This window comes from Poromitra crassiceps (genome assembly GCF_964638095.1).
Source record: "Poromitra crassiceps genome assembly, chromosome: 14".
NCBI classification, from domain to species: domain Eukaryota; kingdom Metazoa; phylum Chordata; class Actinopteri; order Beryciformes; family Melamphaidae; genus Poromitra; species Poromitra crassiceps.
In genome coordinates, this window is record NC_139633.1 from 3,288,134 (window position 1) to 3,360,222 (window position 72,089).

Genomic DNA, 72,089 nt, shown 5'->3' on the forward strand with positions numbered 1-72,089 from the left:
ATATCCATCCATTTACCATTTCACCATTTCACTGTAGCTACAGTATGGATGATGTCTTCACCACAGGGTTTGACTCCTTGTCCTCCTCTGTTTCAGGTACTGGGGATGGAATCAGCCTGACGATAGTAGAAATGAGGACTGTGCTGAGCTGAATTATTATAGTGACCCTTTGAAGAATTGGAATGACGAGTCATGTGACATCAGCAAAGGCTGGGTCTGTGAGATGAAGGTGTGACAGTTCCTCATGAATAACAAGTCTCTTGTTCAATATTTACCTATATATATGCATTATAGTAGATTTTACAAACTTGCATCAGCTGCTGTTAGAGGTGCTGTCTCTCAGCATCTGTTTGCAAAATGTTGGTCAAACTTTAAAGTCGAGCTGAAATGATTTTGTTTTTGTTCACATACCTGGGTATTCAGTGCACCTATTTAATCATGTATGCAAAATAAATCATGTAACTGGTTTGTTAAACTGACATTCCAGGAATATCGTATATTTACCACGGTTCTTTACCGCGGCTAGTCCACGCTCCAAGCCAGCAGGCAACACTCTTACCTCGGCGTGTCCGCACAGAAGCAACCGGCTGCCTGGTTCTATGCAGATCCTACTCATGTAGGGCAGCAGGACTAGGGATGGGAATTGATAAGATTTTAGCGATTCCCATTCCATTTTCGATTCTGCTTATCGATCCGATTCCTTATCGATTCTCTTATCGATTCTCATTGGGCAAGGAAAAAAAAAGAGTATAAACGGGTTATTATTATCATTATAATTATGTATTCTTATTCAGCTCTGAGATCAGATTGCTCTTTTCAATCCCATACCAAGCAGGGATCAGTGTCTGTTAAACTGGCTTTGTTTGGGGGTTTGTATTTTGGGTTGAGCATCTTTGTCATCTCCCTATAGAAAATATATAGTGGGAATGAATGAAACAGAACTAGTGGTTAGAATGACAACATGCAACTTTGACATTTTACTTTAGCTGGCATGTCAGACAAACTCACTGCTCGGTGACATTCGTTTACCCTCGCCTCGGTCATTTTACTCTTCCCTGCCTGGGTGAATGGAGGGGCTAGAAGTGCGCAGCACAAGAAGTACTCGCTGCAGCCTCTGACCCAGAGCGACTACCAGCCTCTGAACCAGTCTGACTCTGAACGTCATCATCCTCTCAATTAAATGGATTGAAATGGAGTATTGGTGAAATCTGGTTTACACAATGAAACAAATGGCACAAACAATAAACACACAATAGATAGGGTCTGGAGGAGCGCTAACGTTAGCCGCGCTGCTGTTAGCCACTATCGTCACTCCGTAGCACATCAGAAACGTGACATTCCTCCAAAATTATTGCATGCTGTGTGGACAAATGTTTCTGCATATTGCTAGTATTTCCCCCCTTTGACGAAATAGAGGTTTTGCAAGCATTGCAAGTGGCACTGTGGTCATCGTTTTGCTTCTGTCTAGACGCCATGGTGGCTGCGGTCTAAACAAAACAAGGCTGCGTTGCGTGCGTGTCGCAGCGTGTAACGTCATCGCGCATGGAATCGATAGTGGAATTGTTAAGGATTTTGGTTAACGATTCCAAGGAATTGATCCACTGGGACCCGGTTCTCAACAAGAACCGGTTCTCGATTCCCATCCCTAGGCAGGACACGCTGAATCATCATCATTTTGGGGCAGACCACATCATACAAGCACCAGGATTGGTCAACGTGAACTCCAGTCCCCAGAACCGTCAAATCAAATCATCCACACACTATGACCCGCCTCTCGACCCTGTTCCAGTGAAAGCTTTTCACTCTGATACGTCATCACAGAGGCTGAGATGTTACTTCAGCTCGTCTTTAAAGGAGCGTTCAGCATCATTGAAGTTTGTTCATTTCCTGCCTCCTTTGCTGTTTTACATCACTGTACAGTTTCCACTGCTATTATCATTTGATGAGATATTTGCTAAATAAGAGGGTGTCAATATTAAGCCAGAATTGTGTAAAATGTATTGGGTCAGATTTGTCAAAAGATTTAATGCACAGATTGTGCTCCTGTCCACAACCAAATGCAGCAAACTTGAATTCATGTCATACAATCAACAAATACAGACCACTCAAGTTGAAAGTGATATCATACAATTTGTATTTTAAGTGTTTCCTGCTCATATTTACGTCAAAAACCTTTTTTAACAAATTGTCCCCATTTATTAACAAATTGTCAAATCTGCATTCACAAATCTCCCCTGGATTCAGTTGCATTTGTTTGTCTATTTATGAGATGATTCTGACCCTATAAAAACAAACTTTGCTTTCCAAAGGTTATTGTTGCCCTACAGTATGTATAATAAAGTAGCAGTGAACTTAACAATTGACTTATTAACTCTGATCAGGGATTCTCCTGCTGAAATATCTTCATCTTCTAATGTGTGATCGCCTGTCAACTCAGTCATATAGTGTGAAAAGTAAAACAACACAAAGACTCCTGATTACAAGACAGACAGTTAGTGTGTCCGTACCAAAGGTCATGAAAATCATTGTATAGCTCACTGACAGTAAAATGGTTTGTTTGCTGTCAAAAATGTGTTAGTGCATGTACGCCATTTTGACACCTAGCAAAACCCTACTTTTGACACTGACCAAGCCTTGTGGGTAGACTGGAGGATCCTAACAGCACTAACAGCCCAAAATGCATGCTGACGTAAGTAATGCATTGCAGCATGATAACATCATTTCTACTATCCTATATTCTAATTCATATAAAGCTCAACAGTCACGTGAAAGTTTTTTGCCCCAGAAGTGAGTTCCCCGGCCATTCATTTTCTCCATAGACATTTCGAAAAATCCTTATATAACGAGTTTTAAGGCTGGAACCAAGCCAACCTGTGACCTGCTGAATCGTGAGTGACCATAAAACATTTGGTAATATAACAAGCAGGAAAACAATAGAAAATTAGATCTTTGTCTTGCGTTATTTTTTGTTTTTTGCGCCAAACCGAATGTTTTATCACAAAAAAGTGACAGTTTAACAAAAACTACTTTAAAACTGTTAGAATGTCATGTTTGTTCAGCCGCTATAGACGGTTTTAACTTGACAACAAAAACATTCTAAATTGAACCCCCACTCACTTCCTGTTGCAGTGCTTGCTATGGACATAAAAGAAAAAAAAACATTCAAGTGCAGGACTGACCATTCCGTGAAAACCGTCTATACAGCTGAGCGGCGAAAACAAAAGTAACGATGTAGAGTGAATATTTCTACAGTTTGCTGAATGCTGAGAAAAAGGAAGTGCTGTGGGGATGCGCTCTGGTGAAAACCGTCTATAGGCGGCCACTAACTTTCTCATTACGAGAGATCTGGTTCAAGACCTGATGTGTCTTGTGTTTTTATCCTGTTTGAATCATGTCTGAGTGAGCAACATCAGTCTTGCCCACCCAATCAAAAGTTAGGAAAATATTGCAACAAGCACAGGCAGAGAGAGATGATCTCCGTTTTATTAGCAGATCCTGCGCAACATACAACACAGGAAATATGGTTTATTGCATTAGAACACACTCACACACTTCCCCTCTCTGGTAGCATGTCATGCTGAGGCCTGAAGCTTCTCAGCACGTACACACACAGCCTCTCAGAGGGGGTCACTGAACTGCACACCTGACTCACCTATAGAGACACTGCATGAAATAGGCCACGCCCATCACGGGGGAAAAGCTCTGTTCATTTCCACACACCAGTCATTTTCCTTGAATTAAACATAGCTAAAAGCTGTTGTGTGGTGGGCTGCGCAGACAACAAATGTAAAAAATTGCGAGTTAAAGTTTTTTTGTACTCCCGAGAAAAACAAGGAAGCCATTGAGAATTGACAAGAAGAAAAATGTGGATGTTGTTGTCAATGAAGTAAGTTGGAGTGTTCATCTTCCGTATATACAATATTTTTGTGCAACACAACCATGCACACGACATAGGAGAACGCCAGGATTGGACAGGAGTAGGGTTGGGTACCGTTCACATTTGAATCGATACCGGTACGGTACCGGTACCTGGAATTCGGTACGGTACCAAAAACGGTACCTTTTTCGATACTTTTTGAGTAAAAAAAAAAAAAAAAAAAATTTTTTTTTTTTGCAACAACAAAAATGTACAGTTGTAAAACAAATAAGTCCAAACTTCTCAATTTCAACATTCAACCTTTATTTGGATTTTTTTTTGTTTAGCAGCAGCACCCAACAAAATAAAACCCCTCCCTCCCTCCCTCTTCCCTCCCAAACCAAGAGTTTACTTGTGGCAGCAAGGTAGTGACCGTGAGGTAATGGTCTTGTGCCACACTGCTCCATCCATCAGCGGTCAGTTCACTGCAATATGGTCAACTGCCCTGAGTTCCTCCTTCACATTCTTCTTCTCAACACGATACCAAGCTGGGATAAGTGTGTTTGTGAGAAGGTCTCTGGAGGGATCGGGGAGTATTTTGGGTTCAGGGTCCCTGTCATCTCCCTATATATAGACAATAAAAATAACTATTGTTAGTAACTTAGCTTACTCTATGAATATCACACACACACACACATTATCACCCATTTATACATAAATAAATAATTTACCTGAACCATGGAGACTCCACTGTTGCGAAGGGCAACATGCCTTTTACAATGAAGGCAGTCACTGCCCTGTGGCACTCATTTACTTCCTGCCGGGGTAAAGCTGCTTTCTTCGCCAGGGTGAAGGGTGTCTCCTGTGCGACTCTCACACGGTGGCCTAGCAAAGAAAGCAAGAGTGTAACGTTGAATAACACGTCTCACGGTGACACGAACTGAGGATAATAATAACGTTAGCAACGCTAGTTACGCTATAAACATGCTAAGCTATAAGCTACAACTATCCAGCTAACGTTAGCTAATTAAATGACGTTACCTGATGTTGAAGAAGTCGACGCCTCACTTGCGACACTTTAAGTTTCGTCGTCGTCGTTGTCCGTTTCAGCTAACGAAGCAGAGGAGCTGCTGGCTGTAGGTGCTTTGCTGCTGGTGGATGCAGCGTCCACCCTCAGGCTATCGAACACTTTACAGTCTTCCGCATTTAAAAAGATTTTATGCTTGACCAAGTGTTTCCTCAAGTTAGAGGTGTTCCCCTGGTCAGCTTTGCACTTCGCATCGCAAATGTTACAGCGAGCGTTGTCTGAGTCTTTGTGAAGTGTAGCCAGTGCCACACTTTGGACCGCAAGCGAGAGGCCATCTTCTTCTCTTCTGCTTGTTTTGGCAGTGACGTGCTGACGTAACCCACCCTCGTGTGTGTTGCCTTCAAGTTTGCGTCGGAATTTCTATCTCGCCTCCTTTGCTGTTTTACATCACTGTACAGTTTCTACTGCTACTGGCTGAGTTTCCCAACAAAGAAGCTTCTTAAGAGTTAAGAAGCTTCTTAAGGAGTTAAGAAGCTTCTTAAGGAGTTAAGAAGGCTCCAAAGAAGTGTTTCCCAAACGCCTTCTTAACAGTCGAGAAAAATAAAAAAAATAGAAGGCTCTTAAGAAGCATCTTAACTGGAGCGGCTCACTTGATGGCACTCTGAGCCCAGCAGTGGGCCACGACTCAGTGGTTGAGAAACACTGTTAACACCTAATCATGGTCATGTTAAACTTTATTAAACATTATTTATTTCAGACATGGACTGCAGTTCAAATTGCTTTATATACACAGCATACAACAAAACAGAGAAACACTACAGAATTTAAGCGACCTTGGGTTCTGTGAAAGGTGCTATATAAATCCACAACATTATAAAAGGAATCCATTCTGATTAGAGAAATATAGCCTACGGTAAAACATTTAAAACACAAGTAACCATACATACAGGGGAGATTTTCAAGTGTTCCCCAATTTTAAACACTAAAGGGTGCATGAAAGAAAGGAAAAAGGGAAAAACACAAGAGGAACAGTGGACACAAGTATCTCCTTTTGCCTGATGCGGCTGGATCTGCCAGTGTTTCGTCATTAAGAAGGTGTTAAGAAGGCTCCAGACCCTTCTTACAAAACCTTCTTAACGAAAGATCATCTTAGCGCTAAGAAGCTTTTGGGAAACGCAGCCTTCTTAACGGAGGATAATTGGAAGATAATTTTAGGCTAAGAAGCAATCGGGAAACGCGTTGGCTTCGTTGGCTTCTTACGGGAGCCTTAAGAAGTGTCAAAGAAGCTTCTTAGCGCTAAGAAGCTTTTGGGAAACGCATGCCTTCGTAAAGAAGCAATTGGGAAACGCGTTTGCTTCTTAAGGGGGCCTTAAGAAGGGTTGAATTAGCTTCTTAGCGCAAAGAAGCTTTTGGGAAACCCAGCCACTATCATTTGATGAGATATTTGCTAAATAAGAGGGTGTCAATATTAAGCCAGAATTGTGTAAAATGTATTGGGTCAGATTTGTCAAAAGATTTAATGCACAGATTGTGCTCCTGTCCAACAACAAATGCAGCGAAGTTGAATTCATGTCATACAATCAACAAATACAGACCACTCAAGTTGAAAGTGATATCATACAATTTGTATTTTAAGTGTTTCCTGCTCATATTTACGTCAAAAAACCTTTTTTAACAAATTGTCCCCATTTATTAACAAATTGTCAAATCTGCATTCACAAATCTCCCCTGGATTCAGTTGCATTTGTTTGTCTATTTATCAGATGATTCTGACCCTATAAAAACAAACTTTGCTTTCCAAAGGTTATTGTTGCCCTACAGTATGTATAATAAAGTAGCAGTGAACTTAACAATTGACTTATTAACTCTGATCAGGGATTCTCCTGCTGAAATATCTTCATCTTCTAATGTGTGATCCTCTGTCAACTCAGTCATATAGTGTGAAAACTAAAACAACACAAAGACTCCTGATTACAAGACAGACAGTTAGTGTGTCCGTGCCAAAGGTCATGAAAATCATTGTATAGCTCACTGACAGTAAAAGGGTTTGTTTGCTGTCAAAAATGTGTTACTGCATGTACACCATTTTGACACCTAGCAAAACCACACTTTTGACACTGACCAAGCCTTGTGGGTAGACTGGAGGATCCTAACAGCACTAACAGCCCAAAATGCATGCTGACGTAAGTAATGCATTGCAGCATGATAACATCATTTCTACTATCCTATATTCTAATTCATATAAAGCTCAACAGTCACGTGAAAGTTTTTTGCCCGAGAAGTGAGTTCCCCGGCCATTCATTTTCTCCATAGACATTTCGAAACATCCTTATAGAACGAGTTTTAAGGCTGGAACCAAGCCAACCCGTGACCTACTGAATCGTGAGTGACCATAAAACATTTGGTAATATAACAAGCAGGAAAACAATCGAAAATTAGATTTTTGTCTTGCGTTATTTTTTGTTTTTGCGCCAAACCGAATGTTTTATCACAAAAAAGTGACAGTTTAACAAAAACTACTTTAAAACTGTTAGAATGTCATGTTTGTTCAGCCGCTATAGACGGTTTTAACTTGACAACAAAAACATTCTAAATTGAACCCCCACTCACTTCCTGTTGCAGTGTTTGCTATGGACATAAAAGAAAAAAAAACATTCAAGTGCAGGACTGACCATTCCGTGAAAACCGTCTATACAGCTGAGCGGCTAAAACAAAAGTAACGATGTAGAGTGGATATTTCTACAGTTTGCCGAATGCTGAGAAAAAGGAAATGCTGTGGGGATGCGCTCTGGTGAAAACCGTCTATAGGCGGCCACTAACTTTCTCATTACGAGAGATCTGGTTCAAGACCTGATGAGTCTTGTGTTTTTATCCTGTTTGAATCATGTCTGAGTGGGCAACATGAGTCTTGTCCACCCAATCAAAAGTTAGGAAAATATTGCAACAAGCACAGGCAGAGAGAGATGATCTCCGTTTTATTAACAGATCCTGCGCAACATACAACACAGGAAATATGGTTTATTGCATTAGAACACACTCACACACTTCCCCTCTCTGGTAGCATGTCATGCTGAGGCCTGAAGCTTCTCAGCACGTACACACACAGCCTCTCAGAGGGGGTCACTGAACTGCACACCTGACTCACCTATAGAGACACTGCATGAAATAGGCCACGCCCATCACGGGGGAAAAGCTCAGTTCATTTCCACACACCAGAGTAATTTTCCTTGAATTAAACATATAGCTAAAAGCTGTTGTGTGGTGGGGCTGTGCAGACAACAAATGTAAAAAATCGCGAGTTAAAGTTTTTTTGTACTCCCGAGGAAAACAAGGAAGCCATTGAGAATTGACGAGAAGAAAAATGTGGATGTTGCTGTCAATGAAGTAAGTTGGAGTGTTCATCTTCCGTATATACAATATTTTTGTGCAACACAACCATGCACGCGACATAGGAGAACGCCAGGATTGGACAGGAGTTTTGTGTTTTCCCCCGTTTTGGGCGTGGTTTCTGAATGATGACACACTCCGCAGTGTCTCATGGTGCCAACATTTCAACATTGTGAAGCAATGTAATTAACATGCAGAAGAGCACTATTAGTCGACACATAACCTTGCAGATAACTAACATCACGCATATAGAACAGGAAGTCCTTTAACTAACCTCACAGTAACAAACACATCCCAGAGCATGCTGGGAACTCCGCCTACAATATGTTTATTTTCACCCCCAACCACAACAATTTATAGAGTGATGTCAGCGGAGGACCAAAATGCGTGACTCATTAGCCAATGAACAGCCAGGAAGGGGTCTCACGCTACTTTTGAATGCTAAAATAAAGCTGATAATGTACAATTTGATTATAAAAAATAAAAAAGTACAACACAAACTGTCCTTTTTACTGCAACTCGACAGTGCTGCTTAATCCAGGACCTTACTTCCTGGAATTCTTGAGAGTAAAAAAAACTGGTCCATTGGAGTGAATGGAGATGTCGCGACTCTTCCATATACATGGCTCTGCCCCCAACCAATGGGAAAATTCAGTATGTTGCAGCCAGATATTTCAGGCAGATTTCTGGACTTTTCTCTGTCTGGATGCACGTTCTCTGCTGCTTGAGAATACGTTATTCAATACTTCTTCTTCTATCCCATTTACAACAGTCGCCACTTGCTCACAGGTACCACCTTGTGGCGAGAATCGTGTAGTGCCTTCTCACACACCAAAGTACTTGACTCAACTGTCAACTGTTCCAAATGACTGTCTATCTATAGTGTGTCAGACTGATACCAAGAAGTGGAGGACTAAAACGCACGACTCAGGAGACAGTTGGATAAGGTTAACAAAGTCTTTACTGCTGGCAAAAAGAGAATGCATACAGTAGAAAAAGGTCCAAAACAAAGCACAGAGCTCTTCACACAAGTGAAACAGACAAACTGGCAGAGAGAACTGAGAGCACACAAACTAAATACACATGGAGGCAGGGATAATTAACACAGGTGAGGGGAGGCAGGGATAATTAACACAGGTGAGGGGAGGCAGGGATCATTGACACAGGTGAGGGGAGGCAGGGATAATTGACACAGGTGAGGGGAGGCAGAGATAATTGACACAGGTGAGGGGAGGCAGGGATAATTGACACAGGTCAGGGGAGGCAGGGATAATTAACACAGGTGAGGGGAGGCAGGGATAATTAACACAGGTCAGGGGAGGCAGGGATCATTGACACAGGTGAGGGGAGGCAGGGATAATTGACACAGGTCAGGGGAGGCAGGGATAATTAACACAGGTCAGGGGAGGCAGGGATAATTAACACAGGTCAGGGGAGGCAGGGATAATTAACACAGGTGAGGGGAGGCAGGGATAATTAACACAGGTCAGGGGAGGCAGGTGAGGGAGGCAGGGATAATTGACACGGGTGAGGGGAGGCAGGGATAATTAACACAGGTGAGGGGAGGCAGGGATAATTAACACAGGTCAGGGGAGGCAGGTGAGGGAGGCAGGGATAATTAACACAGGTGAGGGGAGGCAGGGATAATTAACACAGGTGAGGGGAGGCAGGTGAGGGAGGCAGGGATAATTGACACGGGTGAGGGGAGGCAGGGATAATTGACACAGGTGAGGGGAGGCAGGGATAATTGACACAGGTGAGGGGAGGCAGGGATAATTGACACAGGTGAGGGGAGGCAGGGATAATTGACACAGGTGAGGGGAGGCAGGGATAATTAACACAGGTGAGGGAGGCAGGGATAATTGACACAGGTGAGGGGAGGCAGGGATAATTGACACAGGTGAGGGGAGGCAGGGATAATTGACACAGGTGAGGGAGGCAGGGATAATTGACACAGGTGAGGGGAGGCAGGGATAATTGACACAGGTGAGGGGAGGCAGGGATAATTGACACAGGTGAGGGGAGGCAGGGATAATTGACACAGGTGAGGGGAGGCAGGGATAATTGACACAGGTGCAACATATCAGAGTGGGGCAGACAATCACAGGAGCAGGAAACATGAGGGCAGGAAGTAAAGGTATCTGAAACGAGAGGATAGGCGAATCACAAAATAAAACAGCAAGACCATACATTTGTGAAACAAGAAAAAACATAACTTAGGACAATGGGCGAGACATGACATAGTGAATGTTTTCCACAAAATCATGAACAATGAAGAAAACCAGAAAGAATACAGTTCCACTTTTACCAAATAAACCAAAATAGATCTGCGTCAAGTTATATCAGCCTGAAAACCCAAATATTTGAAACTAGTAAAATTATAAAATTATCTGTCAGTGCAATAAGGTAAATAAAATAAGTTGTTGGTCCCCCATAGTAAACATAAACATTATAATGACATCTTCCCATATCTGTCAACCTGTCACAAGTAGGTGGTTGAGTCCTACTGGAACAATTTGGTGTACCCATTACACTTAACTCTGGAAATGGCTTCTACTCGCCTGCCCTATTACACAATAGGGTATGCGTGTGTGTGTGTGTGTGTGTGTGCCCCCTTATGACATCACTAATAACATCATCAGTCTTATGTATCACTGATGACATCATCAGTGATGTCACATACCGATGGCGGCAGGCTACCACGCAGGGTGCCTACACACCAACGGGAGCAATTTGGGGTTCAGTATCTTGCCCAAGGACACTTCAACATGTAGACTGGAGGAGGCGGGAATCAAACCACCAACCTCTTTTATCCAAAGCGATTAGTGGACAACCCGCTCTACCTCCTGAGCTACAGCCACCCCTAGAGTGAGTGAGTGAGTGAGTGAGTGAGTGAGTGAGTGAGTGAAGGAGTGAGTGAGTGAAGGAGTGAGTGAAGGAGTGCGTGAGTGAGTGAGTGAGTGAAGGAGTGAGTGAGTGAAGGAGTGAGTGAGTGAAGGAGTGAGTGAAGGAGTGAGTGAGTGAGTGAGTGAGTGAGTGAGTGAGTGAGTGAGTGAGTGAAGGAGTGAGTGAGTGAGTGAGTGAGTGAGTGAGTGAGTGCACCCGTGCGCGTGACCTGACAGAGCTGGATTTTTTAATTAGGTGATTGCCCTAATGACCTAATGATGTGATGTCATCAGTGATGATTGTCTGCTTCTTGATGATAAAGAGGTTTGTTGTATCAGCCTTCTGCATGTTCACCTCGACTGTAATCATGACATCATCACTGTCGACTCCTCAGTGTAATTATGTCATCAGTGGTGTCATCAGTGATGTATTTGTATCGGCCTGAAATTCTGCCTTTTCGGCTATGGTCCAGCATCTGTGATTTTGTGAGCCACAAAGCTGTCAGTATTACAACAACCCATGTAATGGATCCTTTATTGATAATAGATTATATTGACAATATAAGAGAATGCAAGAATAAAAAGGCACTCGCACCCACCCACCCCCCTCCTCCCCACCAACCCAACTACCACCAAATGATATCGTAAGAAACAGACCAGATAAAATTATAGTACCTGTAACTTCCTCTATTTTCTGTTTCCGCTTACTTAAGTTGTAGGCTACTTCTGTATTTCTTGAACAAAATACAGTTGAGTTGCTGGAGTGTTGAGCAGAGCAGAATAGAGCAGCCTACAGTAGAGTAGAGTACATCTGAACTGATTCAGGTTCACAGCTGATGTGTGGTGAGAAAACAGTGATTATACAGCGATGTCTGAGGATGTGTACGCCAAGGTAGACCTCACCAAGAAGATTAGATATCAGAGAGACGAGAAGGAGGAGAGGGCTGTGGACATCTATGAGAACGCAGACAGCTTAAGGACTTATAACAACCCCTCAGCCGAGGAGAGTACACCACCGGACACTACTGAGGGTCAACAGCAAAGTATCTATCTATCTATCTATCTATCTATCTATCTATCTATCTATCTATCTATGGTATCTATCTATCTATCTTTTTGTGGCAACTAGTGACACCTTTTCAGTTTTTGTTATGCTTTACTTTTTAAAATTAGAATGTTTCTTTTACTTTTTGTTGACATCATTCCATTTTTGTTAGAGCAAATATGTATTAAAAAGTTAAAAAAAGAGAGAAAACATCACAGCATGTTGTGCTGACAACAAACTAATTGGAGTGCAAAGCTAAGTCTCCTTCATATTTAATGACATTTGCTACGGTTTTAAAAACAGAGCATATTGCATTGCATTTTAAAACAATGATTGACAGAACACTTGACTGTGGAAGTTGTATTGCAATATGCTTTTGACATGTAGAATGCAAAATCACTCTAAAAAGTTTAATAATGAGTAAGTTTGTACCATAACTAGTACTGTAACATTGTGCCTTACAAATTACTTGTATAAAAGCAACGTTCCCCAACAGAGTTAATTTGTGTCCACAGTCAGTCCAGTCACTGTCAGCTCAGAGAAGAGGAATCCTTTCCGAGCTGCCACAGTGTTTCTGGGGCTGCTGTGTCTTCTCCTCCTGGCTGGGATCATCAGCCTGGCAGTCCTATGTGAGTTTTCAGTTTGGTTATGGCTGTTATAGATCATCTAAATAAGTCATGTGAATGTTATATGAGCTCCCAACATGTCATTTATCTCCTATGGCAGTTATTCAGGACAAAACCAGCAGGAACGAGGAGAGAAATCAACGGGTGGACAACCTGACCAGAGAGAGAGACCAGTTAGAGACCAGTTACAACAACATGACTGAACAGAGAGACCAGTTACAGACCCGTTACAACAACCTGACCAGTGAGATAAATCAGTTAGAGACCCGGTATAACAACCTGACCAGAGAGAGAGACCAGTTACAGACCAGTTACAACAGCCTGACCGGTGAGAAAAATCAGTTAGAGACCCGGTATAACAACCTGACCAGAGAGAGAGACGAGTTACAGGCCAGTTACAAGATCCTGGCAAAAGAGAGAGACCAGTTACAGACCATCCTGGGCCTGGGAGAGGGTTTATGTCCCCAGAGTGAGTAAATGTTAATGACAAGTTAAATTATATCATTATGAAAGCAGTTCACATAGTTATTATTTTATGTGTGAGTGTGATCATTTAACAAACATGTTTTGTTTTGTTTTGTTTTGTTGATTTGTCGCAGCCAAAAGGTATAATTGTTGGACTGAATTTGGCTCTAAGTTGTACTACGCCTCTGATGAGCAGAAAACCTGGGAAGAGAGCAGACAGGACTGTCTGAAGAGAAAGAGTGATCTGGTGATCATCAACAGCAAAGGGGAACAGGTGTGTGTGTGTGTGTGTGTGTGTGTGTGTGTGTGTGTGTGTGTGTGTGTGTGTGTATGTGTGTGTGTACATGCGCATGTGATGTGTGTGTGTGTGTGTGTGTGTGTGTGTGTGTGTGTGTGTGCGCGCGTGCGCATGTGCGTATGCATTGTGTTTTTGTGTATGTGTGTGCACATGCACGTGCAAGTGAACCCTTTAATTGCATCTCCAAAAACAGGAATTCCTGGTTGGACTAAACAACGAGAGGGTGTGGATTGGTCTGACAGACAAAGAGACAGAAGGGACCTGGAGATGGGTGGATGGATCACCTCTGACCACAGAGTAAGATCTGATCACATTGTTCTGACTCATTGGTGTGAGACTTCAGAGTCACTGTAGCTACAGTATGGATGATGTCTTCACCACAGGGTTTGACTCCTCGTCCTCCTCTGTTTCAGGTACTGGAGACCGGGGCAGCCTGACCGTTCTTATGAGAACTGTGCTGAGCTGAATTATGGCAGTGACTCTTTGAAGAATTGGAATGACCTGTCATGTGACAGCAAGAAGCACTGGGTCTGTGAGATGAAGGTGTGACAGTTCCTCATTAATAACAGCTTTGTTAAAGCCCCTTGTTAAATACTTATGCATTATAGTAGATTTTACAGGAGAGCCAAAACTTGGATGAGCTGTTGTTGCAGCTGCTGTCTCTCAGCATCATCGTCTGTTTGTTGGTCAAACTTTAAAGTCGAGCTGAAATGAAAATCTTTAGTTCACATCCCTGGGTATTCAGTGCAACTATTTAATAATGTATGCAAAACAATTCACAGAAATAATTTTTCTTGTTCACACTTTTTCACATCAAAAGTTAATTTCATTCATAACTGTAATCTACAGTTTGCTGACGTAACAAAGAACTATCACATTTCTACCCCATTTCAACCAATCATATCATGACATGACAGCTGTCAATCAATCTTCATTACATCGATAAAATTCTGAGCAGGCAAGATGGCTGCCTAGTGCCTACATAGGCAGATTTTTCTAGCCCATGAATGTTAATATATTTGGCCAATAAGTATGTAAATAAAACTAACGGTAATGTCTTAATTTAATGTAGAATGCAAAGGACATGTAACTGGCTCGTTAAACTCACATTCCAGTAATATCGTGTTTACCAAGTCTCTTTACCGCGGCTAGTCAACGCTCCAAGCCGACAGGCAACACTCTTACCTCGGCGTGTCCGCACAGAAGCAGCCGGCTGCCCGGTTCTATGCAGATCCTACTCGCGTACGGCAGGACACGCTGAATCCCAGTCCATTTGGGGGCAGAACACACCATACAAGCACCAGGATTGGTCAATGTGAACTCCAGCCCCCAGAACCGTCAAATCAAATCATCCACACGCTATGACCCGCCTCTCGACCCTGTTCCAGTGAAAGCTTTTCACTCTGATACGTCATCACAGAGGCTGAGATGTTACTTCAGCTCGTCTTTAAAGGAGCGTTCAGCATCATTGTAGTTTGTTCATTTCCTGCCTCCTTTGCTGTTTTACATCACTGTACAGTTTCTACTGCTATTATCATTTGATGAGATATTTGCTATTTTTCCTATATTTTACTTGTTTTTAAAAGTAACTAGTTTGAAATAAACGCTGTCTAAATGTAATGAGTTAATCCCAAATAAGAGGGTGTCAATATTAAGCCAGAATTGTGTAAAATGTATTGGGTCAGATTTGTCAAAAGATTTAATGCACAGATTGTGCTCCTGTCTACAACCAAATGCAGCAAACTTGAATTCATGTCATACAATCAACAAATACACACCACTCAAGTTGAAAGTGATATCATAAAATTTGTATTTGAAGTGTTTCCTGCTCATATTTATGTCAAAAACCTTTATTAACAAATTGTCCCCATGTATTAACAAATTGTCGAATCTGCATTCACAAATCTCACATAGATTCAGTTGCATTTGTTTGTCAATTTCTCAGATGATTCTGACCCTATACAAACAAACTTTGCTTTCCATAGGTTATTATTTATCTATCTATTATTTGTTCACAATGTAAATATTTATAGCCTGATATCAGCTGCTCTGATGCAACTTTGCAAAATGTGCCTTCATTCAAAGTGGAGGACCACCTTAATCAGACGGGAGTGATTTAAGTAATTTAAAAAGATCTTCAATGATGATGCATGCAATATCATAATAAATATTAAAGAGATGGTGGGAAATGTTTAAAAAATGCATATCACACTGGAATTATCTTTTAATAAAGTAAATGTTTGTTAAGCAAAACTGTTATGGCAGGGAGGGGGAGTAATCATTGAATTTCAATTTAAAGTTCACTCTCCTGTCTCTCGCTTTTTTTATTTCTTAGTCCAAATTGTGGGCTCTATTCAGTGTTCTGTTGTCTAATATCCTATGTGTAATGTTCATATAGAAGGCTAATATATATTTTCCCAAGTTCATTGTGTTGTGCACTCAGTATCCCTCCTAAGCCATATTAGTCAGACTGATTCCTATCAGCAGCTGTGGCTGTTAGATGCTACTTTCTCTTTTGTAAATAACTCAGTTGTGTGGGTGTGATTCCCCCCCCCTCATGTATCCATTAATATACAGTAAAGGTCATGGTAATTGTAGTACCTCTGATCTGAGATAACACACATGGTTGAACATGTGGCTTGGGTATGATGTGTTTCCACGGTGATGTACTCATCGTTTCACATACTTTGTCTCCACCCTGGTTTCATTTCCTTCATGTGGTGTAGCTTGATGTCTTTTATACTGTAGATGTATTTTCATGTCTTTTTCTAAACCTTTTGAATAAACTTCCTCTTTGTCAAATTGTAATGGTTGTGTTTAATCCCTGACCAGCAGGGGGATAAAAACAGTGAAGGAAAGTGTGTGGTAGTGTCTGTGGGATAATGTCCATGACCTGGTGGTGATGTCAGATCAGATCAGAGGCCTTAAATGTGTATTGTAGCTGAAGTTGTAATTAGAGAGGCTTGTTACTGTAAGTGTGTCCATATTGAAAGTGGTGGAATAATTGTCCTGTTTGTACTGTACTGTGCTGTAGCCTGCTGTACTGTACTGTACTGTACTGTACTGTACTGTACTGTACTGTAGTGTAGGCTCACATTATTGCATGTATGAGCTGTGGCATAATGAGTTGGAGACTAATATAAGGGCTAATGTCCATGTATTGTCCATGTATTGTCATGTATTGTCATGTATTGTCCATCTATTAACATGGGCGAGAGTCTGTTCCGGCAGTTTTACCGGATCCGCACGGAGCCGTACTGCATCTGGTGGACGTTGGGTGTAACTGCCCAGTCAGCTTCCTCCCTGTGTCAGTGTGGCTTAGGTGTGATTGACTCAAATGCTGACAGAGTTCTGTCTAACATACGTATAGAGTCAAGCCACAGATGCAGAAGTCACAAGCAGAGATGGCAACACACAAAAAAGTGACATAATAACGTTGGTCCACAGCCCAAAGACATTGTAGTTGAACAAAAACGGCATTAAAATGGTTAGAATGTCATGTTTGTTTGGGCGCCATAGGCGACTGCTAACTTTCTCATTACGAGAGACCTGGTTCAAGACCTGATGTGTCTGTTTTTATAATGTTTTTAACCCAAACCCAAAACCAAAACTGTGAGTGAGTAGGTGAGTGAGTGAGTGAGTAGGTGAGTGAGTGAGTGAGTGAGTGGGTCAGTGAGTGAGTGAGTGAGTAGGTGTCGTGAGTGAGTGAGTGAGTGAGTGAGTGAGTGAGTGAGTAGGTGAGTGAGTGAGTGAGTGGGTGAGTGAGTAGATGAGTGAGTGAGTAGGTGAGTGAGTGAGTGGGTGAGTGAGTGAGTGAGTGAGTATGCGAGTGAGTGAGTGAGTGAGTGAGTGAGTAGGTGAGTGAGTGAGTGAGTGAGTGAGTGAGTGAGTGAGTGAGCGAGCAGAACTTTGCTCGGCCACAGCTATGCCATTCTACGTGCGATCGGTTGAAACTTTCAGGGAATGTAAAGAGCACCCGTGCGCGTGACCTGACGGAGCCAGATTTTTTAATTAGGTGATTGCCCTAATTACCTAATGATGTGATGTCATCAGTGATGTCATCATCAGTGCTGATTGTCTGCTTCTTGATGATAAAGAGGTTTGTTGTATCAGCCTACTGCATGTTCACCTCGACTGTAATCATGACATCATCACTGTCGACTCCTCAGTGTAATTATGTCATCAGTGGTGTCATCAGTGATGTATTTGTATCGGCCTGAAATTCTGCCTTTTCGGCTATGGTCCAGCATCTGTGATTTTGTGAGCCACAAAGCTGTCAGTATTACAACAACCCATGTAATGGATCCTTTATTGATAATACGGTAGATTATATTGACAATATAAGAGAATGCAAGAATAAAAAGGCACTCGCACCCACCCACCCCCCTCCTCCCCACCAACCCAACTACCACCAAATGATATCGTAAGAAACAGACCAGATAAAATGATAGTACCTGTAACTTCCTCTATTTTCTGTTTCCGCTTACTTAAGTTGTAGGCTACATACTTCTGTATTTCTTGAACAAAATACAGTTGAGTTGCTGTGGTGTTGAGCAGAGCAGAATAGAGCAGCCTACAGTAGAGTAGAGTACATCTGAACTGATTCAGGTAAACAGCTGATGTGTGGTGAGAAAACAGTGATTATACAGCGATGTCTGAGGATGTGTACGCCAAGGTAGACCTCACCAAGAAGGTTAGATATCAGAGAGACGAGAAGGAGGAGAGGATTGTGGACATCTATGAGAATGCAGACAGCATGAGGACTTATGACAACCCCTCAGTGGAGGAGAGTACGCCACCGGACACTACTGATGGTCAACACCAAAGTATCTATCTATCTATCTATCTATCTATCTATCTTTTTAACTAGAATTAGAATTACAAAGTATTAATTAGAATGCTGTTTATTTTACATTTTGTTCATATTGTTACATTTTTTGTGAGAGCAAATATTTAAAAAATACAAAAAGAGAGAGAATATCTGACGACATCTTGTCCAGACAACATGTCAACACTGGAAAAGTGCCAGTTAGTCTGCTTGATGTAAATTAATGTCTTACTATTTTAAAAACAGAGCATCTTGCATTGCATTTTAATGATTGACGGAACACTTGGCTGTGAAAGATGTATTGCTTTCACATGCTTTTGATGTGTGGAATGCAAAAGAACTCTAACAAGTTTAATAACGAGTACGTTTGTACCATAACTAGTACTGTAACATTGTGCCTTACTTTTAAAAGCAACGTTCCTTAACTCATTGAATGCCATGGACGGACATGTTCGTCATTTCAAATAGTAACGTAGAGTGCCAAGGACGGACATGTTCGTCAATTGCGTTTTTTGACGGTGGGGCGTCGATCAAAGCCTTCTGCCTCTCCTGTACAAATATTATAGCTATTGGAGGTCTATAACCTATTTTACAGAACCCTTAGGTGGCGACAGTGCTCTCCACATAACAGAAAGGCAAGGAAAAAACAAAGAAGAAGTCGTTATGGAAACGGAAATCGCATCGCATCCGTATGCATCGATATGCTGAAGCACGTTACTGCAGCTGTGCCTGCAGCAGCCAATCTGCTCCCACAATTGAGCCGCTCCGTGTCGGTTGCGACAGCACATCCGCACATCCACACCGTGGAGTTGTTATTATTCTCAACTGGAAGCATCGTTGCCGGTGACAAACACACGCGGAACGCTGTAAAAAAGCTGGATGTCGCGCACAGCAAACTCAGCAGAGAGCCACCACAGACAGGAGGAGGAGTGTGCAGTTGAGGCGAGGCGAGGCGGGGCGGGGCGGGGGGGGGGGGGGGGGGGGGGGGGCACGCAGAGCAGCACGCAACACCCAGACAGACCCAGGCAGCAGGACAGGATTGACAAACGCAAGCCAGAATATCCGATGCCCACCAGCAGCAAGCTTCAGAGTCAGTGATGTGCTTGAAATGTTTAATTTCACAAAAGGCCAATTATCTCAGCTTCTAGAAAAAAATTGCTGTTTTTGGATAAATCAAGCTATTTTCTCCGGCTCATAACTAAAGAACGGAAAATGGGATCAATAAACTTTTTTTTGCAGATGATAGAATAGAGTCTCATCGTTCTTTGTGCGTGTTCAGTGTTTACATAGTAATATCACACAATATTCTGTGGGCCTCGAGAAATCACTGAAAACGCTCTGAAACTCTGGCACTGGGAGCGTCCGTTCTCCAAAAGTGGCTGGCACTCAATGAGTTAACACAGTTCCTTTGTGTCCACAGTCAGTCCAGTCACTGTCAGCTCAGAGAAGAGGAATCCTTTCCAAGCTGCCACAGTGTTTCTGGGGCTGCTGTGTCTTCTCCTCCTGGCTGGGATCATCGGCCTGGCAGTCCTATGTGAGTTTTCAGTTTGGTGATGGCTGTTATAGATCATCTACTAAATATGTTTAAGGTCATGTGAATGTTAAGAGTTATGTCATTTATCTCCTATGGCAGTTATTCAGGACAAAACCAATCTGCGGGTGGACAATGCTAACCTGATCAGAGAGAGACACCAGTTAAAGACCAGTTACAACAACGTGACTAAAGAGAGAGACCAGTTACAGACCAGTAACAACAGACTGACTGAAGAGAGAGACCAGTTACAGACCAGTAACAACAGACTGACTAAAGAGAGAGACCAGTTACAGACCATCCTGGGAGCCAGTTTATGTACCCAGAGTGAGTACATTTTGATCATAATAAGTTAAATGATATCATTAAGTTCACATAGTTATTATTTGATGTGTGAGTGTGATCATTTAACATACGTTTGGTTTTGTTGTGTTGAGTTGTTGCAGCCAAAAGGTCTAATTGTTGGACTGAATTTAACTCCAATTGGTACTACTTCTCTGCTTCTGCTGAGCTGAAAACCTGGGAAGAGAGCAGGCAGGACTGTGTGAAGAGAGGAGCTGATCTGGTGATCATCCACAGCAAAGAGGAGCAGGTGTGTGTGTGTAGGTGTGTGTGTGTGTGTGTGTGTGTGTGTGTGTGTGTGTGTGTGTGTGTGTGTGTGTGTGTGTGTGTGTGTGTGTGCGTGTGTGTGTGTGTGTGTGCATATTTTGTGTGTGTGTGTGTGTGTGTGCCTCTGCGTGTGCGTGTGTGTGTGTGTGTGTGTGTGTGTGTGTGTGTGTGTGCGTGTGTGTATATGTGCGTGTGTGTGCATGTTTTGTGTGTGCGTGTGTGTGTGCATACATGTGTGTGCTTGTGCACATGTGTGAACCCTCTAATTGCGTCTCTACAAACAGGAATTCCTGGTTGGACTAAACATCAGGACGATGTGGATTGGTCTGACAGACAGAGATGAAGAAGGGACCTGGAGATGGGTGGATGGATCACCTCTGACCACAAAGTAAGACCTGATCACATTTGTTCTGACTCATTGGTGTGAGACTTCAGAGTCACTGTAGCTACAGTATGGATGATGTCTTCACCACAGGGTTTGACTCCTTGTCCTCCTCTGTTTCAGGTACTGGAGTCAGGGGCAGCCTGACCATTCTCATGAGGACTGTGCTGAGCTGAATTATGGCCGTGACTCTTTGAAGAATTGGAATGACGCATCATGTGGCAATAAGAATGGCTGGGTCTGTGACAAGGAGGTGTGACAGTTCCTCATTAATAACAGCTTTGCCGCTTGTTCAATATTTAGGCTACCTAGCATTATAGTAGATTTTACAGGAGAGACAAAACTCTATCAGCCAGTCTCTCAGCATCATCGTCTTTTTCAAAATGTTGGTCAAACTTTAAAGTCAAGCTGAAATGACACATTTCTATTTATGTTCACATCCCTGGATATTCAGTGCACCCATTTAATATATGCAAAATAATTCACAAAAATCAAATTCCTTTAGTTTTTCACATCAAAAGTTCATTTTTCAGGATTTCATTCATGGGTTCAGCTCGTCTTTAAAGGAGCGTTCAGCATCATTGAAGTTTGCTCATTTCCTGCCTCCTTGCTGTTTTACATCACTGTACAGTTTCCACTGCTATTATCACTTTATGAGATATTTACTATTTTTCCTATGTTTTTAGTTGTTTTTAAAAGTAACTGCTTTGAAATAAACGCTGTCTAAATGTAATGAGTTCATCCCAAATAATAGGGTATGAATATTAAGCCAGAATTGTGTAACATTTATTGGGTCAGATTTGTCAAAATAAAATGTTCTCCTGTCCACAACCAAATGCACCAAACTTGAATACATGTCATACAACAAATACACTCAAGTTGGAAGTTATATCATACAAATGGAATTGAAGTGCTTCATGTGCATCTTTACAGGGTCCGCTCATTATGCCGACAACCCGCAACGTCGATAGCCCGCTAATCTGAAAACATCTGCTTTTCAGATGCATACGTTTATGAACGTATGTATATGTGTGTAATACCTTGATATGTGTATATCAAGGTATTGCTCTTTTCTCTATATGAACTGTTTACTTAGATTATACTGCTTAAAGTGTAACTAACCCCCAAAACACTTTTTTTCAGCTTTTAACCAATATATATGACTTTGGGGGTGATGTGTGAAGAATTCTGGTCAGAATTTCCACATTTGACACCAAACTGTTGCCATTTTACCATTTGTATCATTTTTCAGCAGCATATCTGGCATAAGCGCCCTCTAAGGGTCGAACACTGCTTTTTTTTTTTTTTTCAAATGAATGGGAGATTAGGGGCACACTGACGTCACAGTGCCCCCAAAGACTATGGGATTTCAAGATAGTTACTCCACTGTACTCCCTGTACCCTTTCGGCTCCTCACAACTCAGTGCACTTAGCAGCAGCATCATATCTCTCTCCCACTTTCCCCATGCAGATCCCCCCCTCTCTCTCTCTCTCTCTCTCTCTCTCTCTCTCTCTCTCTCTCTCTCTCTCTCTCTCTCTCTCTCTCTCTCTCTCTCTCTCACTCACTCACTCTGCTGCTTGTAGGGAGCCGATCTCTCTCTCTCTCTCTCTTCCCCCCTCTGCCTGTCAGCAGAGCGACTAGCGACTGGGGACTGGGGGGGGGGGGGGGGGGTGAGCAGCACAGCACACTCTCTCTCGCCCAAGATAAAGTGAGAGCCTCACTTTCATCCTTCCGCAAACAAATCTTATCGCAGTATAGCGCACATGTAAAATATAACGCTATACTACGACGTGACAACGTGACAAAGCTTCTCTAAACATATCGGCTAATATAATATCATCACTGTGTACAAGCAACGCCAACTTCTCAGGAAATGAAAGTCAGCAGAGCAGAGCAACTGGCTCTGTCTGTGTGTGTGTGCTCCGAGGAGGAGAAGAGCTCTGTCCTGCTCTGCCTGCGCCCTGAGAGGAAAAATCAGAGGTGTTGTAACTTTCAACAAGAATCACGAAAAGCCCCAAAACGCAAATTAAAAACGGATTTCATTGCGCGGTTTATCTCTAGTTAGACGAGGGAATTACGTGGAGAAATCTCGCATTGTGTTACCCCAGAGCGAGAGGTTTGTCCTATTGTGGGTGTGCTGCTGTTAACGAGCCCATGTCACTTTGCTCTCGTAACGTAATTTGACACCCTGCCATAGAGATACATGCAGAAAAATAATTAAATTTCTAGTTCGCCACTGAATTACCAAATTGATATAACTTTCAACCATTTTCAGATTTTCTGTTTCCATACAGACCAACAGCGTTGGCTAGTTGTTGATATTTATAAAGATATTGCCCCTCTCAAATAAATTATTTTTGAGGCAGTAGGCAAACTGTAATGGCGTCGATTTCCGAAAAAGAATCTTGACTTGAACACAGCCAAAGAGTCCAGTATAGACAAGAGCATATGTCATTTCTTGGTTTTTTCCATAGGTATTTTCAAATCACTGTTCTGATACATATCTAGGGGGTTAGTCCCCCTTTAAGTTATTGACCATGTCTCATTTATTACTTATCTTATATTCTTTATCACAAATTGCTTTATTTACATTAAGTCATTGTTCATTTCTTAGCAACAATCGGTTACCATTTGTTATCTTTGATTTGTCACTTAGCATTAATTGTAATAGAATGGCACTGTTATTTGTCTTCTATCATGATTGATTGAGCACTAATGAGATGTAAGTGGGTAGGTTACCATAAGCCTATGGCTTCTCACCTATCCTTTTTGGTTGTTTTTTGTTAAACACTCGAAATAAAAATCATTCATTCATTCATTCATTCACATCTAAAAACGACTCCGTCCCTGTGCTGTCCGCGGTCCTGAATCCATCCCTGTGCTGTCCGCGGTCCTGAATCCATCCCTGTGCTGTCCGCGGTCCTGAATCCATCCCTGTGCTGTCCGCGGTCCTGAATCCATCCCTGTGCTGTCCGCGGTCCTGAATCCATCCCTGTGCTGTCCGCGGTCCTGAATCCATCCCTGTGCTGTCCGCGGTCCTGAATCCATCCCTGTGCTGTCCGCGGTCCTGAATCCGTCCCTGTGCTGTCCGCGGTCCTGAATCCGCTGAGGTTGTCCATCAAATTTGGTCATTCCTCCTTGCCCTTGGACTGAGCAAGTCGCATCTCCTCCCTCTCCTGCTTCCTGACTCCCCAGCTTGCTCCCTGCAAAAAACCTTCTGCTCTCCGCTGGCTATTCATAGAACCTAAACCTGAAGAATTATGGAATTAATAAGCTGGTCTCTCAACGCGATTGATAAGATTATCTCCACAAAGAATGCTGGACCGGGCGAGCCACAATGCCCGGATGGAACGTTCTCAGCGGGGTACGTTATGGATGGTTGGAAAAAGTGGCAAACCCTTTGCCTTGCCATTTTGACAGTAGAAGATGTTGAAGATGTTTACCAATTCGGGTTCATGATAGCTGGACATCTGCTAATCGGTGTTGGCATGGTAGTAATCTATCGGAAAATTTGCATGCTGATGGGGAAGAACGAAAGCCCACAGATAGCCTCTCTCATCAACATGGTAAACGAGTTAGCTCGTGTTGGGAATTCTCAGTCTAATGCGGTCATAGAACGCATGAACATTCAGACAAATACGATCACTGAGCGCATATCAAAGGTGGAAGCTATGCATGCTGAAGTGGTCAAAAAGCTGGACGAGATCTTGGAGTGGTTGCACAACCGGGACTGAAGTGATTTATGTTGCAGAGACGAGCCCCGAGGAAAGGTTGGGATTATACTTTCACTCGGATAACCAAATTTTCCATCATTGTTTTTTCATTTGGACCCCGAGACTGCCGAATGGTGCATGACAAATTATCCCCGTTATGAAGAGCTGTGGAGACGAGGAGCAAATCCCCCCCCCCCCCCCCCCCCCCAGCCACCTCTCACCTACAACAGCTGCAAGATAAGACTTTGGTCGAGGCCGTTCAACAACGAGGAGGCCTCCGTTATCTGGCTGCTTAGGCTACACAGCTCACATGGACAATAATACGGACATTCCTGCCGACAAGCAAACTGACTCACACACATACCCTCCACCCATCCCCCCCCCCCTCAAGCAGCACAGTCCGGCCTATAGCTCTTGCAAAACCCTTATGCTCACCCCCAAACCCCCCCCCCCCCCCCTTTTCCTCAAACAACCTTCCCCCTGGAGCTGCTATAGTCAGCATAACCTCGTGCGTGCGTAGGTGATGAGCTTCTCACTCCCCTACCCCCTGCAACACCCCCCCCCCCGCAATCCCCCTCCTCCCCCCCCCTTGTTTTCTATGTCTATAAAATTCCTTACACAGAACAACAAATGTTCATGTATTGTAAAATATCCAAGTGTGCCTCTATTACTCTTCAAAATTGTAATAGTGTTATAATCCTTAATTTGAGTATTAATGGTGATATCCATATGTTCCATGTCTGTGCCCTTTATGTTAGATGTTCATGAGGACCGCAATGGAAATAAGCCTGAGGCTTTCTTGTGTTTTTATCCTCGGTGACTGTCTGTCCTTGTATCTGTACCCTGTGTATGTTGACATTCACCAAATAAAATCAATCAATCAATCAATCAGCACAAAATTTCAATCGGGCACTATTCAGTCTTTTGTTGTCTAATATCGTAACGTTCATATATAGGCTACTATAGGTGAATTGGGCCTATACATATATTCGCTGGCGACCTTCGGTTGACCTTCGGCTCAGGAGCCGCTGAACCACTAATGAAAGTGGTCCTCATGTGTGAAGATTATCCCGCTGAACACTGGTTCACATTTGATTCAGCTTGTGTTGCCCACGGCCCTTGAAGCATCGTGCCAAAAACCCATTCAAAAATCCCATAGGCAGAAACAATGAAGAACCCGGAAGTCCGGGACTTCCGCATTCCGACTACAAAAATACGTCATCCCTGCAGGGCTCTCTATTTGATTTTGAGATTATGGACGATGCATTTTAATTCGATGGCCGCATGTATTTATTTGAGCCGGTCCAGAATAATGGCGTACACCTGAGCAGCGGTGGAATGGGGGCTTCTATATCTCGACCAACGTGACAGACAGCGAACCACAGGCTGCGGACGTGTCACCGAGGTAAATAGATTGTTATTTTTCCCATTGTCTGTATGATATAAGGATATGAGCCTCTGAGTGTCGGAAAATAAGCTATATACAGGACATAAATAGATGCATTTCACATGCCCCAAATTCCTTTATTGATAGTTTACTAATTAAGATGTCATGGCAACTCATGTATATTTGTGAGTTTGGGGTCCCCGGGAAACAACAAATGTATCTTTTGGGTCCCAAGCTGAAAAAGTTTGCGAATCAACCCCTGCACGAAACAGTTTATTTGATGTGCATAATAAAGTGAACCTTGTAAGGCAGCTGGATTCACACAAGATCATGAGAACAGATCACACTTGTGAAAACAAAACCATTTGGCAGCATCAGGTTATAGTGAACTCAACATGAACCGAATGAAGACAGTCCACAAACCATAATGTGTAAGTGGCCTAATTTGAGCAGGTAGACTTTGACAATCAACTTATAAATTGCATTGTTTGTTGAGCATTTGTTGATAGTTGAAACAATTCTTGTTGACAGTCAGCTGATACAAAATTTGACAGGCTGGATGCGTAACTTTTGCATATAGCGGGGAGCAGGGTGGGAATGGCCTTAGTTTGTCCCTCCCTCTGGCCGTGATGACCTGAGATCTCTAAGGCCACCTTGGCAGTGCCCTGCTACCACCAGCCTGCTACTGTCAGTTGCTTTAAAAGTGTCAGTGGTCTCAGTTTAATGTAGCCTTTGATGTGTCATTGGCTCATTTTAACACACATTTCAGAAAAATCGCTCTTCACAATGTCAATAGAGCGATGGCCTTTGTGACCTGGCATATGTGGCCTTGTGACCTAAAACAAATTGCGACGCCGAACGCCAGATGGCCTTGCCCCTAAAATGACGAAGTTCCCACCCTGGGGACACTTGAGACCCCCTAAAAGCCTCAAGAGCAAGATTTTGTGCGTCTCTAAAAGTTTATTATGTCCAGTATATAAGGAGGTGATGTTGGACAATGAAGCAGGCGTGCAAATGGATCGAGATCATAGCTGGAGAGTTAGGGTGTGATGTGTAGGAAAGGTAGGACTATTTTTTCGATCTCTATGTTTGCTCTATTTTTTTTATTTACTGGTATTTTATATTTGATCTACAGTATGTTTGCTGCTGTGATTGAATTGTGGTAGACCTGATGTGCATACAGCACGCTGACACACCAACATGTGTTGGTTAGAGAGAGAGAGGCGAGTGTGCTCAGTAGTGTGCACAGACTCTCTAGGCAGGGGCAAAAAATAAAAAGGGGCACGTCCTCCTCCACTCCCCACTCGCACCAATCCTAACCAGTGTTGGGGGTAACTCATTACAAAAGTAACATATTACATGTAATATATTACTTTTAGCAGTAACTCAGTAATATAACTTATTACTTATAGGATTTCAGTAATATTATACCAGTTACTTTGTCAAGTAACTCAAGTTACAAATTGAGTTACATTTGATTAAATCAAAGCCCATATTTCAAAAAGATACAATCATTTCCTAATCAAACTGTGTGTTTTTATGCAAATAACCACTATAGATGACAATAAGAAAGGAAAATAATAACATTTAGAATTTTGGATTGTTTACACTGATTTCAAGGTGGTTGAAATAATTTTTCGGGATGGTTCCGGGGCGGCGATGTCATTCTGCTGCTGCTGTTATTTTGGTGAAAGTAATGCAAAAGTAGTGTAATAAGTAATGAGTTACTCTACACAGAAAGTAATATTGTAAAGTAACGTATTACTTTCAAATGAAAGTAACTAGTAATATGTAGTATATTTCATTTTGAAAGTAACTTGCCCAACACTGATCCTACCTGGTTTAGGGAGGCATTATGCTGCATTCATGTGGTGTCGGAGTAATAGGAAAAATGAGATCCCAACTGGGAACATTCACATGAATGGACGCTCAAGTTGGAACAGCGACTCAGAAACTTTGCAAAAATGTTGGTACATGACTTGACATTTACTTTAAAGGTTACCTATTAGCATTAACCCTGATTTGGTTTCCACATTCCAACCATTCCGACACCACAAGCAGCACATGAACACATCGACATCGGAAGAATGTCTTGCCAACTCGGGAAAAGCGGACCATCTGAGGAGCACATAAATGCAGCATAAGTGCATGCTGATAAAGCCCTAACTGGGTTGATATTAGTTAGGCATATAGACGGTTTTCACGGAATTGTGTTGCCAGGGAACAAAGCTAGTTTATTTCCTGTCAGCTACTGTATTGGCAAACAATGCAACAGGAAGTATGAATTTAGAATGTTTATGTTGTCGAGTCAAAACTGTCTAAAGGCTGAATTTGTTCACACACACAAACACCCACACATCAAGCAAGAGTGTGATGCCTTTCCGTGGCATGATAGTGACATCTGTGATGTTGAGTTCCAGTCCCTTTCACACAGCACACATCTGAAATCTGACCTGCTTCTCTTTATCTAGGCTACATTTCCTCCTTTATGAGTGGTATAGATTTAATAAGGGAAATGAATAAGGGATAATGGCTTTTACCTGCATTCATCTCAATAGATTCATTCATTATCAAATGCTGTAAAGCTGACTGAAGCATGTCTGCCATCATCCTCCATCTGACAGACTCACTGATTATGTGTATTAAAGTATTGAAAACAGCAACAAGAATAAATTGTGCCCAGTTCTGTCCTGATGGCAGGTCAGAGGAGCCTATGTTGGTGTGCACAATATTTCTGCAACAAGATGTTATTAAAGGAGGACTTACCCCCTAGATATGTATTAGAACAGTGATTTGAAAATACCTATGGAAAAAACCAAGAAATGACATATACTCTTGTCTATACTAGACTCTTTGGCTGTGTTAAGTCAAGATTTTTTTTCGGAAATCGACGCCATTACAGTTTGCCTACTGCCTCAAAAATAATTTATTTGAGAGGGGCGATATCTTTATAAATATCAACAATTAGCCAACGCTGGTGGCCTGTATGGAAACAGAAAATCCTGAAATGGTTGATAGTTATATCAATTTGGCCATTCAGTGGCGAACTAGAAATTTAATTATTTTTGTCCCATTTTGTCCCATGTGTGTGTGCGTGGCTTGCATGTGGCTTGTCTAAACTTACGTTAAGAGCCTCGCTGCTCGCAGCACACAGCACACAGTGAGGACAAACCTCTCGCTCTGGGGTAACACAATGCGAGATTTCTCCACGTAATTCCCTCGTCTAACTAGAGATAAACCGCGCAATGAAATCCGTTTTTAATTTGCGTTTTGGGGGGGCGCAGGAGGCAGCGCAGAGCTCTTCTCCTCCTCACACTGTTCCCATGCGAATCCCCCCGAGCAGCACACACACACAGACAGAGCCAGTCGCTCTGCTCTGCTGACTTGATTTCCATAAAAGTTGGCGTTGCTTGTACACAGTGATGATATTATATTAGCCGATATGTTTAGAGAAGCTTTGTCACGTTGTCACGTCGTAGTATAGCGTTATATTTTACATGTGCGCTAAACTGCGACCATATTTGTTTGCGGAAATATCAGACTGCTCTCTCTGCTGCTCTCAGAGCACAGAGAGCCCAGCTGCTGCTGGCCTGCTGCGCGCGCCCGCGGAGCTTGGGGCTCGTCCATGTAACAGTACGACTCTCGCCTGCCTGGGCTGGAGACAGTGCTTGCAACTCGGACTGATAATATAAACATCATCATTCGAGCTTATCCAGGTAAGATATCAATAAAGTAATGACACATTCAGCGGGAAACTAACTATAATTAAGACATGTGCCAACTTTGACGACGTTTGGTTCAGTATTTTAAGAGCAAACTTCAATAAGAATAGGCTTGGAGTTCTGAGGAGCTGAAAGGGTACAGGGGGGGTAAGGGAGTAATTATCTTGAAATCCCATAGTCTTTGGGAACACCGTGACGTAACGACATGTCAAATATCCCATTCATTTGAGAAAAGAAAAAAAAGCAGTCTTTGACCCTAAGAGGGCGCTTATGCCAGATATGCTGCTGAAAAATGATACAAATGGTAAAATGGCAACAGTTTGGTGTCAAATGTGGAAATTCTGACCAGAATTCTTCACACATCACCCCCAAAGTCATATATATTGGTTAAAAGCTGAAAAAAAGTGTTTTGGAGGTAAGTTCTCCTTTAAGGTGTTATGGCAGGGTGTGTCGTGCCATGGAGGGCCGTGATGAGTCTGCAGCCTTGCATTCCAACACTGCAGCAGATGATTGATTGATGAATGATTTACCAGACAGGAGGAACTGATCATGAAAACCTGCCTCTACTGTACATCTACAGCCAATTCCTGCAGCAACAAAGGCACATCTGACTTGGCATCTTGAGAGCTATGCAGAGAGGCTCCTGTCTGGTTGTCTCATCACAGAAAACCCCTGCTTGACAGCGATGTTGTTCATCACAATCCAGTAAGCCAGTCATAACATCTCGATGACATCTGGATCTGTACAGGGACACCTGCATATCTGCATACCTCTAACCTGCCATCTATAGCAGAGGTGGGCAGGTCACTAAGAAAGAGCTCACAAGTAATAATCAAAGCTCAATAATAAAGAGAAGCTCTATATGCCAAGGAAGTATTAGATATCTTGCGATGGCCGATGCCAAAATGGGCAGGTGCTTGAGCGCCTCCTGTGGTCTATCTGTGCACGTGCCTGGGGTTGTTGCAGAGCGTACTGTATTTGTTGTGTAGTTGTGTGTGAGTGGCCTTATTGTTAAAATTAGCCTTGCTGATGTGTATCCAAATCTGTATAAAATGACCATGTGGAGTTCCCTTGTCTTCCTGGGAGAAAAGCAGTACCACTTCAGAAATGGGTCTGGAGAAAGTCTTGACCATCTGATTTCTCGTTACTTTGACTTCCACCTTTCTTCCTAGTCCATCTTTACTGGGAATGACCTTCACAATAATCCCCATTGGCGACTGATTTATTTTTTGTCTGATTGTCCTTCATCAGAACTATATCTCCTTTGAGATTGGGTTTCTGTGATTGCCACTTCTGCCGACTCTGTAGTGTCCTCAAATACTCTTGCTGCCTCTAGCCCAGAATGTCTCTGCCCAGGCTTGAACTCTCTCCTGAGTAAATGTCCTTTTGAGAACTCACTGGCTGGAGAAAGAGATGCACCCGTTTTCTGCGTCAGCAGCATGGAAGGTGTTAGAATGAGGGGAGCCTCCTGGTCGGTGGATACAGGGATCAATGGCAATGACCTCTGCCAAAAAGGTGACCAGGACTTCATGTGTGAGTTTGAAAGGTCCAACTTGGAGGAGCATGAAATCCAAAATTTGCCGTGCGACTCCAATCAGGCGCTCCCAAGCACCACCCATATATGTGAGGAGTGTGGAGGGTTAAAAACCCAGGAGCATTTTTGTTGTAGGAGATAGTCTTCGATGCTTGAATCACAGGGTGATTGTGAATCCATGTTCAGCTCCTTGTAGCTCCAATAAAATTGGTCCCACAGTCTGATCGAAGCTGTTTGGCAGAGCGTCTGATGTCCGAATGGATGTCGCCCCTGGCCATGGGAAGGTATTCATTGGATGAAAACTACAAACAGCTACAAATACAACCAACCGATTGGTTCTATAGATCAGCCCTGAGCCAATGGCTATGAGCCTGGCTGTCTCCAAACGGATAATTGGAGTCATCACATTAGAATGCACCTCTGAATGCCCCCCTCAGAGGTGTTAAGTGCCCCCTGCCATGGTCCATTCATATGAATGGCCCATGGGTGTGAAAAGCTGGTATGTTTACTGGTTTTTGCGGGACTGTAAATGTGTGGGGAAAGTACCACATAGTGTCCACATATTGAGCACTATGCGGTCATTTACTTGCTCGGAAAGCAGATTTTTCATGCAGTGTCAGATAAGCATATCTCCTTTTTCAGATTACAATGTGTGACACATCATTTGAAAGTTTACAGTCTGCAGTTTCAGAATCTGTAAAAAACTGAAAAATGACCTCGGCCTACTTGTGGGTCGAAACGCCAGGAGCTGTCACAAATAATTCCAACCCCAAAAAACAATATCAGCATGTAGCAAAAACATAAAACGGTGCATGCCTGCGTTTATGTGGTGATTTGTTTTTGCGAGTGAATCGTTCTCTCTCCAAACAAGATGGCATTCGATAGCAAAGAGCCTGCTCTTTCCAATGAGGTATAGCTCTTATCTGAGAGATGAAAACTCACTCAGTTGGCTGTCAAATAACAGCAAAAAAGTTTTTAACGTTTTACAGATAAAACTACAAGTTAACTACGTACAACCTTTGCTGTTTTCCAATCAAAAGTTGTGTTTGACTTAAAAACGCTACTAATTGCTACTCCTCTTCATCATCTTGAAGCGTTTTTTTTTTACAGTCAGGTGTTTACAAAGCCATATGGAGGGTTTTACATGTTTTACATGGAGAAATACATTATTTCAGTCCACGTCGATTGGCTCTGACGCTTCCATAGAGGTGTCAATCATCGAAATCGGCCAATGGGTTCCTGAGATATCCCTCTGCGTAACGTGCCAGCTTTGCCTGGATAATGAAGAAGCCCTTTCACACAGTAAAAGTAAAAATACAGATATAACGCTTGAGGGTTATCCAAACCATAACGCATATTAACTGAGTACCTATAGTGATATGTGAATGGGAGGGGAAAAAAAGGTATTTCAGTCTTCTACCATAGAAAACTCAAATGGCACACAGGATGGCCAAAATGTGGCCAGATCAGGTCCGCCTGGGCCTATACCTGTAGTAAAACATCTGTAAAATTGCTATAGTTCACTTTCTAAAGATTTGTTTTGATACAAACACTCATAAGATATTACTCTACTCCTCCATAGAATAATTTGGCTGCCAACCCATGATTTTCAGGTGGTTTTCATCCAAAATAGTGGTGTGTTTTTTGGCTCAGTTCGGGCATGTCATTTTCAGCAGGTGAGCTGAAAAATAGGCTTAGGGATTAACAGGACAATACTGTATTACAGTATGACTTCCTCTTTTTTCCATTTCCCCCTTATGCAGGTTGTAAATTTCTAGCTACTTCTCTATTTGCTGAACATCGAAATACAGTGAGTTGCTGGAGTGAGCAGAGCAGAATAGAGCACCCATTAGAGTACATCTGAACTGATTAATCGCTGTCTTATACAGCGATGTCTGCCAATCTGTACGCCAATATAGACCTCACCAAGGTTAGATATGAGAGAGATGAGAAGGAGGCTGTGCACATCTATGACAACGCAGACAGCGTGAGGACCTATGACAACCCCTCAGTGGAGGAGAGTACACCACCGGACACTACTGAGGGTCAACAGCAAAGTATCTATCTCTATCTATCTATCTATCTATCTATCTATCTATCTATCTATCTATCTATGGTATCTATCTATCTATCTATCTATCATTTTTGTGGCAACTAGTGACACCTTTTCAGTTTTTGTTATGCTTTACTTTTTAGTATTAGAATGTTTCTTTTACTTTTTGTTGACATCATTCCATTTTTGTTAGAGCAAATATGTATTAAAAAGTTAAAAAAAGAGAGAAAACATCACAGCATGTTGTGCTGACAACAAACTAATTGGAGTGCAAAGCTAAGTCTCCTTCATATTTAATGACATTTGCTACGGTTTTAAAAACAGAGCATATTGCATTGCATTTTAAAACAATGATTGACAGAACACTTGACTGTGGAAGTTGTATTGCAATATGCTTTTGACATGTAGAATGCAAAATAACTCTAAAAAGTTTAATAACGAGTAAGTTTGTACCATAACTAGTACTGTAACATTGTGCCTTACAAATTACTTTTAAAAGCAACGTTCCTCAACACAGTTCCTTTGTGTCCACAGTCAGTCCAGTCACTGTCAGCTCAGAGAAGAGGAATCCTTTCCGAGCTGCCACAGTGTTTCTGGGGCTGCTGTGTCTTCTCCTCCTGGCTGGGATCATCAGCCTGGCAGTCCAATGTGAGTTTTCAGTTTGCTGATGGCTGTTATAGATCATCTAAATAAGTCATGTGAATGTTATATGAGACCAACATGTTGTTTATCTCCTATGGCAGTTATTCAGGACAAAACCAGCAGGAACGAGGAGAGAAATCAACGGGTGGACAACCTGACCAGAGAGAGAGACCAGTTACAGACCAGTTACAACATCCTGGCAAAAGAGAGAGACCAGTTACAGACCATCCTGGGCCTGGGAGAGAGTTTATGTACCCAGAGTGAGTAAATGTTAATGACAAGTTAAATTATATCATTATGAAAGCAGTTCACATAGTTATTATTTTATGTGTGAGTGTGATCATTTAACAAACATGTTTTGTTTTGTTGTGTTGTGTTGATTTGTCGCAGCCAAAAGGTATAATTGTTGGACTGAATTTGGCTCTAAGTGGTACTACGTCTCTGATGAGCTGAACACCTGGGAAGAGAGCAGACAAGCCTGTCAGCAGAGAAAGAGTGATCTGGTGATCATCAACAGCAAAGGGGAACAGGTGTGTGTGTGTGTGTGTGTGTGTGTGTGTGTGTATGTGTGTGTGTGTGTGTGTGTGTGTGTGTATGTGTGTGTGTGTGTGTGTGTGTGTGTGTGTGTGTGTGTGTGTGTGTGTGCACATGCACATGCAAGTGAACCCTTTAATTGCGTCTCCAAAAACAGGAATTCCTGGTTGGACTAGACAGGAGCATGTGGATTGGTCTGACAGACAGAGAGACAGAAGGGACCTGGAGATGGGTGGATGGATCACCTCTGACCACAGCGTAAGAACTGATCACATTTGTTCTGATTCATTGGTGTGAGACTTCAGAGTCACTGTAGCTACAGTATGGATGATGTCTTCACCACAGGGTTTGACTCCTTGTCCTCCTCTGTTTCAGGTACTGGGGACGGGGGGAGCCTAACAATGCTAACAACGAGGAGGACTGTGCTGAGCTGAATTATTACAGTGACCCTTTGAAGAATTGGAATGACGCGCCATGTGACAGCATGAAGGGCTGGATCTGTGAGATGAAGGTGTGACAGTTCCTCATTAATAACAGCTTTGTTAAAGGATCATTTTGTTTTGATGGACCCTATTTTCCACACAGTGTCTAAGGGTGTCATCGTCACACTTCTTTTTTTCAAATTGGTCGAGTACTGACCGAGACAGCCTTGTTTCCAGCTGGAGCAATGTGCTCAAACAACTACACATTGTAACCCAGTCGAGCAATTGCGCAACGCATCGTCAATACACGTTCGCTAATAAAACTGCTTGTTTTGCCAGCTGGGAGGCTCAAACTGTCAATATTGTCTGGCAACATGGAAATGACTCTATATACTGTATTTAGCTGATTGATGGATAGTTTCCCATTCAGTCTCTCTGTTTTGGCCGCTTCTTCCAGTTCACTTTTGGGACATGGAAGAACTGTCTCCAGCACAGCGCTGTTCTGTTGATGAGAAGAGAGAGGGGAAATCCTCCGTGGTGACACAACGCAAGCTTTGCTGTCTTGCTGGTTGCCCCTCTGTCTGCTCCTCTCTCTCTCCTCACCTGCTCGCATGGAGATTACTCTATACATGAATATTATTCTCTGGGGTTTAGACAGAGAAAATGGGCGTACGATCAGGCGAGGAGATGTTGGTCAAACTTTAAACTCGAGCTGAAATGATTTTTTTTCTATTTTAGATCATATTCCTGGGTATTCAGTGCACCTATTTAATAATGTATGCAAAACAATTCACACAAATCAAATGTCTTGTTTTTCACACTTCACATCAAAAGCTTTTTTTCCATTCATAACTGTAATCTACAGTATGCTGACATAACAAAGAATTATTTATTTTCTACCCCATTTCAACCAATCATATCACAACATGACAGCTGTCAATCAATCTTCATTGCATCGAGAAAATCCTGAGCTGGCAAGATGGCTGCCTAGTGCCTATAGACGGTTTTAACTTGACAACAAAAACATTCTAAATTGAACCCTAGCTCACTTCCTGTTGCAGTGTTTGCTATGAAAAGGCAAAAAAGAAAAAAGAGAAGCAGAGCAGGACTGACAATTCTGTGAAAACCGTCTATACTGTAGGCAGATTTTTCTAGCCCATAAATGTTAATATATTTGGCCAATAAGTATGTAATATACAAAATAAAACTAACGGTAGTGTCTTCATTTAATGTACAATGCAAAGGACATGTAACTGGCTTGTTAAACTCACATTCCAGGAATATTGTATTTACCAGGCTCTTTACCGCGGCTAGTCGACATTGCCCAGTTCTATGCAGATCCCACTCATGTAGGGCAGGACACGCTGAATCCCAGTCCATTTGGGGGAAGAAAACACCATACAAGCGCCAGGATTGGTCAACGTGAACACCAGTCCCCAGAACCGTCAAATCAAATCATCCACACACTATGACCCGCCTCTCGACCCTGTTCCAGTGAAAGCTTTTCACTCTGATACGTCATCACAGAGGCTGAGATGTTACTTCAGCTCGTCTTTAAAGGAGCGTTCAGCATCATTGTAGTTTGTTCATTTCCTGCCTCCTTTGCTGTTTTACATCACTGTACAGTTTCTACTGCTATTATCATTTGATGAGATATTTGCTATTTTTCCTATATTTTACTTGTTTTTAAAAGTATCTGCTTTGCAATAAATACTCTCTAAATGTAATGAGTTCATCTCAAATGAGAGGGTGCTAATATTAAGCCAGAATTGTGTAAAATGTATTGGGTCAGATTTGTCAAAATATTTAATGCACAGATTGTGCTCCTGTCCACAACCAAATGCACCAAACCTGAATACATGTCATACAATCAACAAATACAGACCACTCAAGTTGGAAGTGATATCATACAATTAGTATTTGAAGTGTTTCCTGCTGATATATTTACATCAAAAATCTTTATTAACAAATTGTCCCCATTTATTAAGAAATTGTCAAATCTGCATTCACAAATATCACATGGATTCAGTTGCATTTGTTTGTCAATTCTGACCCCATGAAAACAAAAAACAAAAACAAACTTTGCTTTCCATAGGTTATTATTTATCTATATATTATTTGTTGTTCACAATGTAAATATGTATAGCCTGATATCAGCTGTTCTGATGCAACTTGCAAAACGTGCCTTCATTCAAAGTGAAGGACCACCTTAATCAGACAGGAGTGAACGACAAAAGTGATTAAAAAAGATCTTCAATGATGATGCATGCACTATCATAATAAATATTAAAGAGATGGTGGGAAATGTTTAAAAAAATGCATACAGGTATCACACTGGAATTATCTTTTAATAAAGTCAATGTTTGTTAAGCAAAACTGTTATGTTGGGCGGGGAGGCGGGGGGTAATCATTGACAGAATTTAAATTTAAAGTTCACTCTCCTGTCTCTCGCTTTTTTATTTCTTAGTCCAAATTGGGGGCACCTACTAAGTGTTCTGTTATCTAATATCCTATGTGTAATGTTCATATAGTAGGCTACTTTTTCCCAAGTTCATTGTGTTGTGCACTCAGTGTTGTAGAACATTGAAGTTCCATTGGCATTTCCTAATCAATAAGCTATAAGCTATAATTGCATACACATAATTCATGATATGAGTTATTAGTCATAAGACATCTCACAAATGCATATTCTTATAGCTTATTGATTATGAAATGCCAATGGAACTTCAATTTTCTACAACACTCAGTATCCCTCCTAAGCCATATTAGTCATGTGACTGATTCCATCAGCAGCTGTGGCTGTTAGATGCTACTTTCTCTTTTGTAAATAACTCAGTTGTGTGGGTGTAATTCCCCCCCCCATGTGTCCATTAATATACAGTAAAGTCATGGTTAATGTAATACCTCTGATCTGAGATAGCACACATGGTGGGAAATGTGGTTGGGGTATGATACATTTCCACGGTGATGTACTCATGGTTTCATATACTTTGTCTCCACCCTGGTTTCACTTCCTTCAGTGTGGTGTTAGCTTGATGTCTTTTCATGTCTTTTTCTAAACCTGTTTTCCTCTTTGTCAAATTGTAACAGGTGTGTTTAATCCCTGACCAGCAGGGAGAGAAAAGCAGTGAAGGAAAGGTACTGAAAGACATGAGGAGACAGAGTACTGATAGCATGATGAGGAGATGTGATGGCTGTTTGGATTTTGCTCTTAAGATTGTAACATTGTAACAGATGACATTCAAAATGCAAAGAGATAGAGTCAAGTCAGAGTTTATTTGTATCGGCCTGAAACTTACTAATCATATTTCTTGATTTTAGTTACACCTTTGGTAATCATTGTTTTGGTGTGTTTTGCTCTCAATGTAGTCTCTGGCTCAACATAATATTAAAGACATTCACTGTAAACTTCTCTGTCTCGTATTTATTCCAAACAGGAAACATGCAGGAAACATAAAAGGCATCACTTCCTGTGTGCCTGGGAAGAGGAACCCCGATAGGTGCAACAGCAAATATAAAAGTTTTCAACTAGCTACAGCTTGAATCACAATCAATTACTGATAACGAGTGTCAAAATTGACTTTTAAATGCATTGTCTGATTACTTTACAGTCTCTCAAAGCACCAACGTTCAAAATAATATAATTACATTAAATGCACTGTATAGTGTTTATATAGTAGACTGGGGGTGAGGGTTATTGGTTGGTTGGATCTCACTCACGGGACATGTGGGATAAGGGTGGGGGCGGGGCTTAATCTCCTGCAGTGCTTCATAGCCCTCAGTCAAGAGTCAAGATTCTCTTTGATAGTCACAGTCAGCAGGTTTACACACGTCAAATATGACTTAGTGCAGCATGCAGAGGTCACATCAGTAGTAGATCAATACAGAAACACAGCCTCAAATTATTAATTGCAAAGTAAAAAGTTATTTAAAGTGACGTGTATGTGTGTGTGGGAGGGATAATGTCCATGACCTGGTGTATTGTAGCTGCAGTTGTAATTAGAGATGCTTGTTACTGTAAGTGTGTCCTATTGGAAGTGGTGGAATAATTGTCCTGTTTGTGCTGTAGCCTACTGTACTGTGCTGTAGACTCACATTATTGCATGTATGAGCTGTGGCATAATGTGTTGGAGACTAAGGGCTAATGTATTGTCATTTATTCATCTATTTACATGGGTGAGAGTCTGTTCCGGCAGTTTTACCAGATCCGCACGGAGCCGTACTGCATCTGGTGGACATTGGGAGTAACCGTTAAGTCATCTTCCTCCCTGCGTCAGTGTGGTCTAGGTGTGATTGACTCAAATGCTGACAGAGTTCTGTCTAACATACTGTAGCGTATCGGGTAATTACGTGTATTGGGGTTTTTCCGTGCTTGGCTAGGAACTGATATGTGGGGGTGTGTTCCTAGGGGGAAGGGGATATATGTGACCAGCGGCCGGGCGGAGGCAGTCAGGCTATGCGAGGGAGCTGACCGGGTGGTTGCAGAGCTAGCAGCGAAGCGTGTATTGTGAAGACAAGAATAAAAAGCCTGTACCAACTTCAAGTCTCCAGTTCCTTGGACGAATACCCACTTCGTTACATTGGTGCCAGACAGTAAAGCGGTAACGCCTCTGATTCGGCCGAGAGGGGAGAGGGTGAGAAGGAACGGCAAAAGAGACGGGTGGTGCGGCTTTTTGGCTCTAGAAACTAGCGCTAGTAAGTTAGCTACCAGGGGTGCTAACTGCTAACTGCTAGCTGCTAAAACCACGTGCGATGGTGCGCGGAGAATCAAGTATCTCCGGAGAATGGCCATCGGTGAACGGGAGGAAAGGAGAGCTGACGGCGGGGATCAGCTCGATGCTGGCGGGCATGGAGGCCCGTGTGTTGAGAGAGGTCGGACGGCTGGTAGAGGAGACTCCTGCCTGGGCAGTAGAGGTGATGCGGGCGCTGCGAGAAGTCATGCAGCGGGTGGACTTGATGAGCGCGGAGGTAATGCAGCGGGGAGAGCGGCCGGAAGAGCCACGGAAGAGACTGTGTTGGACCTGCAGAGAGCCGGGCCACGTGGCGAGGTGGTGCCGATGCGGTTCCGGGAGACGGACCGGGTATGCGGGACAACGACATGGACAGCAGGGAGCCTGCTGGGCATGTAGCGCGATCGGACATCTAGCCAGAGAGTGTCCAGAGGCTGTCGGAGATCGGGGGGCAGCGGGAGAAGAGAGACGTGCAGGCGGCAGACAGGTGAGACTCTGCTGGACTTGCCAGTCACCGGAGCACTTGGCCAGGGACTGCACTGAGAGTGTGGAGGCCGGAGGTGAGACGCAGGCTGGGAAGAGCGTGAACAGCCAGAGGGAAGAGAGGGACATCGTCTGCGGCGTTGTTACAGTCGGGAGAGCGACGCTCGTGTCTCCGAGTGAGCGAGAGGGGTTACCGCCGGGGGAACCGGCCCAGCCTAACCGCTATACACCCCCTAACGTTGCACTGCGGAGAGCCGAGGGGAAGATCGACGCCGGTGGTGTTCGCTCTGCTGTCCTCAACCCTGGAGGAGGGGGACGGAAAAACGAGCGAGTGCGAGGCCGGGAGGACGACGCCAGGGTCAGCTGGAGAGTCGACGGGCGCGAGTGGAGACCGGAGGACGAGGATGTCGATCCGGTGCTCGTTCGAGCATTTGGCTACTGGAACAAACAAAAGGGGGGACCGAAAAGAGTGCTTCAGGGAGAATTGGTGAAGCTGGGAAAAGGGGGGATGGAAATGGGGTTTAAAAGAAAAGCTAAGGAAAATGTGGGGGGCTTGTGTTTGAATTGAAATGTGTGAAAAAGAAGGAAATAATGAAAAACTAGACATTATGGAGTGCCTAATGGGAAACTAGACATTATGGGGGTACCTAATGGAAAACTAGACATTACGGAGTACCTAATGAAAACTGGACATTATGACGGGGGTGCTGAAAAGAAAAGACTGTTGTTGGGGAATTATAATTTGATGTGGTGATGGGAAAAATATTGTGTTGGGTGTGTTTTGGTACAGGGGGATGTGTGTGGGTTGTGCATGTCGCGTGGAAGCGACATTAAATTTGTGTGGGGGATATGTAGCGTATCGGGTAATTACGTGTATTGGGGTTTTTCCGTGCTTGGCTAGGAACTGATATGTGGGGGTGTGTTCCTAGGGGGAAGGGGATATATGTGACCAGCGGCCGGGGCGGAGGCAGTCAGGCTATGCGAGGGAGCTGACCGGGTGGTTGCAGAGCTAGCAGCGAAGCTAGCTGCTAGGAGCGTGTATTGTGAAGACAAGAATAAAAAGCCTGTACCAACTTCAAGTCTCCAGTTCCTTGGACGAATACCCACTTCGTTACAATACGTATATAGAGTCAAGCCACAGATGCAGAAGTCACAAGCAGAGAGAGATGCAGAAATGGCAACCCAGTATCACAAAAAACATTCTAACGTTGGTCGACAGCCCAAAGACATTGTAGTTTAACAAAAACATTACGAGAGACCTGATTCAAGACCTGATGTGTCACGTTTTTATCATGTTTTTAACCCAAACCATAACCTTTTAGCCAATTTGTAATGCACACACACACACACAGTACAAAATAATACAAAGTTGTCAAACTTATTTCCATTGTGCTCATCCATGCTCAGTTATGTCTCACAAGTTGTTGCCACACGTATAATAAAGTAGCAGTAAACTTAATAACTGACTTTGAACCAAGTCTATAGAATGGCCCATGTTGTGTGAGTGTGTGTTTAGGAAGAATAAAGCCAGTGTGAGACTTTGTGGACTGGTCCTGGATTCTCCTGCTGAAATAACTTCATCTTCTAATCGTGTGATGATCTCCTGTCAACTCAGTCATATAGTGTGAAAAGTAAAACAACACAAAGACTCCTGATTACAAGACAGACAGTTAGTGTGTTCGTGCCAAAGGTCATGCAAATCATTTTATAGCTCACTGACAGTAAAAGGGTTTGTTTGCTGTCAAAAATATGTTACGCCATTTTGACACCTAGCAAAACCACACTTTTGACACTGACCAAGCCTTGTGGGTAGACTGGAGGATCCTCACAGCACTTAGGTCAGCTCAAAATGCATGCTGGCGTAAGTAATGCATTGCAGCATGATAACAATTTGATTTGAAAAGAGGTTGAAATGGTTATGTTATGTTCAGTTTAAGTACAGAGGTTAAGTTTCTGTTTTATCTTTGTCTAATCTGGATCTTGACCCTGCAGGGACCCGTCATAGCCAGGCAGCTCTTGTCTTGAATGATGTGACCATTTTCCACAAAGACCATCAGAATGACATTTACACAAATGGAAACATTGTAAGGTAAATCCATTTCAGAGTTGTTACTGCCTGTGGGCATGATCAACGCATCATGAGTGGTTCCAAGTTAAAGTTCTGTTGTTGTGACAACGCCACCTAGAGGGATAAAGGAGCCAAGGACTCCTGGTTTGTGTTTAAAGTACCACAGGGGTGAGCAGTAGTCTTTTACCCAAAAAGGAGACGAGGTTCCACAATGAACTATAAATGTAAAAACAAGGCCTTGTCTAAAACTATAAAGGCACAGTCCAGTTAAAACATCCCGATATAATGCAGCTAAAAAGGGTGGGTAAAAAGTCTTGCACAGCCCGGTCTCTCCACCGCCAACGGTCCCCACAATGCCGTCCAGTCCTCGGTGAGGTTGGTCAGTCTCCCCGAGATGCGTGGTGCCTCTCCTGAAGCCGCCGCCGCTGCTGCTATCTGTGGGGGGAGGACGGCACCAGTGGGAAGCTCACACCAGATTACAGCCACCTTCCCCACCCTCTTCACTGCACTTACACTTGGTCTGGACAGTGCGTTCCAGCTGTCCAGACTGTAAGTAGTTCGCCTGGGTGGGTATCTTTGAGCTTGTTCAGCTCCTCTGTTGGTGTGTCTCAGTCTCTGTGGTCCCGTGCGGTACTGCGTCTGTGCTGGGAGATCTCTGGTGCTGCTGTCCTGTCTGCCTGTGTCTGTGCCTCTGTCTCTCTGTCCCTTTCTTCTCCATGAGTGAGCAGATAAATGCCAGGTGCCTCTGCTTGATTGCTCCTGACACAGGTGTCCCAGATCCTACTAATGGCTGCGGCCAAAATAATAAAGAACTACACACACTCAAATCTGTTACATGCAGCAAACCATAATCACTCATATTACACTCAAATAAAAATAAGCACTTAAAGTAAACAGGAAACAGGAAAATAAACAAAGTATAATAATGCATGCAACTCAAAACGATCCAATACAAAACAAAATAATGGCCACAGCCTCACATCTTGTCCTGTGTGTCTACATACAGTACAGGACCCTAACTTGGTTTGGTTCATTCTCTCTCTCTCTCGCCCTCGCTCTCTCTCTTGCTCTCTCTCTCACTCTCTCTCACTCTCTCTCTCTCTCTCTCTCTCTTTATTCTCTGTCATCTCTCTCTCTGCTTTTTCTAACACATCACAGCAGGAAGCTGGGAACCAGGGTGCCATGGGACATCACATTGAACATGTCATTGGCACACACACACACACACACACACACACACACACACACACACACACACACACACACACACACACACACACAGCATGGGGTGGAAGAGTAGGAGAGCAGGGTCCTGAGGACATCAAAGCTGTGACACAACACTGGGTCATTTGGTTATATTCAAAAGGAGGGTGGCAAGCAAATGGAATGTTCTTCAATTTCCTCATGAAAACAGGAGATGGTTATAACCTCGGCAGCTGGATTCATGCAAGATCATGAGATCACCTTCACACGACAACTTCCATCTTTCCACGCTTCAATCTACTGGTTTGAATCTGAACCACCAGTGGTTCACACCAATCAGAGTCCAGAGGCAGTTACAGGCGGGCTTTGGTGTGACGCCAGTGACAGCGAGACTGTGGTAGACGTGATAGATAGATGGTTCATCCAATCACCTGCAAGTATTGTTTGAAAGTGCCTGGCCTTTGAAACAGTTTCTTTCCAGAGCGACTCCTTCCCAGGTGTGGAAACAAATCATCTGGCAGTGTCAGGTTAGAAGATGTTGGGACAGCGAATACATTTCCACCTACACACTTGTGCCAACAAGAGGTTTGGATTAATAATTTGTGCCAACAGGCATCAACCTTTGAATGGTGTAAATGGATCAGGTAGATAATAATGATGACATCTGAAATTAGATATCGTCTATCTTAAAATGCCTACAGACAGGTTCCAAACACTTCCAAACTACACAAAATGTTCAATGTTCTCCCCAATGTGGTAAAGGTACACTACTGACAAAGGTTTGGACACACCTGATTGTGTAGTGAAGTTGAGCGGGAGCTGCTGGTAGACCGGAGACATGTCCAGTTTTGTGAACTTCAGCTTATTGGATGGAGTGGCCCTCCTCTGCATCTCCCTTATGTCTTCTCATTCAGAATAGTCATGACTGCACCAGTGTCTATTTCAAAGTCAATGTCAAGACCATTCACTGACCTCTGCTCGATGTATGACTCCACTCTCTCCTCATCATCCAGACTGTACAGCATGTGAGCATAGTCCTCCTCATCCTCCAGCATGTGTTTTGCACCTGGTGCATGTCCCTGTGCACTTCTTCGGTCGTGCCTAGGCTGCCTAGCGCTGCTGCGTTTTTTGCTAATGTTGTGGGAAACTGCATACGAATCAGCAATCAGCAGGTCCGTGATTCATCTGAAACATCCTGCAGAAGGTGGTAGCTGGTCCAAGACTCCGGGCTGAACTTTATGAACAGGATCCTCCACCGCCGCTTGCTGCATATCATCTTTAGCAGCTGTTTCTATAGACATTGTGAACTCCATTGCTCTCACCAACATCATCCTCCTCTGATAGCAAACGCTGCTGAATGTGGTCATCATTAATGCCGCACGTCTGTCTCTGATCATGTGATCCAATGTTGTCCCAAACCCACAGTGTTCAGAGAGCCTCCTCAGTTCAGCTTTAACAATGTGACTGACTGTTCCTGCTGTCTCACTTTGGAATGAAACTTAAAACGTTCTACAATGACGCTGGGCTTCGGTGTGAAGTCGTCGCTCAAAATCTTCAGTAACTCCGGCAAAGAAAAGTGTACAGACTTACAGAACCCAGCTGACACATCCTGTAGCAGGTATAGACGTGTTGTGCTCAGGAAGATGCTTTTGTCCATCTGTGATTTTGTGTGCCACAAAGCTAGGCACGAGCTGAGTACTCGGATGAAACGAGTATCCGGTACAGATCATGTATTTCTTATGAGTATCATCCAAGTACAATGTCTCAAGATCCGTACTCGTGATTAGGGCTGAGTATCATTTAAAAAATTACAATACAAGTACCAATACCAGTACCCGATACCGATACAAATAGAGTATTTAATTCGATATCTTAGCCATACTTTGAACGTTTTAGTGGCATCTTGGCACGCTGAATTGCCAACAACCACAAACAAACAAAACTTAAGCCACACCCACTTTCAGTCTAAACCCCGCCCACCTTTGATTTAAGCCACAGATACAGATAATCTAGTTGGTTAAACAGTTGCAGATAATGTACTCGCTCATCCCTACACAAAGCAACCCATGTGATGGGATACTTTATTAACAATAAGCTATATTGACAATAAGATACGACTAAAACACCACTCGGACCCACCCCACCCCCCTCCTCCCCACCAACCACCAAATTCTATCATAAGCACTGTGGTTTGTGAAAATAAACAGAGCAGATAAAAAGATAATACCCGTGACTTCCTCTATTTTCCCTTACTTAAGTTATGTCTACTTCTGTATTTCCTGAACAAAACACACTCTAAATACAATCAGTTGCTGTGGTGTTGAGCAGAGCAGAAAAGAGCAGCCTACTGTAGAGTAGAGTACATCTGAACTGATTCAGGTTCACAGCGGATGTGTGGTGAGAAAACAGTGATTATACAGTGATGGCTGCTGATGTGTACGCCAAGCTAGACTTCACCAAGAAGGTTAGATATCAGAGAGACGAGAAGGAGGAGAGGGCTGTGGACATCTATCAGAACGTAGACAGCGTGAGGACTTCTGACAACCCCTCAGCGGAGGAGAGTACACCACCGGACACTACTGAGGGTCAACAGCAAGGTATCTATCTATCTATCTATCTATCTATCTATCTATCTATCTATCTATCTATCTAGATAGTGTCATATTTTCAGTTTTTGTTATCCGTTACTTTTTAAAATTAGAATGTTGTTTCTTTTACTTTTTGTTCACATCATTCAATTTTTCTTAGAGCCAATATTTATTAGAATGGAAAAAGAGAGAAAATCTCACAGCATCTTGTGCAGACAACATGCCGCTAATTGTAAAATTGCCAGCTTAGGGCCTGTGTCCACCTGGCATCTTTTCCTCAGGTCCAGCGTCTTTTTTCAGTTGTTTCCAATGGGGGGAGAGCGTATGCGAGCGCACACGGACGTCTAGACAAAGTGCGCTGCACCCAGCGTCTATTTTCAGAGCGCTCCGGCGTTTTTGTGCGCCGGCTCCCAGCGCTCCCAGCTGAGAATAATTTAACTTTTCAGAAAGACGCTGGTGTCGGGTGCTCCTTTTCTGGCAACTAATCATATGGAGAAACTATCGCAACAGAGACAGAAAGGCTCAATTGTGGGAGCAGATTGGCTAGACACTTAATATTTCTGGTGAGTGTTGTGCTTAGCTGCTTTTAACTCATTCATGGCCAGTTTAGGACTGCCAATATTTAGCACAGGCCAAAGATTTTCATAATTGTTGGTCATCTTTCAAGACCCACAGTAAATTATATATTAGCACCAGAGTGATTTGCAATACCTCAAAATGAAGATGTACGTCTCTGGGTTCACCAGGAAAAAAAAAGTGAGCTTTTAGCATGTTCTGTACTCTACTTATATCCATTTATATACACCCTGTTTTCACCCAATAGGTCTCTCTGAGATGACAAACAGGAGAAAATGCAATTTCTGTAAAATACACATTCTCAAGCAGAACTCGCTCTCAATTCTTTTATTTTGAACTGTATTGACATCAGACATGTAAATACTATTCGTTATGACACAAATGAAAAAAAATAAATATATATATATATATATATATATATACACATGAAGTGCTTTTTTTTTACATTCAACAATACAGCAGTGTGAGTGAGTGTGCAGACAGACAGACACACAGACAGACAGACAGACAGACAGACAGACAGACACACCGACAGACACACACACACACACACACACACACACACACACACACACACACACACGATCCCCCTTCGTTGCGTGATTTCTAACCCCACATAGGATAAGCAATAACCACGCCCTGTGGCGCCGGGATTGGCCAGGAGCAACACTGGAGGGCACGCAGCCCAGCGATTTCATGAACCAACTGAATAGCTTTTGAGAACAGACAGCGGGCTTTGTGTGTTTATTTTGTTTTGTTCTGGTCCACCCGTCGTCGTCCATGTCTCCCTGTCCTAGTATCCTCCCTGCCTGATCGTTCCCGTTTTCCCCTCGGCTATTCAACACGTCCTCACCGCCCCTCTGATCGATCATTTCCTCATTCCTCCGATGATCAAACGCATCTCTGGATTACAGTACTTTCTCCCATTTTCTCCGGCTGGCACACAGGAAAGCGACCAGCTCCTGCAGCGCGCGAGGGGCGTTTCAATGGCGTTTCTCCTGTCTGCACAAGGCAAGCTCCTTATCCGTTTTCTGCTTTTCCTCCTGCTCAATTTCAAAACAACAGCTGCGGTATGTGTTTGTTCACGTGTTGTCTTAGATGATAGGGACCTGATACTATGTCACAGGCTGAGGAAGTGTTTGAACTACGCCCTGCAGTAATAAAAACAAAAACACGTCAAACACGTCATTGGCCCTCTGGGCTATTCCTGATAACACGTCAAAGACGTCATTGGCCCTGAATGAGTTAATGGGGACTGCCCCCTAGTCCGATACCTCACGAGTCCGATACCTCACGAGTCCGACACCTCATGGTTTTGGGTTAGGGTCTGGGGGAGGTTAGGTTTAGGCGTGGGGGTGGGAGAGGTTAGGTTTTGGGTTAGGGTCTGGGGGAGGTTAGGTTTAGGCGTGGGGGTGGGAGAGGTTAGGTTTTGGGTTAGGGTCTGGGGGAAGTTAGCCTCTTTTTTCGGACTCGTGAGGTGTCGGACTCATGAGGTATCGGACTCGTGCCATGGCACCCTTTTAATAGCGTAGCCTACCTGTGTTGTTAGCTTGCTAGCTGTCAGCTATCAAGCTGAACTAACGTTACTTTCAGACTGCTTCCTTGTTATATTGTGCGCCGAGATCAGCGCTTCCCAGCGCACTTCCAGCGTTTAACGTCGGAAAAAGACGCTAGGTGGACACAGGCCCTAAGTCTCCTTCATATTGAATGACATTTACTTACGGTTTTAAAAACGGCATATTGCATTGCATTTTAAAATGATTGACAGTAGAAGTCTTGGCAGTGCAAGTTGTATTGCTATATGCGTTTGACATGTTGAACACAAAACTATAGCAAGTTTAATAATCGGTAAGTTTGTACCATAACTAGTGATGTCTAAGGTACTTTTAAAAGCAACGTTCCTCAACACAGTTCATCTGTGTCCACAGTCAGTCCAGTCACTGTCAGCTCAGAGAAGAGGAATCCTTTCCGAGCTGCCACAGTGTTTCTGGGGCTGCTGTGTCTTCTCCTCCTGGCTGGGATCATCAGCCTGGCAGTCCAATGTGAGTTTTCAGTTTGGTGATGGCTGTTATAGATCATCTACATAAGTGATGTTAATGTTATATATATGAGCTCCCAACATGTTGTTTATCTCCTATAGCAGTTATTCAGGACAAAACCAGCAGTAACAAGGAGGAGAGAAATCTGTGGGTGGAGAATGCTAACCTGACCAGAGAGAGAGACCAGTTACAGACCAGTAACAACGTCCTGACAAAGGAGAGAGACCAGTTACAGACCATCCTGAGAGAGGGTTTATGTACCCATAGTGAGTAAATTTTGATCATAATAAGTTAAATGATATCATTATGAAAGCAGTTCACATAGTTATTATTTGATGTGTGAGTGTGATAATTTAACATACATGTTTTGTTTTGTTGTGTTGATTTGTAGCAGCCCAAAGGTATAATTGTTGGACTAAATCTGACTCTAAGTTGTACTACGTCTCTGCTGAGCTGAAAACCTGGGAAGAGAGCAGACAGGACTGTCTGAAGAGAGGAGCTGATCTGGTGATCATCAACAGCAGAGAGGAACAGGTGTGTGTGTGTGTGTGTGTGCGTGCGTGCGCGTGCGCGCGCGTGTGTGTGTGTGACTGTGTGTGTGTGTGTGTGTGTGTGTGTGTGTGTGTGTGTGCGTGCATGTAGTGAACCCTCTAATTGCGCCTCCACAAACAGGAATTCCTGGTTGCACTAAACAACAAGAGGGTGTGGATTGGTCTGACAGACAGAGAGACAGAAGGGATCTGGAGATGGGTGGATGGATCACCTCTGACCACAAAGTAAGATCTGATCACATTTGTTCTGACTCATTGGTGTGAGACTTCAGAGTCACTGTAGCTACAGTATGGATGATGTCATCACCACAGGGTTTGACTCCTTGTCCTCCTCTGTTTCAGGTACTGGGGAGGGAAGCAGCCTGACGATCACCGTTCCAACGAGGACTGTGCTGAGCTGAATGATTATAGGGACCCTTTGAAGAATTGGAATGATGCGTCATGTGACAATAAGAAGGGCTGGATCTGTGAGAAGGTGGTGTGACAGTTCCTCATTAATAACAGCTTTGTTAAAGTCTCTTGTTCAACATTTACCGCATTATAGCAGATTTTACAAACTTGCATCAGCTGCTGTTACAGCTGCTGTGGCTCAGCATCATCGTCTGTTTGCAAAATGTTGGTCAAACTTTAAAGTCGAGCTGAAATGAAACATTTTTTATTTTATTTTTTAGTTCACATACCTGGGTATTCAGTGCAACAATTTAATAATGTATGCAAAATAAATCACAGACATCTAATTTCTTGTTTTTACACTTCAAAAGTTCCTTTCAATTTCATTCATAACTGTAATCTACAGTATGCTGACGTAACAAAGAACTATCAATTCTACCGCGTTTCAACCAACCATATCATGACATGACAGCTGTCAGTCAATCTTCATTGCGTCAAGAAAATTCTGAGCAGGCAAGATGGCTGCCTATAGTGCCTACATGGGCAGACTTTTCTAGCCCATGAATGTTAATATACTTGGCCAATAAATATGTAACATACAAAATAAAACTAACGGTAATGTCTTCATTTAATGTAGAATGCAAAGGACATAATTGATTCGCATTCCAAGAATATCGTATGTACCAAGGCTCTTTACCGCGACCAGTCGATGCTCCAAGCCGGCAGACAGCACTCTTACCTCGGCGTGTCCGCACAGAAGCAGCCGGCTGCCCAGTTCTATGCAGATCCCACTCATGTAGGGCAGGACTGCTGAATCCCAGTCCATTTTGGGGCAGACCACACCATACAAGCACCAGGATTGGTCAACGTGAACACCAGTCCCCAGAACCGTCAAATCAAATCATCCACATGCTAAGACCCGCCTCTCGATCCTGTTCCAGTGAAAGCTTTTCACTCTGATACGTCATCACAGAGGCTGAGATGTTACTTCAGCTCGTCTTTAAAGGAGCGTTCAGCATCATTGAAGTTTGTTCATTTCCTGCCTTCTTTGCTGTTTTACATCACTGTACAGTTTCTACTGCTATTATCATTTGATGAGATATTTGCTATTTTTCATATATTTTACTTGTTTTTAACTCATTGAGTGCCAATGACGACTATAGTCGTCAATTCAAATACTAACGTAGAGTGCCAATGACGACTAAAGTCGTCAATTGCGTTTTTTGACGGTGGGACGTGGATCAAAGCCTGATCCATCTCCTGTGAAAGTATGGTGGATGTTGAATGTGTAAAAGCTATTTTACGGACCCATTAGGTGGCGACAGTGCTCTCCAGATTAGAGAAAGGCGAGGAAAAAAGAGAGAAGTCATGGGGAAACAGAAATCGCATCGGTATGCATCGATATGCATGAAGCATAACGTTAGCCAATCTGCTGCCACAATTGAGCCCCTCTGTGTCCGCTGCGATAGCCCATCCGCATGATTAGTTGTGGAGTTGTTATTATTCTCAACTGGAAGCGATGGGAGCCTGTGACAAATACACGCGGAACGCTGTAAAAAAGCTGGATGTAGCGCACTTTTCAGTGCAGAGCAAACTCAGCAGAGAGCCACCAGAGCCACCAGAGACACACCCACGGAGGAGGGGTTTGCAGTTGAGGGGGGGGGGGGGGGGGGGGGCACGCAGGGCAGCATACAACACCGACCCAGACAGACCCAGACAGCAGGACAGGATTAGCAAACACAAGATAGAATATCTGATGCCCACCAGCAGTAAATCAAGACCAGCAAGAAGCTGCAACCAGCAATGCACGCAGGGACCAGCGCTGCTGTTTGCAGCTAAAAAATATTATTTTGCCAAACAAAATTCCTTTGTTTTCACTGTTTTATTGAAGGAAATTATTTTTGAGGTGTCACATCAGAAAATATTAGCTTCAGAGTCAGTGAATGTGCTTGAAATGCTTCATTTCACAAAAGGCTGATTATCTCAGCTTCTAATTTGAAACGTCTCTTTTTGCTCAAAACAACCTATCTTCTCCGGCTGATAACTAAAGAACGGAAAATGGTATCAATAAACTTTTTTTTGCTGATGATACAATAGAGTCTCCTCGTTCTTTGTGCGTGGGCCTCGAGAAATCACTGAAAACGCTCTGAAACTCTGGCACTGGGAGCGTCCGTTCTCCAAAAGTGGCTGGAACTCAATTTAAAAGTAACTAGTTTGAAATAAACGCTGTCTAAATGTAATGAGTTAATCCCAAATAAGAGGGTGTCAATATTAAGCCAGAATTGTATAAAATGTATTGGGTCAGATTTGTCAAAAGATTGAATGCACAGATTGTGCTCCTGTCCACAACCAAATGCAGCAAACTTGAATTCATGTCATACAATCAACACATACAGACCACTCAATTGGAAGTGATATCATAACATTTTTATTTGAAGTGTTTCCTGCTCATATTTACATCAAAAACCTTTATTAACAAATTGTCCCCATTTATTAACAAATTGTCAAATCTGCATTCACAAATCTCACATGATTCAGTTGCATTTGTTTGCCAATTTCTCAGATGATTCTGACCCTATACAAACTTTGCTTTCATAAGAGGTTATTATTTATGTATCTATTATTTGTTCACAATGTAAATATGTATAGCCTGATATCAGCTGTTCTGATGCAACTTTGCAAAATGTGCCTTCATTCAAAGTGGAGGACTACCTTAATCAGACGGGAGTGATTTAAGTAATTTAAAAATATCTTCAATGATGATGCATGCACTATCATAATAACTATTAAAGAGATGGTGTGAAATGTTTAAAAGAATGCATATCACAGTGGAATTATCTTTTAATAAAGTAAATGTTTGTTAAGTAAAACTGTTATGGCAGGGAGGGGGGGTAATCATTGACAGAATTTAAATTTAAAGTTCACTCTCCTGTCTCTCGCTTTTTTATTTCTTAGTCCAAATTGTGGGCTCTATTCAGTGTTCTGTTGTCTAATATCCTATGTGTAATGTTCATATAGGCTAATATACCTTTTCCCAAGTTCATTGTGTTGTGCACTCAGTATCCCTCCTAAGCCATATTAGTCATGTGACTGATTCCTATCAGCAGCTGTGGCTGTTAGAAGCTACTTTCTCTTTTGTAAATAACTCAGAAGTGTGTGAGTGTGACCCCCCACCCCATGTCTCCATTAATATAGAATAACGTCATGGTAATTGTAGTACCTCTGATCTGAGATAGCACACATGGTGGGAAATGTGGCTGGGGTATGATGTGTTTCCACGGTGATGTACTCATGGTTTGACATACTTTGGCTCCCCGCTAGATTCACTTCCTTCATGCGGTTTTAGCTTGATGTCTTCTCATGTTTTTTTCTAAACCATTTGAATAAACTTCCTCTTTGTCAAATTGTAACAGGTGTGTTTAATCCCTGACCAGCAGGGAGAGAAAAGCAGTGAAGGAAAGGTACTGAAAGACATGAGGAGACAGAGTACTGATAGCATGATGAGGAGATGTGATGACTGTTTGGATTTTGCTCTTAAGATTGCAACATTGTAACAGATGACATTCAAAATGCAAAGAGATATAATCAAGTCAGAGTTTATTTGTATCGGCCTGAAACTTATTGATCATATTTCTTGATTTTGGTTACAGCTTGTTGATCATTGTTTTTTTTGTTTTGTGTTCAATGTAGTCTCTGGCTCAACATCTTATCTTATCTTTAAGCGTCTTCTAAAGACCCACCTGTTTAGGCAGGCTTTTAATTAGTCATTTTTAGCCACCCTTTGTTCCCTATGCCTGTATTCTTTTTGATGCTGTTTTTATTTATGTAAAGCACTCTGTGCACTCGTGCTGTGAAGGGCGCTATAGAAATAAAGTTTTACTTACTTACATAATTATTAAAGACATTCAGTGTAAACGTGTCCTTTCTTGCCTTGTAGCTTCCTCCCTGCGTTAGTGTGGTCTAGGTGTGATTGACTCAACTGCTGGCAGAGTTCTGTCTAACAACAGTGACAAATACAGACACATTGGCACACGGCACATAGAATGACACTCAGAAACACCCGGGGGGCAAGTTGTAACTAACCACTGGTACAGGTGATTGTATGATGAAGCCAACTGTAAACTCACTAAAGTCACTGTAAACTCACTAAAGTCACTGTAAACTCACTAAAGTCACTGTAAACTCACTAAAGTCACTGTAAACTTCTCTGTCTCGTATTTATTACAAACAGGAAACATGCAGAAAACATAAAAGACATCACTTCCTGTGTGCCAATTCTTCCCAGGAAAGAACCCTGATAGGTGCAACAGCAAATATAAAAGTTTTCAACTACAGCTTGAATCACAATCCATTATGATAACGAGTGTCAAACAGGGATGAATCATTGACAGTGGTGGTGTAGTTAAGAATGTCGTACCCAACCGACCTGGATAGCTAGGCTTAGATAGTGAGGTAATATGCAGTTGTGCGGTGGTAGCATGGAGGGGGGTGTTTCCAGGACGCTGGATTACACCGTTAAGCCTTCTTGAGGTGTCGTGGGCCTAACTTAACTAAACATCGGTGAAGGAAGGTGCCCACTTGAAAACCCCAATGACATGCTTCATACTGCTGTTGGCTAGGGTAGGTTAACTGGTGATTTGTGTCTTGTTTATTAGTTTGTTAGCCTGTTAGCTTGTTTTTTTTTTTGATTGCGCTTCTAACTGTGTTTTTCCTCGGATTTTGGCACAAGGGATAGTAACATCTTGTCCTGTGTATTAATTAATAGTGATAACGAGTGTCAAAATTGACTTTTAAATGCATTGTGTGATTACTTTACAGTCTCTCCAAAGCACCAGCCTTCAAAATAATATAATTACATTAAATGCACTGTATAGTGTTTATATAGTAGACTGGGGGTGAAGGTTATTGGTTGGTTGGGTCTCACTCACGGGACATGTGGGATAAGGGTGGGGGCGGGGCTTAATCTCCTGCAATACAGAAAAAGAGCCTCAAATTATGAAGTAAAAAGTAAAAAGTTATTTAAAGTGACATGTGTGTGTGTGTGTGTGTGTGGGGGGGGGGGTAATGTCCATGACCTGGTGGTGATAAAGGTCATGTCAGATCAGATCATTGTAGCTGCGGTTGTAATTAGAGACGCTTGTTACTGTAAGTGTGTCCTATTGGAAGTGATGTAATAATTGTCCTGTTTGTACTGTAGCCTACTGTAGTGTAGTGTAGCCTAATGTAGCCTACTGTGCTGTGTGTAGGCTACTGTACTGTAGTGTAGACTCACATTATTGTATGTATGAGCTGTGGCATAATGTGTTGGAGACTAAGGGCTACAGTAATGTCCATGTATTGTCATGTATTGTCCATCTATTAACATGAGCGAGAGTCTGTTCCGGCAGTTTTACTGGATCCGCACGGAGCCGTACTGCATCTGGTGGACGTTGAGTGTAACTGAGTCATCTTCCTCCCTGCGTCAGTGTGGTCTAGGTGTGATTTACTCAAATGCTGACAGAGTTCTGTCTAACATACGTATATAGAGTCAAGCCACAGATGCAGAAGTCACAAGCAGAGAGAGATGGAGAAATGGCAACCCAGTATCACAAAAAAGTGACATACGTTGGTCGACAGCCCAAAGACATTGTAGTTTAACACAGGCTTTAAAATGGTTAGAATGTCATGTTCGGCCGCTATAGGCGACTGCTAACTGTCTCACTACGAGAGATCTGGTTCAAGACCTGAAGTGCCTTGTGTTTTTATCATGGTTTTAACCCGAACCCAAAACCATAACCTTTTAGCCAATTGGCACGCACGCGCTCAGTCATATAGTGTGAAAAGTAAAATGACACAAAGACTCCTGATTACAAGACAGACAGTGTCTCCGTGCCAAAGGTCATGAAAATCATTGTATACTGTAGCGCACTGACAGTAAAAGGGTTTGTTTGCTGTCCAAAGGGTGTTACTGCATGTACGCCATTTTGACACCTAGCAAAACCCTACTTTTGACACTGACCAAGCCTTGTGGGTAGACTGGAGGATCCTCACAGCACTTAGATCAGCCTAAAATGCATGCTGACGTAAGTAATGCATTGCAGGTTTGTGTTTAAAGTACCACAGGGGTGAGCAGCAGTATTTTACCCCCAAAAAAAGACGACCTTGCTCTCTCTCTTGCTCTCTCTCTCTCTCTCTCTCTCTCTCTCTCTCTTGCTCTCTCTCTCTCTCTCTCTCTCTCTCTCTCTCTCTGACACATCACAGCAGGAAGCTGGGAAGCAGAGTGACATGGGACATCACATTGAACATGTCACTGACACACACACACACACACACACACACACACACACACACACACACACACACAGCACAGCATAGCATGGGGTGGAAGAGTAGGAGAGCAGGGTCCTGAGGACATCAAAGCTGTGACACAACACTGGGTCATTTGGTTATATTCAAAAGGAGGGTGGCAAGCAAATGGAATGTTCTTCAATTTCCTCATGAAAACAGGAGATGGTTAACCTCGGCAGGTGGATTCATGCAAGATCATGAGATCACCATCACATGACAACTTCCATCTTTCCACGCTCCAATCTACTGGTTTGAATCTGAACCGCCAGTGGTTCACACCAATCAGAGTCCAGAGGCAGTTACAGGCGGGCTTTGGTGTGACGCCAGCGACCGTGAGCCCGTGGTAGACGTGATAGACAGATGATTCATCCAAACACCTGCCAGGTATTGTTTGAAAGTGCCTGGGGCCAGTTGCACAAAACACCTTAAGATTTTCCTTAGAGTCCGAGTTAAGGTGTCCATAAAATACAATCGGCTGCACAAAACACTCCTAAATCTTGTGCTTACATTTTCCTTAAAATGTTTAACCTTAACTCATTGAGTGCCATGGATGAACATGTTCGTCATTTCGTTTAGTAACGTAGAGTGCCAAGGACGAACATGTTCGTCAATTGCGTTTTTTGACGGGGGGATGTCGATCTAAGCCTCTTACATCGCCTCTTACAATATGGGAGCTATTGAATGTGTCTAACCTATTTTACAGAACCCTTAGGTGGCGACAGTGCTCTCCAGATTACAGAAAGGTCCGGAAAACTGCAGGAGAAAGACATGATCAAAGAGAAACCGATGCATGCTGCAGCCAGAGCCATATAGATTGCTCTGTCTGCAGCTGACAGTTGGCTGCGAACATCAGTCAATCCGCGCCCACAACTGAGCTCCTCTGCCTCTGTCTGTCTGTCTGCATATAGTTTCTCCACACGATTACCCGCCAGAAAGGCAGCACCCGACGCCGAACGGCCAAACCTTTTCCTGCAGTCCCGTTTGGCATTTCCTTGTCGCGCTGGGATCCGCCCGGGAGCCGCCGTCAGCCGCCCGGCGCAAAAACGGAGGCTCCGAAAATAGACTGGGTGCGTGAGGGGAGGAGTTTGCAGCTAAGGGGGGGAGAGGGGGGTGGGGCACGCAGGCTGCACAGCACTACACCACGTCACTACATCAGAAAATATTAGCTAGAGTCAGTGAATGTGCTTGAAATGCTGCATTTCACAAAAGGCTGAATATCTCAGCTTATAATTTGAAAACTGTCTTTTTGCTCAAAACAGCCTATCTTCTCCGGCTCATAACTAAAGAACGGAAAATGGTATCAATAAACTTTTTTTTGCAGATGATAGAACAGGGTCTCCTCGTTCTTTGTGTGTGTTCGGTGTTTACATAGTAATATCACACAATATTCTGTGGGCCTCGAGAAATCACTCAATGAGTTAAGGAGAAGATTTAAGGGTGTTTTGTGCAACCACTTTTATTTTAAACACCCCTTAACTCAGACACTAAGGAAAATCTTAACTTAAGGTGCTTTGTGCAACCAGCCCCTGGCCTTTGAAATGGTTTCTTTCCAGAGCGACTCCTTCCCAGGTGTGGAAACAAATCATCTGGCAGTGTCAGGTTAGGAGATGTTGGGACAGCGAATTAATTTCCACCTACACACAATTTTTGTGCCAACAAGAGGTTTGGATTAATAATTTGTGCCAACAGGCATCAACCTTTGAATGGTGTAAATGGATCAGGTAGATAATAATAATGACATGTGATATCGTCCATCTTAAAATGCCTACAGACAGGTTCCAAACACTTCCAAACTACACAAAATGTTCAATGTTCTCCCCCCCTATGTGGCAAATGTACACTACAGGCAAAGGTTTGGACACACCTGATTGTGTAGTGAAGTTGAGCGGGAGCTGCTGGTAGACCAGAGACATGTCCAGTTTTGTGAACTTCAGCTTATTGGATGGAGTGACCCTCCTCCCATCTCCTTTATGTCTTCTCATTCAGAATAGTCATGACTGCACCAGGGTCTATTTCAAAGTCAATGTCAAGACCATTCACTGACCTCTGCTCGATGTATGGCTCCACCCTCTCCTCATCATCCAGACTGTACAGCATGTGAGCATAGTCCTCCTCATCCTCGTCATCCTCCAGCATGTGTTTTGCACCTGGTGCATGTCGCTGTGCACTTCCTTGGTCGTGCCTGGGCTGCCTAGTGCTGCTGCGTTTTTTGCTAATGTTGTGGGAAACTGCATTTACAAATCAGCAATCAGCAGGTCCGTGATTCATCTGAAACATCCTGCAGAAGGTGGTAGCTGGTCCAAGACTCCGGGCTGAACTTTATGACCAGGACCCTCCACCGCCGCTTGCTGCATATCATCTTTAGCAGCTGTTTCTATGGATGTTGTGAACTCCATTGCTCTCACCAACATCATCCGCCTCTGATAGCAAACGCTGCTGAATGTGGTCATCATTAATGCCGCACGTGTGTCTCTGATCATGTGATCCAATGTTGTCCCAAACCCACAGTGTTCAGAGAGCCTCCTCAGTTCAGCTTTAACAATGTGACTGACTGATCCTGCTGTCTCACTTTGGAATTAAACTTAAAACGTTCAACAATGACGCTGGGCTTCGGTGTGAAGTCGTCGCTCAAAATCTTCAGTAACTCCGGCAAAGAAAAGTGTACAGACTTACAGAACCCAGCTGACACATCCTGTAGCAGGTATAGACTTGTTATGCTCAGGAAGATGCTTTTGTCCATCTGTGATTTTGTGTGCCACAAAGCTGTATTATAGGGCTGCAACTAACGATTATTTTGATAATCGATTAATCAGTAGGGTTAGTTGTCGATTAATCGATTAATCGGATATATTGAAATCGCTCAGAAATGCTCGATTTAACCCTTTGATGCATACAATTCCAACATTACGATGATTCTAGTAGTCCCTGCAACATAAGTCTGCATCAAAACATTCTTGTTTATACTGTATTCATTAGTGGTTTATATTGGAACACTTCAAACTTGCATACAAAAAGGGGGAAACCACAACCAAGTTAAATTGTAGAAAACTGTTTTTATTTACTCAAGAACATGAACCGAACCAGTGCTATTTTTCTTTTTTCTGTCATTGACTGTCCATCAGTGTGGTACATCTTTTTTCTTTGTCCCCTCTTCTACTGTATTCAGTGGTAAACTTTATTTTAAACTTGCAAAGAAAATGAAGAGGTTTTTTTGGTGGTAGATGTTTTCTCTTTGTCCCCTCTTGTTTATAGTATACTGTATTCACACTGGTTTCTTTTAAACTTGCAAAGAAAAATGGGAATCACAAAATCACAGTTAAATTTAAAACACAAAAGTTAAATTGAAGATAACAGATTCACCCCTTCCCCTCCCCTTCACTGCCTCCTTCCTTCAGCCCTTCACCTCCTCTTTCACTGCCTACTTCCTTTAGCCCTTCACCACTTTACTTCCCCTCTCCTTCACTGCCTACTTCCTTTAGCCCTTCACCACTTCACCTCCCCTCTCTCCAGATATCTTCATATCTTCTTAAATAAAGTGCTTTAACGGACCTGCTCCAGGAATTTGTGTTCATATTTTCGCTCCATCAGTTTTGTGAAGAATGTTCTTGAAGGAAGAGTGTAGCCATGGTGGAGGGTGTTAATCATGGCAATGAAGCCTGCATCTCCAACCGTTGACATGGGCCTCATGTCGGTGACCAGCATGTTCAGGACACTGTCTGTCATGATGGCTGCTTGCCTTGGTATACAAGCCGCATTCCCCACAACGAAACGCCTCATGGTGAGTTGTTTTTTTCTGAAATGAGAAAGACTGTATGAGCGAGTATGCCTAACAGCACTATTAACATAAAACTCAATAAAACTCACTCATTGATGATTTAGTTGATAATTGCTTATGTAAAGAAGGCCTTTATATAACAGAAGCCTCAAATGAAATTTGTCCTAGCTCACTCCTTACATTAAGATGCGCGCACACACACACACCAATGAACAAGGGACAACAACATCTCTTTTAGCCTTAGTTTACAGACCAAGTCTGCTCTACCACTAACGTTAGCTAGCTAACGCGTAACGTTAACTAGCCGGTCGGCTATAACGTTATCGACCTGGATGCGGGCGCAATGCGCATCGACTGTTAACGTTAGATAAACAAAACAAACTATCTGCTGTCTGCTCTACCACTAACGTTAGCAACGTAACGTAACGTTAACTTGTCGACCTGGATGGGGCGCAATGCGCATCGACTGTTAACGTTAGATAAACAAAACAAACTATCTGCTGTGAGACGAACATTTCCACTTCAAACAACAATACACATGGGTCTAATAATGTAACACTAGTTTACATGCATATCGAGTTTGTAGTAGAATAACGTTAACTTACCCCGCTGCTGAGCTCCCTTGGCACCATCCAATGATCCAACATGTTTGCGTTTAAGGTGTTCACGCAGGGCCGTTGTGCTGCCATGCCATGCAAGATCGGCTTTGCACATTTTGCACGTAACAGACTTTTTATTTCCAGTTAATATGAAGTGCTCCCAAATTTGCTAAGTTTTGGGTCGAGCTGCTGCTTTCTCCTCGGCCATGTTTCAACTTGTTTGTCGTTTACTGCGCGTGCGCAAGGCGAGTGAGGTAGTCGGCTCCGCGACAGCGGGGCCAGGGAGTGACGTAGCCAGCACTGCGCCGCAGCAGCTGCGGTCAGCTGTTGTTAATATCAACAAAACAGATGGCTCTGCGGTCCAACTAATCGCGAGGCAACGAATCGATGATCAAATTCGTTGCCAACGAATTTGATCATCGATTTTAATCGATTTAATCGATTAGTTGTTGCAGCCCTACTGTATTACAACAACCCATGTAATGACATCGCGACAAAGCTAGGCACGAGCTGAGAACTCGGATGAAACGAGTATCCGGTACAGATAATGTATTTTTTATGAGTATCATCCAAGTACAATGTCTCAAGATCCGTACTCGTGATTAGGGCTGAGTATCATTAAAAAAATGACAATACCAGTACCAATACCAGTACCCGATACCGATACAAATAGAGTATTTAATTCGATATCTTAGCCATACTTTGAACGTATTGGTGGCATCTTGGCACGCTGAATTGCCAACAACCACAAACAAACAAAACTTAAGCCACACCCACTTTCAGTCTAAACCCCGCCCACCTTTGATTTAAGCCACAGATAAAGATAATCTAGTTGGTTAAACAGATGCAGATAATGGTGTACTCGCTCATCCCTACACAAAGCAACCCATGTGATGGATACTTTATTAACAATAAGCTATATTGACAATAAGATACGACTTTTGGCCCAATTCCACCGCAGGTAGTAGCGCGGTCCCGCTCCGCTCGACTCGATAAATGGTCTCATCCCATCGGTAAAAACCGGCCCAGCACGGTTTGATTTGGGGCTGAGTCGTGCTACTTTTCGTCCCTGCCTCGTCGGGGTTCTATTCTGCCAACCCGGGTTCATACGGTGACGTGAAAACATTGTTGACGACTGATTGGTCAGGCAGAATCGTGTTTACTCTCTCTACTCACTGTCATATGCAATGCTGGCGGCTGCAGTGCATACCAGTTTAGTGGGCTTACCTTCTCTTCTGTTATGTATATTTCCATCAGCTGCCTTCGCCTCCGGTGAAATAAAATCGTGGCGGGTGTTCAATTGTCTGAGAAAAAAGTCTGCTGCTCGCTCAGGGAGCTCTGTAGCTGAGTGGAGGCTGCAGCGCTCCGCTAGGCCGCAGCGGGTGTTTGGTGAAGCCGCGGTCTTGCCTAGAGGCCGCGGGGTAGAGGCTTCACTCTGTTGCGCCTCTCCCGTCCCCGCACAGCGCAGCGCATGCCTGTGAGTGATATCCATTCTCCTGGTCGATTGTCACATTCGCCCATGTACACTGTAGGTCATTTAGAGGCACCAGTATTTCATAAACAGTTTAAAAGTTCTGTGGATGGATTTAATTGTAATGTTATTGTAACCCACATTAGTTTTACCAATTAAACTAACTTGCATTACACTACACTTACAACCTGAGCGTTCCCATTCTCACCAGTAGAGGTGCTATGCGCGCCGCAGCTTCTTTAGACGCCCATTCTTCTTCTCTCGCATTCCAGAGAACATTCCAGAATGCACTGAGACGCGCTGAATTTAACGTCACGCAGCTGAAAGATATATCCTCTATCTAAACTCCTAACTTTCTTTAAGTGGATCAGAAAGCATAATCCTTTGGATCTTTTTGTTTTAAGGACGATTCAGACTCCCACCAGCATTTTCTTTTCACTAGTGAGCGATTCTTCGGTGAGTTTACTCTGGCTGAAACATGTTGTATCGGTGCCATGGCACGAGTCCGATACCTCACGAGTCCGACACCTCACGAGTCCGAAAAAAGAGGCTAACTTCCCCCAGACCCTAACCCAAAACCTAACCTCTCCCACCCCCACGCCTAAACCTAACCTCCCCCAGACCCTAACCCAAAACCTAACCTCTCCCACCCCCACGCCTAAACCTAACCTCCCCCAGACCCTAACCCAAAACCATGAGGTGTCGGACTCGTGAGGTATCGGACTCGGGGGCAGTCCCCGTTGTATCACCCTAGCTAATGCTAATGCTAACGGTAGCTAACGTAACTTCGTTGTAGCCTATAGCCATTTGGTGAATACTGAATGTGCAATGATATGCTTCCTCATGTGTGTATCTTCGAGATTTAATGCTAAAAACCAATCGGAGACAGACTGAATGTATGAATCTATGTAATTTCACCGTGAATGTTTGCCAATGTTGCTGTGTTATGTGGTATTGCTAGATAGCCTATGTCATTGAGTTGGGCTAATTCATGTGCGTCTAGGCTACACAGCAAATGCATTGTGTTACTCATCGACATTTAATTCACATTTTGGATAGAAAATATACTGTACAGTACAGATTTTAATTTAGAACAACTACTGCTATATGCAGGTTTGTTTTTTTTGATTGCCTTAAAAGACCAGAGCCATAGATGGCGAGCCAAATCCCAGCGAGCATCGTGGAGTGGAGTGTGGGCCAGCACTCGTGGAGGGTGTGACGTCCTGCTTCTTTCTCCATCGTGTCCAGTGAAAGGGAGCAACTCAACTGTCCATCATCTGTTCTCACACTCAGCTAAGATCTTCTTCTTCTCCCCCTCCCTTTCCAAAAACACAAAATCATACTACCCGGGTAGATGGACACTGACTAAAAAAAAAACACTGAACATTGACTGGAAACAAAGACAGACAAACTTTATATTTTCTTATTGGCCAAAGTTTATTTTTGTTATTTACATGTTACAAGTGCACTTTACTTTATTCTAAGGAAAAATATGTTTACCTGAATACTTACCTGAATACTTACCTGTTGGGAAAATAATAATCCTATGCACTGAAAATAATTCTATACCTTGAAGAGTTCTATTTTTTTATTACAATTATATGTAATAAACCTGTGTTTACATTTTTTCTTAAACCTTTGTCCTTGTTCATTCAATTTATCCTCCCTGAGCGTACCTAATGTTACCATTGCCAATAGATACAGCCTAATCAGAATTTGCATTTCTTGATATTATATTGTGCTATCCTAAGCTACAGTATAACGGCCCATAAGTGTTACATTATGTTATAGCCTACTTCAGCTATAAGCGAAGGACAGATATGCAGATATCGCTATGACGGGCGGGGGTGGGCGGGGGCAGATGAACGGCGGTCGAAACAGAACGTCCATCGAGTTGAAACAAGTAGAGGCAAGTGGTGACGGGCTGTGCAGGGCTGTAAAATGTGGTGGGAAAGAGCCTTAAAACACCCGTCGGACCCATCCCACCCCCCTCCTCCCCACCAACCACCAAATTCTATCGTAAGCACTGTGGTTTGTGAAAATAAACAGAGCAGATAAAAAGATAATACCTGTGACTTCCTCTATTTTACCTTACTTAACACATTCAGTGCCAAGGACGTCTGTGGACGTCCTAAAAAAAAGTAACGTTCAGTGCCAAGGACGTCTGTGGACGTCCTAAAATCATAATTCATATTATTCCATAATTCTTCTGTTTAAGGTCGTACCCAGCCAGTGAGCATGAATCCCTTCAAGGGATCACACGGCGCCACCTTAAAAATCACATCGCAGCTGCGCAGTGCAGCCACGTTAAAACCTTGCGACGCTCAGAGGCTCTTTGTAGAGTAGGTTGGTCAGTAGCAGTAGCATTAGCAGTATCCGTAGCAGAAGAAGAGAATAGATTTATAGCATTTAGTAGCATTTAGTAGAATTTAGTAGCATAGCGATTTTAGATTAGTTTGTGAGATTGTGTAGTGAGTGGATTCGAGTGCTTGGTGTGAGGTGAGTGCGTGCGTGGGTGGGTTGTGTCGGGTGTGTCTGAGTGTGCTAGCGAGTGTGCCTGTGTTAGATTTAGCAGTTAGCATTTAGCGTTAGTTAGGTCAGGGTAGATAGCATCTGTGTAAAAAAAAACAAAAAAACAAAAAAAAATTGTCTGTGTGTCTCTGTCTGTCTGTCTGTCTTGTGTGTCTGTTTTGTTAGACTAGCGTTAGTGTTAGACTAGCGTTAGACTAGCGTTAGTCTTAGATTAGCGTTAGTGTACAGTTAGACTAGCGTTAGTTAGATTAGCTGTCATGCCCAAGGCCAGGCGTAAGCGTGGTGGGCCGCTCCCAGGGCCTGGGCAGCTCACACTGCAACAGGCTCTCAGCCGTGCTGTTCGGGAGAGAGATCTCCCTGAAACAGACACGGATGAGCCCGAGGAGACGGCTTCATCATCTCCTGATGACGCCAGAGATGAGGAATGGCAGCCCCCTGGCCCTGGACCTAAGAGGCGAACATTCTTGGAGGAGGCGGCTTCCAGAGGTTAGAACCTACATATAGGCTATAGATAGCCTACTTTATTGATCCTTTACAGGAAACTATTACTACTAAAGCTGTAAATGCCAGACGATTGTATGCATAGATGACTTCTCGATTGTTGACAAAAATGTGATATTGTAAGTTCTGATATTGTAAGTCGATTTGAATAAAAGCGTCTGCCAAATGCCGTAATGTAATGTCTAATAATAAAAAGAAGCAGGAGAAAAATAGGAGGTAGAAATGTAAAAAATAAAATAAACACACCCACACACCTTTTATTATTCATCAATTTATTTTCGTCAACACAAAGCTTGGTAAGAATAACGATCCTGCAATTAGTTAGCATACTAATAATACCATGTAAAATATTCAATTTCAGAGTTGGAGCACAGCTCGGAGGAAGAAGACGACGACGTCACACGTCCCCCCAGCGTCACACGTCGTGCGCGCTTGAGCTCCAGTGATGGTGAGATGAAGGCCATTTTAGAATTACAATTATTCATCTGATATTGAAAACAAACTTTTTTTCCTTCAAGAAATGTCAATATATTTTTATAAACTCACTTTTACTATACAGAAGAGTCGGAGGAGGAGGAGGAGGAGGAGGAGGAGGAGGAGGAAGAAGAAGAGCAACATCTGCCGGCATCTTCAAGCAAAAGAGGTGAGAAGATTATTGGATTTTGTCAAAAAGACAGCTTGTTTACATATCACAATTGTCTGAAGAAAAACCTTTTATTTCATTGTTTTCAGCGGGCAAGTCTCGTCCCTCCCTGGATCCTCCGAGCTGGCGGGATATGGCTGACTGGAGCCCCAAAACGCTGCCATTCACCGCAGTGCCAGGTCCCAGTGCGGCAGCATCACTGCAGTCCGACAAGCCTGTCGACTTTGTGGAACTGTTCCTCTGCGACGAGCTGCTGTTGCTGATTGTTGATCAGACCAACAAGTACGCGGAACAGTGTATTGCTGTCATAGAGGAGCTGCGTCTGCCATACTCCAGGGTAAACGCCTGGCAACCGCTGACCCTGGTGGAGCTGAAGCGGTTTCTGGGATTGCTTTTCCTTACTGGCATCGTCAAGAAGCCGAGTTGGGCCGAGTATTGGTCTGTTGATCTGGCGCTTGAAACACCATACTTCGGGAGCACAATGCCACGCAACAGGTTCCAGCTCATTTGGCGGTTTCTCCACTTCAGCGACAATCGGGAGGTCGATGGCAGCGACCGGCTCCACAAGGTTCGTCTCGTCCTTGATCTGCTCCTCTCCAAATTCAAGGAGCTGTACCAGCCGTCACAAAACATCTCGGTGGATGAAGGGATGCTGCACTTTCGAGGACGTTTACGTTTCCGTGTCTACAATCCTGCCAAACCCACCAAGTACGGAATCAAGAGTTACATTCTGTGCGATTCAGCCAATGGTTACTGCTACGCCATGAAGCCATACTGTGGAACTCACAGTACCCTGCAGGACACCGTGCGCTTCCTGATTGCCGGCCTCGAGGGGTTTGGATATCGCTTGTGGATGGACAACTTCTACAACAGCGAGTCAATGTGTCGTCTTCTCCTCGGCCTCCAGATCCACTCAGCTGGCACACTCCGTGTCAACAGGGGAGAACCGCCGTCCATCCGCGAGGTAACCACGTCTGACCTGGCAGTAGGTGAACACCGCGCTCGTCACAATGACACAGTGATGGTCCTGGCATGGCGAGACAAACGCATCGTCCGGATGATTTCGACGTTCCACCAGGATGAGATGACAACTGTGGCGGTGAGACAAAAAGGAAACAGTGAGAGAGTCCCCCAGAGGAAGCCAGCATGCGTGGTGGAGTACAACCAGTACATGAGTGGTGTGGATCGCCTGGACCAGAAGATCTCCTATTACCCCTTCATCAGGAAGACTTCAAAATGGAGCTCTAAGTTCGTCATGTACTTGATGCAGATCGCAATGAGCAATGCTTTCATTGTGTACAGGGCACGCAACCCAACGACCAGCTGCAGAACCCTAAAAGACTTCATCCTGTCTGTGCTCAAGTCCTGGACCGCAGATCCCCCTCCTCCTCCAGCCCCTCCCCAACCTCCTCTTCCAGGAAGAGCACCAGCCCACCCACGCAAAAGGTCCGCTTCAGCGAGGCTGGATGTGGACTTCGCGGGGCACGTGCCACTGCCAGTGGCAGACCCAGCCACCAAAACAATATATCGAAAATGTGCGCACTGCGCAGCCAAGGGACAACGAAAAGAAACCAAGTACGTTTGCCCTGGCTGTGACCACGTACCTCTCTGCCTCTACCCGTGCTACTTTGAGTATCACTCACAGTGATACTTTCCCCGACCCCCCCCCCCACCCCCGCTTCAGCCAGTGATGCAGTGTTTAGTTTAGTTTAGTTAGTGTCAACGAGTGTGTGGGCAGTCCATCAAGCTTTATTATGTTTATTTGCTTTGACAGTTGAAAAGTAGAGACACTGGAGAGAAAGCTGTAGCGGGATTCAGTCCTTCAAGACTACAGTAACGTTACCTCCAAACACAAACTGCCTGCTGTCTGACTGTTGTCAAGCCGTCCAATAGCAGTGTCATTACTGTAACAAGAATAGTAGCAGTTGTAACACAGTAATAGCATCAGTCATGTGTATGCCTTTTTTTCATAAAATGTGTTGGTTCTTTTGAAAAAAAAAAAAAAAAAAAAGCTGGAATCAAATATTTGTAGAAAATAAATGGAAGATTCTTTTCACATACTTGTTGTTATTGACTTGAGTTGAGTTTCCAACCTTTCGTTTGAGGTATTGCATTTTGTTCAACTCTAAGCAGAATTTATTCTGTGGGCTATTATGAAAATACTATGCATAAAAATGTGTTTTAGTTGGAAACTACTTTGAAGGTTTTTTTGAAGAAAAGAATACACTGCATGAAATGTTGTGGTGGAATATTTGATTGTTACACACCAAATGAAAGCTTAGGAAGTCTACTTTCATCATCAAAAAAAAAAAAGTTGATATCATGTTTCTTTATGGAGAGATGGCCTGCAACATACACCTTGATGCCATAAAAAGCAGCGTCTTGAAGTTGGACTAAGCGGTGTTCAAATATTTGTAAAAAATAAATGAAACATTCTTTTTACATACTTTTTCCCCCAAGGTAAAGTAGACATTCCAACCTTTCATTTAGGAATAGCATTTTATCAAGCAGAATTCATTCTGTGGGCTATTATGAAAATACTATGCATAAAAATGTGTTTTATTTTGAAACTACTTTGAAGGTTTTTTTGAAGAAAAGAATACACTGCATGAAATGTTGTGGTGGAATATTTGATTGTTACACACCAAATGAAAGCTTAGGAAGTGTACTTTCATCATCACAAAAAAAAAAGTTGATATCATGTTTCTTTATGGAGAGATGGCCTGCAACATACACCTTGATGCCATAAAAAGCAGCGTCTTGAAGTTGGACTAAGCAGTGTTCAAATATTTGTAAAAAATCAATGAAACATTCTTTTTACATACTTTTTCCCCCAAGGTAAAGTAGACATTCCAACCTTTCATTTAGGTATAGCATTTTATCACACTTGAAGCAGAATTCATTCTGTGACCTTTGTTTACATAAAAGTGTGTTTATCTCGGAAAGTAAAAAAAAACAGCAGAAAACCCTTGAAAGTGCTCTTCCTGCAGAGGCTGTCATTTCATAATGGAACTGTCTAGAAACAAAATTTCTTCTTTGAGAGAAGCAGGAGTGTCCAATGTTTCATTTGAGTCCAGTCCTGTCAATATACCCCTAATAGAAAAAATTATATAGCTGTTTTCAACTGAATGGAAGTGAACCTGGCACAGGCTCCAGACAATTTTACTGAAGCGCTGTGGCACTGAATGTGTTAAGTTGTACATGTCTACTTCTGTATTTCCTGAACAAAACACACCCTAAATACAATCAGTTGCTGTGGTGTTGAGCAGAGCAGAAAAGAGCAGCCTACTGTAGAGTAGAGTACATCTGAACTGATTCAGGTTCACAGCGGATGTGTGGTGAGAAAACAGTGATTATACAGTGATGGCTGCTGATGTGTACGCCAAGCTAGACTTCACCAAGAAGGTTAGATATAAGAGAGACGAGAAGGAGGAGAGGGCTGTGGACATCTATGAGAACACAGACAGGGTGAGAACTCATGACAACCCCTCAGTGGAGGAGAGTACACCACCGGACACTACTGAGGGTCAACAGCAAGGTATCTATCTATCTATCTATCTAGATAGTGTCACATTTTCAGTTTTTGTTATCCGTTACTTTTTAAAATTAGAATGTTGTTTCTTTTACTTTTTGTTCCCATCATTAAATTTTTCTTAGAGCCAATATTTATTAGAATGTAAAAAGAGAGAAAATCTCACAGCATCTTGTGCAGACAACATGCCGCTAATTGTAAAAGTGCCAGCTTAGGGCCTGTGTCCACCTAGCGTCCTTTCCTCAGGTCCAGCATCTTTTTTCGGTTGTTTCCAATGGGGGGAGAGCGTATGCGAGCGCACACGGACGTCTAGACAAAGTGCGCTGCACCCAGCGTCTATTTTCAGAGCGCTCCGGCGTTTTTGTGCGCCGGCTCCCAGCGCTTCCAGCTGAGAATAATTAAACTTTTCAGAAAGACGCTGGTGTCGGGTGCTCCTTTTCTGGCAACTAATCATATGGAGAAACTATCGCAACAGAGACAGAATGGCTCAATTGTGGGAGCAGATTGGCTAGACACTTAATATTTCTGGTGAGTGTTGTGCTTAGCTGCTTTTAATAGCGTAGCCTACCTCTGTTGTTAGCTTGCTAGCTGTCAGCTATCAAGCTGAACTAACGTTACTTTCAGACTGCTTCCTTGTTATATTGTGCGCCGAGATCAGCGCTTCCCAGCGCACTTCCAGCGTTTAACGTCGGAAAAAGACGCTAGGTGGACACAGGCCCTAAGTCTCCTTCATATTGAATGACATTTACTTACGGTTTTAAAAACAGCATATTGCATTGCATTTTAAAATGATTGACAGTAGAAGTCTTGGCAGTGCAAGTTGTATTGCTATATGCGTTTGACATGTTGAACACAAAACTATAGCAAGTTTAATAATCGGTAAGTTTGTACCATAACTAGTGATGTCTAATTAGGTACTTTTAAAAGCAACGTTCCCCAACACAGTTCATTTGTGTCCACAGTCAGTCCAGTCACTGTCAGCTCAGAGAAGAGGAATCCTTTCCGAGCTGCCACAGTGTTTCTGGGGCTGCTGTGTCTTCTCCTCCTGGCTGGGATCATCAGCCTGGCAGTCCAATGTGAGTTTTCAGTTTGGTTATGCTGTTATAGATCATCTAAATAAGTCATGTTAATGTTATATATATGAGCTCCCAACATGTCGTTTATCTCCTATAGCAGTTAGTCAGGACAAAACCAGCAGTAACAAGGAGAGAAATCTGTGGGTGGAGAATGCTAACCTGACCAGAGAGAGAGAGCAGTTACAGACCAGTTACAACATCCTGACAAAGGAGAGAGAGCAGTTACAGACCATCCTGAGAGAGGGTTTATGTCCCCAGAGTGAGTCATTGTTTTTATCATAATAAGTTAAATAATATCATTATGAAAGCAGTTCACATAGTTATTATTTTATGTGTGAGTGTGATCATTTAACAAACATGTTTTGTTGTGTTGTGTTGATTTGTAGAAGCCAAAAGGTCTAATTGTTGGACTAAATTTGGCTCTAAGTGGTACTATGTCTCTGCTGAGCTGAAAACCTGGGAAGAGAGCAGGCAGGACTGTCTGAAGAGAGGAGCTGATCTGGTGATCATCAACAGCAAAGAGGAACAGGTGTGTGTGTGCGTGCGTGCGTGCGTGCGCGCGCGGGTGTGTGTGTGCGCGCGCATGTGTGTGTGTGCGCACACGCGTGTGTGTGTGTGTGTGTGTGTGTGTGTGTGTGTGACTGTGTGTGTGTGTGTGTGTGTGTGTGCGTGCGTGTAGTGAACCCTCTAATTGCGTCTCCACAAACAGGAATTCCTGGTTGAACTAAACAACAAGAGGGGGTGGATTGGTCTGACAGACAGAGATGAAGAAGGGATCTGGAGATGGGTGGATGGATCACCTCTGACCACAGAGTAAGACCTGATCACATTTGTTCTGACTCATTGGTGTGAGACTTCAGAGTCACTGTAGCTACAGTATGGATGATGTCTTCACCACAGGGTTTGACTCCTTGTCCTCCTCTGTTTCAGGTACTGGAGTCAGAGGCAGCCTGACAATAGTAGAAACGAGGACTGTGTTGAGCTGAATTATTATAGTGACCCTTTGAAGAATTGGAATGACGCGTCATGTGACGACGGCATGAGCGGCTGGGTCTGTGAGATGAAGGTGTGACAGTTCCTCATTAATAACACCTTTTTTAAAGCCCCTTGTTCAATATTTACCTATATGCATTATAGCAGATTTTACAAACTTGCATCAGCTGCTGTTACAGCTGCTGTGGCTCAGCATCATCGTCTGTTTGCAAAATGTTGGTCAAACTTTAAAGTCGAGCTGAAATGAATTTTTTTTTTTTTTTTTTTTTTCCACATACCTGGGTATTCAGTGCAACAATTTAATAATGTATGCAAAATAAATCACAGAAATCTAATTTCCTGTTTTTACACTTCAAAAGTTCCTTTCAATTTCATTCATAACTGTAATCTACAGTATGCTGACGTAACAAAGAACTATCAATTCTACCGCGTTTCAACCAACCATATCATGACATGACAGCTGTCAGTGAATCTTCATTGCGTCAAGAAAATTCTGAGCAGGCAAGATGGCTGCCTAGAGTGCCTACATGGGCAGACTTTTCTAGCCCATGAATGTTAATATACTTGGCCAATAAATATGTAACATACAAAATAAAACTAACGGTAATGTCTTCATTTAATGTAGAATGCAAAGGACATAATTGATTCGCATTCCAAGAATATCGTATGTACCAAGGCTCTTTACCGCGGCTAGTCGATGCTCCAAGCCGGCAGACAGCACTCTTACCTCGGCGTGTCCGCACAGAAGCAGCCGGCTGCCCGGTTCTATGCAGATCCTACTCATGTAGGTCAGGACATGCTGAATCCCAGTCCATTTGGGGGCAGAACACACCATACAAGTGCCAGGATTGGTCAACGTGAACTCCAGTCCCCAGAACCGTCAAATCAAATCATCCACACGCTATGACCCGCCTCTCGACCCTGTTCCAGTGAAAGCTTTTCACTCTGATACGTCATCACAGAGGCTGAGATGTTACTTCAGCTCGTCTTTAAAGGAGCGTTCAGCATCATTGAAGTTTGTTCATTTCCTGCCTCCTTTGCTGTTTTACATCACTGTACAGTTTC

General features: G+C 43.1%; 2 protein-coding genes across 2 annotated transcripts; both read left to right on the forward strand.

Moving 5' to 3' along the window:
* Positions 1–12,023: 12,023 nt before the first annotated feature.
* LOC310789503 (uncharacterized protein) lies at positions 12,024–16,316 on the forward strand (the record flags this gene model as incomplete). Its single annotated transcript, XM_083651147.1, has 6 exons — positions 12,024–12,162; positions 12,716–12,829; positions 12,927–13,295; positions 13,426–13,565; positions 13,783–13,886; positions 14,003–16,316. 6 exons carry the CDS (start codon positions 12,024–12,026, stop codon positions 14,136–14,138), a joined length of 1,002 nt encoding a protein of 333 aa, XP_083507273.1. The 3' UTR covers positions 14,139–16,316.
* A 1,924-nt stretch (positions 16,317–18,240) lies between these two features.
* LOC310789504 (uncharacterized protein) lies at positions 18,241–21,645 on the forward strand (the record flags this gene model as incomplete). The annotated part of the gene is made up of 6 exons (XM_083651148.1): positions 18,241–18,415; positions 19,838–19,951; positions 20,051–20,275; positions 20,386–20,540; positions 20,842–20,945; positions 21,063–21,645. 6 exons carry the CDS (start codon positions 18,241–18,243, stop codon positions 21,196–21,198), a joined length of 909 nt encoding a protein of 302 aa, XP_083507274.1. The 3' UTR covers positions 21,199–21,645.
* Between the last annotated feature and the right edge of the window lie 50,444 nt (positions 21,646–72,089).